The 72089-nt window shown below is 37.4% G+C and overlaps 1 non-coding gene across 1 annotated transcript; it reads left to right on the forward strand.

The window, feature by feature from the left end:
- Window positions 1–20159: 20159 nt before the first annotated feature.
- LOC112439886 (U6 spliceosomal RNA) lies at window positions 20160–20262 on the forward strand. The gene has a single exon (XR_003028116.1). It is a non-coding gene; the product is annotated as a U6 spliceosomal RNA (small nuclear RNA).
- The last annotated feature ends 51827 nt before the right edge of the window (window positions 20263–72089 follow it).

Here is a 72089-nt window from a genome sequence, read left to right on the forward strand (position 1 = left end):
CACAGAGACATTGCTCCAAAAAGGGAACCCACATAGAATCCCTCAAGCATTCAAGCCTGGTATGTAGCCTCAGTTGGGAGCCATTTTGAAAGCCTGGATATAGGGATCTTCAGACACAGCTGTGGCCACTGTGATGCTCCAAAAAGAAATCAGGCACTGCCACACACCTCTGGGAGGGTTCCTGCCACCCTGCTGCAAGCTTCTATTGAGACTGAGATAGATGTAAGAGCCTACACCTCTTACAGCTTCTTGCCCATGTTGTTTGCTTGGAATGTGCCATTTACTATCTGGTCCCAGGCCCAAGGTGCCATTTTAAGAGTTTAACACTAGACTGTGCTTCACCTTTGGTCTGAGTTCAGGCTGATTCGGCTGTAGCTGCTCCAGCCAAGGAGAGATAGGGAAATCAGGCTATTTTATGCATATCTAGTACAATACCCACTGCCCTGTAATGGGATACTGTAAGATTGAGATGTGAGTGAACTGCACTCCCACAGCTTTTTGATAATCCTGCTTGCCTGGCAGGGGCCCCATTGTCCCAGGTAACAAACCCATGGTTGGAACCATTTTGAATTTAATGCTGGACTCTGTGCCACCCTCAGGCCAAGTTTGAGCTGATGCAGTTGGATCCACCATCCAGCTTGGGGAGGAACAGGGAAGACCAAATTCTCTTATGCACTCTTAGGACAATACTCACCACCCTGTGATAGGCAGTATAAGACTGAGAGCTAACCTAACCCATCACAGCCTCCAGCAACACCAACACAAACCACTTGGGTCCCAGTAGTTGCTCCAATACCGCTACTGCCATCACCCACACCACTCCAGCTGTCCAAGGGCCTAAGAACCCACCTACATGCTTTGTTCACTATTCCATCTACTCTAAGCAAGCCATCACGAGACCCAAAAATCAGCCCTCCAGGACCTGTTAACACTGAAGTCAGTGTAAGGTGCTCTGGGGCCTAAAAACAGTCACATTTACCCCATTGCTGCTACCACTGGATTGCAAAGGCTGGTTCAGTTTGCATCCCAAGTTCTCAGTTATGCTTCATCAAAACCACAAATAATAACTGTACCCTAAGTCACTGATGATATCACAGCAATTACTCACTCTGTGTATTACTGAGGAAGTCATATGAAAATCACACTATGCAGGCACTCAAAATCAAAGCCAAATATCTTAATCAACAACGTACATATATCCTTAGGAAAAAAAATCTCCCCTACAGAAGCAATTTCAAACAACTGGAACATGCAACTGCTATGCCAGATGCACAGATATCAATGGAAGGACACAGGAAACATGAAAAATATGATGCCACCAAAGGACCACAACAACTGTCCAGCAACAGATTCCAACCCAAAAGTATTCCTTGAAATACCAGATAAATAATTCAAAATGCTGATTTTTAAAGAGGCTCAATGAGATGCAAGAGAAATCTGAAAATCAACACAAAGAAATGAGAAAATCAATTAAGTATATGGGAATGAGATATTTACCAAAGAGATGAATATCTTTAACAAATGAAGCAAAAGTTCTGGAAATAAAAAGTTTATTGAGGGAAACACAAAATACATTTGAAAGCTTCCATAGTAGACTAGACCAAGCAGAAGAAAAAATCTCAGAACTTAAAGACAGATCTTCTGAAATAATGCATTCATACAAAAATAGGAAAATAATTAAAAAGAATAAACAAAGTATTTGAGCCATCTGGAACTAATAAAGTGACAAAACTTACAAATTATTGGTATTCCTGAGGGGAAAAAGAGATCAAAAATTTTAGAAAACACATGTAAGAAAATAATTGATGAAAACTTCCCAAGTCTATCAAGAAAGTTAGACACCAATAGAAAAAGCCCCAGTGAGCCCCAGGAAAATACACTTCAAAAAGGACTTCACCACAGCATATTATATTTAGAATGTCTAAAGTCAAAGTGAAATAATTTAAAAAATACTAAGAGAGAAACACGTAGTCACCTATAAACATGTAGTCATCCATCAGATTAACAGCAGACTTTTCAGCAGAAGCTTTACAGGCCAGAGGAGAATGGGATGGCATATTCATAGTGTTGAAAGGAAGAAGCAAACAAACAAACAAAAACTGCCAGCCAATAATTATGTATCCTTTCAGAACAAGGTTGATAAATGAAAGAGACATAAAGTATCTCCTAGACAAACAAATGCAGAGAGAATTTGTCACCACTAGGCCAGGCCTATAGGAAATGTTCAAAGGGGTCTTTACCATGGAAACACAGTTCAATATTCACTATCACAAAACACATTGAAATACAAAATGCACAGTTCATATAAAAGAATCACACAAAGAAAGAAGACAAAGAAATCAAATGGCAACATGTTAGAATTTCATCAAAGCACAAAGACAAAAAGACAGAGAAAAAGAAAAAAACAAATAATATATAAAACATGAAAACAATCAACAATGTAACAGGAACAAAGTCTCACATATCAATATTAGCTGTGAATGTACATGGACTAAATGCTCCACTTAAGAGATACAGTTAGGCAGAATGTATTTCAAAAAACCATGATCCAACTATGTGCTGCCTACAAGAAAAATCACCTGACCCACAGAAACATATAGATTGAAAGTAAAGAAGTGGAAAAATGTATTCCATGCAAATGAAAACCAAAAGCAAGCAGGAGCAGATATACTTGTACCAGATAAAATAGACTTTAAACAAGAACAGTAAAGAAAAAGACAAAGAATGTCATTGGATAATGATAAAGGGATCAATTCATTAAGAGTATATATATATGTGTATATATATATATATACACATATATATATATGAAATACTACTAAGACATAAAAAAGAATGAGATCATGCCCTTTGCAGCAACATAGATGGAACTGGTGGCCATTATCCTAAGTGAAACCACTCAGAAACAGAAATCAAATACCACATGTTCTCACTTATAAGTGGGAGCCAAACAATGGGTACACATGGACATACAGAATGTAATAATGGGCACTTGTAGACCATAAAACATGGGAGAGTAAGAAGTGGGTGAATGAAGGACTATCTGTTGGGTACAAGGTTCATTATTTGAGTGATGAGTACACTAAAAGCCCAGACTTCACCACTATGCAATATATGCATGTAAGAAACCTGTACTTGTACTCCCAAGTGTGTAAAAATTTTTTAAATTAACAACTGGTATGGTACCTGCACCAGCAACAGACACTGTACCGTCAGAAGCAACCAGTATAGTACTGCTTGTGTACATATCTACCGAATATGAACTAGAATAAATGAGAAAGCAAATATTAAAATGCCAATTATATGCAAATTATTCCTTATATACAATATATACAGTTATATAAAATATATACAGTGTAGAACTCGCACAGTTCTCTAAAATTGAACTATCTTTAATTTTACTTTCAGAGGAGCATACATGGGGTGATGCTGCCCACTGGTTATTGTTTTATGAAAAATAAATTTGGTCAGGCATGGTGGCTTGTGCCTGTAATCCCAGCATTTTGGGAGGCTGAGGTGGGAGGATCACTTGAGATCAGGAGTTTGAGACCAGCCTGGACAACATGGTGAAACCTCATCTCTACTAAAAATACAATAAATTAGCAGGGCATGGTGGCACGCACCTGTAATCCCAGCTACTCGGGAGGCTGAGGCAGGAGAATCGCTTGAACCCAGGAGGTGGAAGTTGCAGTGAGCCGAAGTCTCACTACTGCACTACAGCCTGGGTGGCAGAGCAAGACTCCATCTCAAAAAATAAATAAAAAAACAAAAAATAAATAAAAGTGACCAGAATACATTTCCTTGATTACATGACTCTTTATAGAGACTTTTACTTCTGAGAAAAGAATCATGACTTGACATCCCCCTGAATGGTCTATATTACAAGAAGTCCCTTGCCTGGGCTCTATAGTTCTGCGGCTAAGAGGATGCTTTGAGACTGTATGCTAGGTATATGCATGACACCTCACAGAAGTAATCTGTTTGAAGAGTCCCTCAACATGAGCTCTGTGATTTTACTATTCTTTATGAATCATGACCCCTTTGATAAATACAATATTTAATGTATTCCTTCATCCACCAAGCCAAAGATTGACTATTACTGAGAAACACGGAGTTTAAGGACTGGCTCTATGTCCCACAGAAAGGGCAAAGTAGAGCTAGAATACAAACCCATCTTTTCTTTTCTTTTTTTTTTAAATGTTATTATTATTATACTTTAAGTTTTAGGGTACATGTGCACAACATGCAGGTTTGTTACATATGTATACATGTGCCATGTTGGTGTGCTGCACCCATTAACTCGTCATTTAGCATTAGGTATATCTCCTAATGCTATCCCTCCCCCCTCCCCCGACCCCACAACAGTCCCTGGTGTGTGATGTTCCCCTTCCTGTGTCCATGTGTTCTCATTGTTCAATTCCCATCTATTAGTGAGAACATGCAGTGTGTGGTTTTTTTGTCCTTTCGACAGTCTGCTAAGAATGATGGTTTCCAGTTTCATCCATGTCCCTATAAAGGACATGAACTTATCATTTTTATGGCTGCATAGTATTCCATGGCATATATGTGCCACCTTTTCTTAATCCAGTCTATTGTTGTTGGACATTTAGGTTGGTTCCAAGTCTTTGCTATTGTGAATAGTGCCACAATAAACATACGTGTGCATGTGTCTTTATAGCAGCATGATTTATAATCCTTTGGGTGTATACCCAGTAATGGGATGACTGGGTCAAATGGTATTTCTAGTTCTAGATCCCTGAGGGATTGCCACACTGACTTCCACAATGGTTGAACTAGTTTACAGTCCCACCAACAGTGTAAAAGTGTTCCTGTTTCTCCACATCCTCTCCAGCACCTGTTGTTTCCTGACTTTTTAATGATTGCCATTCTAACTGGCGTGAGATGGTATCTCATTGTGGTTTTGATTTGCATTTCTCTGATGGCCAGTGATGATGAGCATTTTTTCTGTGTTTTTTGGCTGCATAAATTCTTCTTTTGAGAAGTGTCTGTTCATATCCTTTGCCCACTTGTTGATGGGGTTGTTTGTTTTTTTCTTGTAAATTTGTTTGAGTTCATTGTGGATTCTGGATATTAGCCCTTTGTCAGATGAGTAGGTTGCAAAAATTTTCTCCCATTCTCTAGGTTGCCTGTTTACTCTGATGGTAGTTTCTTTTGCTGTGCAGAAGCTCTTTAGTTTAATTAGATCCCATTTGTCAATTTTGTCTTTTGTTGCCATTGCTTTTGGTGTTTTAGACATGAAGTCCTTGCCCATGCCTATGTCCTGAATGGTATTGCCTACGTTTTCTTCTAGGGTTTTTATGGTTTTAGGTCTAACATTTAAGTCTTTAATCCATCTTGAATTAATTTTTGTATAAAGTGTAAGGAAGGGATCCAGTTTCAGCTTTCTGCATATGGCTAGCCAGTTTTCCCAGCACCATTTATTATAAAGGGAATCCTTTCCCCATTGCTTGTTTTTGTCAGGTTTGTCAAAGATCAGATAGTTGTAGATATGCGGCATTATTTCTGAGGGCTCTGTTCTGTTCCATTGGTCTATATCTCTGTTTTGGTACCAGTACCATGCTGTTTTGGTTACTGTAGCCTTGTAGTATACTTTGAAGTCAGGTAGGGTGATGCCTCCAGCTTTGTTCTTTTGCTTAGGATTGACTTGGCAATGCGGGCTCTTTTTTGGTTCCATATGAACTTTAAAGTAGTTTTTTCCAATTCTGTGAAGAAAGTCATTGGTAGCTTCTTGGGGATGGCATTGAATCTATAAATTACCTTGGGCAGTGTGGCCATTTTCACGATATTGATTCTTCCTACCCATGAGCATGGAATGTTCTTCCATTTCTTTGTATCCTCTTTTATTTCATTGAGCCGCGGTTTGTAGTTCTCCTTGAAGAGGTCTTTCACATCCCTTCTAAGTTGGATTCCTAGGTATTTTATGCTCTTTGAAGCACTTGTGAATGGGAGTTCACTCATGATTTGGCTCTCTGTTTGTCTGTTATTGGTGTATAAGAATGCTTGTGATTTTTGCACATTGATTTTGTATCCTGAGACTTTGCTGAAGTTGCTTATCAGCTTAAGGAGATTTTGGGCTGAGACAATGGGGTTTTCTAGATATACAATCATGTCATCTGCAAAGAGGGACAATTTGACTTCCTCTTTTCCTAATTGAATACCCTTTATTTCCTTCTCCTGCCTGATTGCCCTGGCCAGAACTTCCAACACTATGTTGAATAGGAGTGGTGAGAGAGGGCATCCCTGTCTTGTGCCCATTTTCAAAGGAAATGCTTCCAGTTTTTGCCCATTCAGTATGATATTGGCTGTGGGTTTGTCATAGATAGATCTTATTATTTTGAGATGCATCCCATCGATACGTACTTTATTGAGAGTTTTTAGCATGAAGGGTTGTTGAATATTGTCAAAGGCCTTTTCTGCATCTATTGAGATAATCATGTGGTTTTTGTCTTTGGTTCTGTTTATATGCTGGATTACATTTATTGATTTGCGTATGTTGAACCAGCCTTGCATCCCTGGGATGAAGCCCACTTGATCATGGTGGCTAAGCTTTTTGATGTGCTGCTGGATTCGGTTTGCCAGTATTTTATTGAGGATTTTTGCATCGATGTTCATCAAGGATATTGGTCTAAAATTCTCTTTTTTGGTTGTGTCTCTGCCAGGCTTTGGTATCAGGATGTTGCTGACCTCATAAAATGAGTTAGGGAGGATTCCCTCTTTTTCTATTGATTGGAATAGTTTCAGAAGGAATGGTACCAGCTCCTCTTTGTACCTCTGGTAGAATTCGGCTGTGAATCCATCTGGTCCTGGACTTTTTTTGATTGGTAAGCTATTAATTATTGCCTCAATTTCAGAGCCAGTTAGTGGTCTATTCAGAGATTCAACTTCTTCCTGGTTTAGCCTTGGGAGGATGTATGTGTCGAGGAATTTATCCATTTCTTCTAGCCTTTCTAGTTTATTTGTGTAGAGGTCTTTATAGTATTCTCTGATGGTAGTTTGTATTTCTGTGGGATTGGTGGTGATATCCCCTTTATCATTTTTTATTGCGTCTATTTGATTCTTCTCTCTTTTCTTCTTTATTAGTCTTGCTATTGGTCTGTCAATTTTGTTGATCTTTTAAAAAAACCAGCTCCTGGATTCATTAATTTTTTGAAGGGGTTTTTGTGTCTCTATTTCCTTCAGTTCTGCTCTGATCTTAGTTATTTCTTGCCTTCTGCTAGCTTTTGAATATGTTTGCTCTTGCTTCTCTAGTTCTTTTAATTGTGATGTTAGGGTGTCAGTGTTGGATCTTTCCTGCTTTCTCTTGTGGGCATTTAGTGCTATAAATTTCCCTCTACACACTGCTTCGAATGCATCCCAGAGATTCTGGTATGTTGTGTCTTTGTTCTCATTGGTTTCAAAGAACATCTTTATTTCTGCCTTCATTTCATTATTTACCCAGTAGTCATTCAGGAGCAGGTTGTTCAGTTTCCATGTAGTTGAGCAGTTTTGAGTGCATTTCTTAATCCTGAGTTCTAGTTTGATTACACTGTGGTCTGAGAGACAGTTTGTTATAATTGCTGTTCTTTTACATTTGCTGAGGAGTGCTTTACTTCCAACTACGTGGTCAATTTTGGAGTAGGTGTGGTGTGGTGCTGAAAAGAATGTATATTCTGTTGATTTGGGGTGGAGAGTTCTGTAGATGTCTATTAGGTCCACTTGGTGTAGAGCTGAGTTCAATTCCTGGGTATCCTTGTTAACTTTCTGTCTTGTTGATCTGTCTAATGTTGACAGTGGGGTGTTAAAGTCTCCCATTATTATTGTGTGGGAGTCTAAGTCTCTTTGTAGGTCACTAAGGACTTGCTTTATGAATCTGGGTGCTCCTGTATTGGGTGCATATATATTTAGGATAGTTAGCTCTTCTTGTTGAATTGATCCCTTTACCATTATGCAAACCCATCTTTTCTGACCACTAGTTCTCTAAAACATGTAAGCATATGTCTGCTGTAGGACAGACTATACCAGTAAAACAACAACAAAAAAAACCTGTGTTTTCATCTGTTAATGAATTCAAGAACTCAAGGATACACTCATAAAACTGCATACTATTTTTTGTCATCTCATTATACCCAGGTTATTTTCCTGTATTCACATCTTCCCAAAATATCTGTCTTCTTTTTACCTTAGATCCTCTTGATATGTCCTCAGGAAATAGAAATTGATTTCCTTAAACATTCATGATTTTATTTAACAAATATTTCTTTAGTGCCTGAAAGCACAAGCCACTGGGCCAAGATTGATTAAAGAAAAACACAATGAGGATCACAGTTCTCCTACAACAAGAACATCAATAATAAATTGTAACATTCAACTTTCCTATTTGCCAAAGTCAGCAGACAATCTTACATCAGTCAACTGGTGACTCAAATTGTCTATTCCCAGAATAAACACTGTTTCATCCATGATAGGCCCTTGATGGAGAAGAACAGAATCGTAGTTGACATTCACTGGATTTGGCAACTGCCATCACTGCTTAATCAGTTACTCATAAGCATTCTTCATCTGTCATTATTGTCTCTAAATTACAAACAAGTCAAGGATCAACAATTATCAAGTACTTTGGGATTTAATCAAAATAAACCCAATGGGGTACATCATTAATATCCCAATTCCACAATCTTCCCTTCCATTGTACTCCCGATAATAATTGTTCCAACCTAGCAGATAAGTACCTCTGAGTTATTTTTTCTTTCTTATTTATCAACAACCACAAGACCGCATTTCCTTACAGATGAACCACACATCTTCAGTTTGTGATTGTATTCCCTTAGTGCACAAAGGAACTGAGCAAGAATTAGGAAATATAAGGTAAACATTCTGGCTAAAAGAATAATTACTATATTGATTTTCTGCTTAATGCCACAAAATGCCTTTGTTTCTAAAACTCCCCCCTCTTCCGTCAAATATGAACAGAAAATGACCTTTGCATTATTTCAAACTAAATTGTACATCATAATATGTCAATTGCTTTATTAAAGGTCAAAAAACATTTTCCAATATAGAGATTGCTAGTCCAGAAGGCAACATAAATATATTTTTAATTATACTGTTTAAATATAAATATACACACATACAAGGTAATCTTTCATTCTGAAACATCCCTTGCCATGACTTTGAGAAAACTGGAAAACACTTAAATTCCTCAAAGACATTGCACAAGTCTTTCATTTTTTGCATACTTTCTAGAGCACATATTGTCAGCAAGGACTACCAGAAAGTTGTACCAAAATTGCTGGCTACATACATATGATGAAAGGAAAATTAAATAATCCATTATCTATAGAATATAAGCTACTTAGTAGTTACAGTTCTTAACAAACTTGTACTTTAATATTAATGTACATAGCATAATATAATTATAGTAAATAAATTATATCTAGAATATAATACAATAATACATATGTACTATATTATAAATATGTATAATATACTACATAAGATATAATATAAATTCCAAAGTTTTTACCACTGATAAAATACCAACAAGTTGCCTAAATAAATTTGTTTATGTATACGTACACTTTCTTCATAAACAGTTTAAAAAACTGCTGAAGGTGTAGAACCAACCTAGTTAATTCTCAGACAAATCTACACAATGTCTATTTTTGAAACTACAGATTATAGAAAGAAGAGCAAAGGCATTATTACATCATGACCTTCTATGGAAATGAAAACATATCTTCAAGTTTTCATGTCAAAACCTCTTGTTATCTAAATTATCTTTCTCGGTATATAACTTCTTGGAGATAAAAAATAAAGGAAGTTATTTGGATTAAATATCAGGGTTTCTGAGGGAGATACAGGTGTGTCAAAATATAGCAGAACTAATAAGAGATAATTCCAGTCACCAGGAATCGATATGCTGAAATGTATTTTAAATCACTGAAGTACTCAAATCTACTGTATAGTTAAGATAGGAGCACAGCAAGCCACAGAAACCAGCTCTGGCAGCTCCATGCAAAAGGGTGGTGCTGGACATTTCTCTAAGTGATCTTGAACGGACCCAGTTTTCTCCTTTTTCACATTTGTAGATGTCAAGAGTAACTGTGGAATGTGCTGGGAATGCAATATCCTAAAATAGAGAAGAACTGGCCAGAACACTTTAGGCTCTGTTCCAGTCCCTACTAGAAAAAGGGTCTGCTTTCGCATGTTAGCCCAGGATGGCATGTTGCACTCTGTTATAAAACCTGGGCTGGGATGGTTTCTGGGGTTCCTCAGCTCTGGTGCAAGTGAGACATACACTGAGGAAATGCCATCCACCATGGCAGCCTCCCTTGGCCTTGGAAGACTGGCTGGCTCTGAATCCTAGGCCTCTGTTGTTCCTTGCTGCCAATCTGTTTGTAATAAGTCCAATCAGCTTCATTAACTTGTTATGTGTGGGTGTGTTCTGTCTCACTAGACTTAGACAAGTTAATACCTAGTGCACAGTGACCTTGCTTCAAAAAGATGGTGCAGTGAGCAGTGTCCTCCTTGATAGAATCATGGCTTCCTGGTGAAGCTGAAAAGACAATAACCCCCAGGACCTGACCCAAGAAAAAATGTCAGCCTAGGGATGTAGGGACTGGACATGCAGCTGGATGAGTGATGGGAAAGGAAGCTCAATAAATGGGACATAGGTCACTCCCAATGGATGTGAACGAATTGGCTGCATGGATTGAGGCAAAGAAAAAGGAATATGGAAACGGGGAAGCACAGAATACATTTCTCTGGTTGTCAGACATGTATGTGATCATTCGTTCCTGGGACCAGAGGGCTCAAAAAGTAAATGCTCGTAAGGACCCTGAGGCATTTGAGAGGGAACCAACATGTGCAATTTGAGCCTTCACAGAAACGGAGACTTGTGATCTAAAGGACAAATATGAGGAAAAGCTAGGCAAGTCTTAGGCAGCTTGGTTGGTGTGTTTGTTTGACAAAGGGACATTGCAGGCCCAAATGTCTCAAATTTAATGGTGTAATTAGTGATAGGGCCAAATAGTGCAGTTAGAAATAGGGTCCCCACTGGAGGCCAGTGGCCTTTACTCCTGTCAGGATTAAAGGGAAAAGAGAAAAACATTAAGATGATGACATTAGGAGGTTTTGAGACAAATGAGGTCACCCATATTGCTTATGTGCTTATGGGTCAGGCCTTTTGGGGCATTTCAGGTACCGATGAGCATGGTTCCCCCACTCAGTGCATTATAGACATTGACATTTTGACCATTTGTGGTGCAGAACATCACTGCCACCTGCAGAGGTATGACCCCCTCATAGCTAAAAATTCATGCCATAACAATGGGGCATATCTACTCCTGCCTGCCACCTAAACTACCCAAGTCCAAATGAGTTATTCAGCTAAAGTAGTATTCCATACTAAGTAGAGAGTAGCACATTACCTGGTTAACTGAGGAATTGCTATAAACAACAATATTACAAACCACCATGTCACAAATTAACACTATAGTTGGGCTGCTCAAAAATACCTCCAGAACATTAAGACTATTACAGGATGAATGCCAGGGCCAATTAGATGGGAAGCCAAATGAATATTCAGATACACTTAAGAAAATACTATTGGCCTTGGTGGCACCAGCTAAGTAAAATGGAGGCCAGCAGCCAAGAGGCCTCTGGGTACTGAAGACGGCGTACCCCACCTTAGTGTTCTTTTGGCCATCATAATCAAAGTGGCCAAGAAAGCCATCAACTTTGAAAGGCTTTGAAACAGCAGGACTGAGAAACCATTCAAAAACTGTGGCCCAGGCACTGCCTTTGCAACTTTCAGAGTCTGCTAGCCCATTGGAATTACAGAAGTCTGCAACTTGTGTGCATACTGATTGTCATCTGGGGCAACAGAAAACTGCCATTGGGCTGCCGTAGCACTTTGTAAGTTGCCTGATATAGCCAACAGATATACTCCCCTTTTGAATGGCAGCTCCTTGCTCACTATTGGGCATTGATAAAAAGAGAATATTTTATGGCCAGAATGCCACGTGATTGCTGCAATAGGAACTGCCTATTTTTATGTGTTTGCCTACAAACCTCACCAATAAAACTGGACAGGCTTGGCAGAGCCCACTTATCAAATGGAAAGCAGACATTTAAGGTTGGCTTGAGCTAGAATTCCAGGGAAGCAGTGGGCTCCATGAATAAATGGCTAGCTTTCTAGAATGGACCGAGTGACCCTCAGGAGATGCTTTGGCTCCTCCTCTGCCTACTGATGGTATGGCATGATTCACTGATGCCCCTACAAAACTAAAAGCAGACAGGGTCCACTGGACTGCAGCCCCCGTCTGGTGAGTGAATGGCCATATTTTTACTGAGGCTGAACATGAACATTCTGCCCCAAGGGTCAAACTACATGTACCACTGTTGGCCACACAGGCCACCACTTACCAGCCTATCTTGCTACATTTTCACCAATGTATGGGCCTTTATCTACAACCTAGCCATGTGGTCAAGAGAACAGCAACTGAGTGATTGGACTATCAAAGGATCCCCTATATGGGGACAAGGACTATGACAATAACTTGCTACCTGGAAAGGACAAATGTGTATCACTCATATGGATGCTAGGCCTACCATGTCCTCCCTGGAAGAGAGCTTGTGATCCGACTTGCAAAGCAACTGAAGAAAGAGCATCAAGATGTTCTGCTAGTGGGGTGGTTCCCCATCTGACTAGAGCAGTATGGACACTAAACTCTGCACTATGATGTGAGGGAAACATGGCACTGCAGCACCCATTGAGAAACAATGGCCTCAGTTGGAGTAGAGGTAACCAGCCAGATGCTTGATTAGGCTACATCTGCAAATCCCCATCTCAGTGTTCCCAACCATTATTTCTTTTTTTCCTTTAGAGTACATGTCCTGGGGGGCAGTTTGCAGTTCAGGCCACCATAATACCCCAGACAGGACCCCTAAGTCTAATCTGAAAACAATGCCTCCCCTCGGTCACTGCTCTCTGTGGGATCCCATAGCGTTATTGGATGGAATCAAGGAATACCAGAGTGCCAGGACTCTCTAGGGATGCTGGGGAAATCTAAACCCTTCAGTCAAGTGGGCAGCATTACCAAACATGTCGTGTTTGTACAGGATGTGACTTCCCTTTCTGAACTGGAGGGCTGTTTTAATGGTCTGGCTCAAGCAACAAAGACAATGAGTACCTGCAGATGTGGTAACCTGGGGACTGGGACAGACAAAATTGGATAATATGTCTACCCAGCCCAAACCCTATCCAATAAGTAGAAACACCTAAAACCCCAAGAGGGGTGAAGTGTAGGGCACTCATCTGTAAATCTGTTTTATTTTACAAGGATGTAGCAGCAGAGGCCTGGAGGCACAACACTTTCATTAGGCTCTCCCAGGCAGCAGCCACCTTGGGTAGCCTGACTAAGGGTTAGATTTGCCATCTCAGACCTTACTCTGTTACAGACAACAGCAACTTCTCATCCTGTCAGTGGTAAACTACACACACATTCCTATTGCCACAGTGCATGCTTCAGTGTGGATTTGGCACCCACCACATGGAAGAGAATCAGAGGTGCTCTGTTTTAACTGACTCAATGCCAAAATGTCACAGCTATAACTGAGAAAACTTTGGTAGGCTTGCACTTTGACACTTTATGCTCATTTGATCACCTGAACAAGAAGTGTCCCAGTGGTGAAAATGAAAACAAGGACTGAACTGTTGTTAGCCCTCTGTGTAGGGGCTTCATGGACAATATTTTAAGAAAACCAAGTTCATGTAACTAACTCAAGACTTGGCTGGTGAATTCCAATGCCTTTGTACCCATGAATGTGTCACTGAACAATAAAGTGAGAGAAGGGTTGCTGTGTACACCTGAAAGTTACATCTTTCTCTGCAGGTGGTTCAGTGGTTCATTGGTGACTCAAATATAGGATGAGCAATGTCATGCCTGATGGATGGTGGGATCCTGCATGCTGGAAGTGCTCCTGGATATCACCCCTGGAAATGAGATGCACCACTGGCCTGGCAGGCTTACTAACTGGCTCTGGGTTCATGCCCTTTGTGAGCTCTTTGATACCAGATACAGGAGTCCATGCTCATGAAAAAATTATATAAAACCTATTTCTGACCATAGTAAATATTGCTTCTTCCACAGCCACTGCCTTGCCAGCCCAACAGACATCCCCAACTTCCTTGGGAAGATTGTTTTAGGCAACAGAATGGATCTAGATCTATTTAGCCCAACTTGGAGGAGTATATGCAATTGCCAACACCTTCTGCTGTACCTAGATAAACTTCAGTTGTTGTAGAAGCACAAGTAGAGGAGGTACAGAAGCAGGTACACTGGCTGCAGACAGTGGGACCACTGGAAGGATCTTTTTTTGACAACTTTAGTAACCTGTTACGTGGATCACTGGGATCCTGTGTTAGGTCACTGCTCTGGGCAGGCCTGAGCACCTTGCTTATGGATAGTCCAATGTACTTCTGGGCCTAGTGAAATGTATACTGCCGATGGCTCAATTATGTTGCAAAGAGATTATGTCAGTGCAGGTGTTACATCAATCTGACAAGACCAATCTCCAACTCCAAATCTGGGGAAGTCATTGGGCATAGGAAATGGAAGAGCTTTGCTAAGGGGGGCCATCTGGATCAGTGGTAAACTGCAGAACAGTTCTCTGGGTGACCTTGGACTCACCCAGTTTATCCCCCTTTCCTGTTTGTAGTTCTTAAGTACAACTGTAGAATGTTCTGAGGATGTAACATCTTAATGAGAGGTGAGGCCAGCTGGACTTCCTGGGTCAAGTGGGGACTTGGAGAACTTTTCTGTCTAGCTAGAAGACTGTAAATGCACCAATCAGTGCTCTGTATCTAGCTAAAGGATTGTAAATGCGCCAATCAGCACTCTATAAAAACGCACCAATCAGCGCTCTGTGTCTCGCTATAGGATTGTAAATGCACCAATCAGCACTCTGTAAAAATGCAGCAATCAGTGCTCTATGTCTAGCTAAACGACTGTAAACACACCAATCAGCACTCTGTAAAATGGACCAATCAGCACTCTGTAAAATGGACCAATCAGCAGGACATGGGCAGGGACAAATAAGGAAATAACAGCTGGCCACCCCGGCCAGCAGCAGCAACCCGCTTAAGTCCCCTTTCCTGCTTTGAAAGGTTTGTTCTTTCCCTCTTCACAATAAATCTTGCTGCTGCTCATTCTTTGGGTCTGCACCAACTTTAAGAGCTGTTAACAGTCACCACGAGGGTCTGCAGTTTCATTCCTGAAGTCAGTGAGATCACGAACCCACTGGGAGGAACAAATAACTCTGGATGCACCACCTTTAAGAGCTGTAACACTCACCGTGAGGTCCACAGCTTCATTCTTGAAGTCAGGGAGACCAAGAGTCCACCAGAAGGATTAAATTCTGGACACACTAAGATAGGGAGAAACTTACTAGAACAGCCAGGGCTCTGTTCCAGTTCCTCCTAGAAACAAGTTGCTCTTCAATGTTTTAGTCCAGTGGGTCATGTTTTCCTTCCCCTCGTATAAAACCTAGGGTGGGATGATTTCCAGGGTCCTGTAGCTGCAGTGCAAGTGCAGTACATTCAAACAAGACTCCATCCAACCTGGGCAGCTTTCCTGAGCCTTGGGGGACTGGCATGCCCTGAATCCTAGGCTTTTATTGTCACTTGTTGCCTCTCAGTTAGATAATAAATCTGCCTCACGTAACTTGTTTTGTGTGTGGGTGTTCTGTCTCACCAAATCAGACAAGTTAGTAACCAGTACACAGTGGACCTGCTTCACAGATGGATATCTATTTGAGCAATACTATGAATTCATAGAGCTAGTGGGAGTTTGGAGATGCAGGCTTAGAAAACAAAGATGTAAGTTAGGTCAAACAGCTTTGGAACAGAAAACACAGTCTGTTTCTTCCTAAGAGGAAAAGTTTGGGCATCATTGCTGTAGTTGATGTAGTGAATGACTCCTAAAAGTATCCTACCACATCTTTGCATCCTTTGATCAAGATTAAAAATTGCAAACAGGACTATCTAATTAACTAAACTAATTCACATTTTTGAGCCCTGGCTCTGTCAAATTGAAGTAAGAGAGGATCTGATCCTTTTAGCTTCCAGACTAGAATGTGGAGTACAATCTCTCACTAAAACTATATGAAATGCAGAATTGCTCCTCTATAGGAGGAAGGGAGTGAATACTGTACAAAATTTTAAGCAAATATTTATTCTACCTAGCCATTACAGTAAAAAAAATTTCTCCAATCTACATGTATATCATTTTATACTAATCTGAAGTCATGTTACTTTTTAAATTTAATTTGCTGTAATTTTTAAATGGCTAAAATACAAATCCCACAAGAAGACAAATTTGTCTGTCTTGTTCAATGTTTTATTTCTATCACCTAGACCGGATATTGGTAATATGCACACAGATAATCAAAAAACATTTGTTGAATAGATCGAATGACAAAAGAACACTAATATGTAAAAAATACTCCTCCAATTTATTTGCCCCATCCAATCCCTATGAATTACTTCTGCCACAACCTTGTGTCCTGTTTGCAACCTCAAATAATCATTATCACATAGAAGCCTTGACTAAAGGGAAGATGGAGAGCTTTCAGTCTATGTTTTACATATTTAGCAGTTTTATCCCTACATATCCTTGTAGACAGTGAATCTTTGACCTACTTTAATAGGCAGAGTGCAGTGTTCTGGAGTTAATAATGAACTTGTGGTGATGATAAATCAAGTGTGAAACAGCTATTTCCCACTGGTCCCTTTGAAAGTGTCTCAAGCTTCTAAAAGACATTTTGTAAACACCAGTGGAATATGAATGAAAAATGTAAACTGGACTTATTGAAGAGCTTTTGTACTGAAAAGTTTCTAATGTAATTCAGAAGAAGGAGTTAAAACAATAAAGTTTTGAAAAGATTGATGATAAGTATTATGACAAAATGTCTGAAAAGGTATTCAATGTAGTTTATTCATTTATGCCCATGAGTGGGTGCAGGGGAGATAATTAGATGTCAAGATTTATGGTCAATAATTCTGGATGATACTTTTTGTCTGAAATCTTTTTGTTCTCTAAAACCCAGTCAGTTCCAGGTTCATATATGTAGGAAGGTTTCCCTGAACTTTCAAGATTATACTCTACTTTATTTTACAGTGTAGCACTTTTTTTTACATTTGGCTTCTTTATCTATATTTCCCTACTCAAACATTATTCTTCTAAGTGTAAAACTACATCTTACTGGTCCTTGTACCCCAAGCATTGAGTTCAACAATATGCAGCACATAGAGCTCAATGCAGTTTCCCTGAAACATTAAGTAGTCTAGGGTGAATCCAGTCATTTAATTTTGCTGAAAATGAATAATAAATCCAATTTATGGGTTATATTAAGAAGAATGGCATGTTAAAATAACAAAAAAATTTCAATTTGTAAATTCAGAATCAATCCATGTTTTATTTGGTAAGTAATATATATTCTCAACATTTTTTAAAATAAGCAATATACAATATTTTCTGAATATGAGAAGAATGTTTAGAGGTAATAATGTAGTTATTACCCCTCCTCTCTTAAAGAGTTAATGGAAAAGGAGAGCCAATATATGTAGTCAGGCAACAAGAAAAAATGGAAGGTAGGGAGAGAATCAAAAGTACTGAAAAGATAAAATTTTACCGCTTTGCCAGTCTGACAGATGACTCAGGAAAAAAAAAAAAGGAATAAAGACTGAAAATCCCAGTGACACCTTGTTTATGCTAATGGCAGTTTTAGGCCTATTTTAATAGAGCTTTCAGAATTCCCCAGACAACAAACTCTGTTCCTCTCAAGGTTCCTGCGTTTTTCAGAGGCCTTTGGGCATCCAGTAATTTCTTTAAAGAGTTTGGTCATCAGCAACTCCCAAACATCATAAGGAAAAAGCATTATGGACAGCTTTCTATCTATGTTTTACATATTTAGCAGTTTTATCTCTACATAGCTTCAAAAGTGAATATTTGACCTACTTTCTCTGATAGGCAGGGTGCAGTGTTCTGGGGTTAAAAATGAACCTTTTCTAACAGTAAGAACTGAACGAATTAATAAGTCAAATTGTTATTATTTATACCTATATGCCATATATGTATATATAATATATACATATATAATATAAAAATCCAATTATATTTTTATATATACATACATGGCATATATGTATATATAAAAATATATTTAATTTCATATATACATATATGCCATGTATGTATATATAAAAATAATTGGATTTATTATTCATTTATTCCACTACATATGTTGACTCTCCTTTTCTATTAAGTCTTTAAGAAAGGAGGGCTAATAACTACGTTATTATCTCTAAACTTTCTTCTCATATTCAGAAAATGAAATATATACAGCCTTTACCAACAGAAAGGACTAGAAAAACGTATCTTTCATCTTCATGAATATTAGCATTAGCCACATTAGGACCCTTTTGCAGCTGAGGAAGAAGAGAAGAGTATTTTGCTAGATGCCACAAAAGAAACATTATTTTTAAGTTCTCACTTCTTTTTGAGGGACACTTGCTTGAAAATTAAGGCAATCGATCTTTTTTCTCAAAAACTCAATGGGAAAGTAAAGCTTGTATAGGGAAAAAAAAATTGGCTTGGTCCTTATAAACATTCAGTGTGCCACAAACATTCATCATAATGTTAAACCATTGAACTACTCTTTAAGTAATATATAACATTGATGATGATGATGATGATAATGATGATGATGATGAAACATGATCTCACTCAGTTGTCCAGACTGGAGTGCAGTGTCACTATCTTGTCCCATTGTAACCTCTGCCTACCAAGCTCAAGTGATCCTCCCACTTCAGCCTCCTGAGTAGCTGGGACTACAGGTGTGTGCCACCACACCTGGCTAATTTTTGTATTTTTTATTTTTGCCATATTGTCCAGGCTGGTCTTGAACTCCTGGGCTCCAGGCTCCCAAAGTGCTAGGATTACAGACATGAGCCACCACGCCCAGCCTTATTATTTTTAATAGAGAAAATAAATGTAAAGAAGACAAAAACATAATTTAAAAAGCTTATTTTATATAACTTTTAGATATAATCTTTGCTAAATGCTTAGAAAAATATTTTTCTTTTTTTATTATACTTTAAGTTTTAGGGTACATGTGCACAATGTGCAGGTTTGTTACATATGTATACGTGTGCCATGCTGGTGTGCTGCGCCCATTAACTCATCATTTAAGATTAGGTATATCTCCTAATACTATCCCTCCCCCATCCCCCCACCCCACAACAGGCCCCGGTGTGTGATGTTCCCCTTCCTGTGTCCATGTGTTCTCATTGTTCAATTCCCACCTATGAGTGAGAACATGTGGTGTTTGGTTTTTTGTCCTTGTGATAGTTTGCTGAGAATGATGGTTTCCAGCTTCATCCATGTCCCTACAAAGGACATGAACTCATCGTTTTTTCTGGTGGCATAGTATTCCATGGTGTATATGTGCCACATTTTCTTAATCCAGTCTATCATTGTTGGACATTTGGGTTGGTTCCAAGTCTTTGCTATTGTGAATAGTGCCGCAATAAACATACGTGTGTATGTGTCTTTATAGCAGCATGATTTATAGTCCTTTGGGTATATACCCAGTAATGGGATGGCTGGGTCAAATGGTATTTCTAGTTCTAGATCCCTGAGGAATCGCCACACTGACTTCCACAATGGTTGAACTAGTTCATGGTTCCACCAACAGTGTAAAAGTGTTCCTAGTTCTCCACATCCTCTCCAGCACCTGTTGTTTCCTGACTTTTTTAATGATTGCCATTCTAACTGGTGTGAGATGGTATCTCATTGTGGTTTTGATTTGCATTTCTCTGATGGCCAGTGATGATGAGCATTTTTTCATGTGTCTTTTGGCTGTATAAATGTCTTCTTTTGAGAAGTGTCTGTTCATATCCTGTGCCCACTTTTTGATGGGGTTGTTTGTTTTTTTCTTGTAAATTTGTTTGAGTTCATTGTAGATTCTGGACATTAGCCCTTTGTCAGATGAGTAGATTGCAAAAATTTTCTCCCATTCTGTAGGTTGCCTTTTCACTCTGATGGTAGTTTCTTTTGCTGTGCAGAAGCTCTTTAGTTTAATCAGATCCCATTTGTCAATTTTGGCTTTTGTTGCCATTGCTTTGGAACGATACAGAGAAGATTAGCATGGCCCCTGCGCAAGGATTACATGCAAATTTGTGAAGAGTTCCATATTTTTAACAGGCTGTGAAATCGAGGCAATAATTAATAGCTTACCAACCAAAAAAAGTCAGGACTGGATGGATTCACAGCCAAATTATACCAGAGGTCCAAGGAGCAGCTGGTACCATTCCTTCTGAAACTATTCCAATCAATAGAAAAAGAGGGAATCCTCCCTAACTCATTTTATGAGGCCAGCATCATCCTGATACCAAAGCCTGGCAGGGACACAACAAAAAAAGAGAATTTTAGAACCATATCCCTGATGAACATCGATGCAAAAATCCTCAATAAAATACTGGCAAACTGAATCCAGCAACACATCAAAAAGCTTATCCACCATGATCAAGTGGGCTTCATCCCTGGGATGCAAGGCTGGATCAACATAAGCAAATCAATAAATGTAATCCAGCATATAAACAGAACCAATGACAAAAACCAGATGATTATCTCAATAGATGCAGAAAAAGCCTTTGACAATATTCAACAACCCTTCATGCTAAAAACTCTCAATAAATTAGGTACTGATGGGACGTATCTCAAAATAATAACAGCTATCTATGTCAAACCCACAGCCAGTATCATACTGAATGGGTAAAAACTGGAAGCATTCCCTTTGAAAACTGGCACAAGACAGGGATGCCCTCTCTCACCACTCCTATTCAACATAGTGTTGGAAGTTCTGGCCAGGGCAATCAGGCAGGAGAAGGAAATAAAGGGTATTCAATTAGGAAAAGAGGAAGTCAAATTGTCCCTCTTTGCAGATGACATGATTGTATATCTAGAAAACCCCATCATCTCAGCCCAAAATCTCCTTAAGCTGATAAGCAACTTCAGCAAAGTCTCAGGATACAAAATCAATGTGCAAAAATCACAAGCATTCCTATACACCAGTAACAGACAAACAACCAAATCATGAGTGAACTCCCATTCACAATTGCTTCAAAGAGAATAAAATACCTAGGAATCCAACTTACAAGGGATGTGAAGGACCTCTTCAAGGAGAACTACAAACCACTGCTCAATGAAATAAAAGAGGATACAAACAAGTGGAAGAACAATCCATGCTCATGGGTAGGAAGAATCAATATCATGAAAATGGCCATACTGCCCAAGGTAATTTATAGATTCAATGCCATCCCCATCAAGCTACCAATGACTTTCTTCACAGAATTGGAAAAAACTACTTTAAAGTTCATATGGAACCAAAAAAGAGCCCACATCACCAAGTCAATCCTAAGCAAAAGAACAAAGCTGGAGGCATCACGCTACCTGACTTCAAACTATACTACAAGACTGCAGTAACCAAAACAGCATGGTACTGGTACCAAAACAGAGATATGGACCAATGGAACAGAACAGAGCCCTCAGAAATAATGCCGCATATCTACAACTATCTGATCTTTGACAAACCTGACAAAAACAAGCAATGGGGAAAGGGTTCCCTTTATAATAAATGGTGCTGGGAAAACTGGCTAGCCATATGTAGAAAGCTGAAACTGGATCCCTTCCTTACATCTTATACAAAAATTAATTCAAGATGGATTAAAGACTTAAATGTTAGACCTAAAACCATAAAAACCCTAGAAGAAAACGTAGGCAATACCATTCAGGACATAGGCATGGGCAAGGACTTCATGTCTAAAACACCACTAAAATATTTTTCAATAGCAAAATATTTCCTGAATGTTGTTTTCCTTGATATATGTTAAATTAAAGAGAAATATATAGTTGAAAATAAATGGAATGTTTTCTTTAATCCCCTGCCCCATAGGCCCTAGTCCTTGTACTGAGGACAACAAAGTGTAGCATTCTCTAGCACTCTGTGATGGATATGAGGCATGAGAAAGAACTAGACTGTTGTTTCAATGTACTGAGATTTTGGGGTTGTTGATTTCCAATTATAATCCGGCCTATTTTGATAGATATAGAAGTTAGATTAATTATTCTTTATTTATTTTATTATTTAAAAAAATTTTTTTGAGGCAGGGTCTCACTCTGTCATCCAGGCTAGAGAGCACTGGCCCAATCATAGCTCACTGTAGTCTCCAACTCCTGGGCTCAAATGATCCTCCTACCTCAACCTCTTGAGTATCTGAGACTACCAGTGTGCCCACCACACCCAGCTAATTTAAAATAATTTTTTGTGGATATTGGATCTCACTATGTTGTCCAGGTTGGTCTTAATCTCCTGGCCACAAGCCATCCTCCCTCCTTAGCCTCCCAAAGTGCTGTGATTTCAGGCATGAGCCACCACATCCAGCCTTATTCTTTATTTTACAGTATTCATATTTATATTTTATTATTTTATGTTTCCTTTTTCTCTTCTTTAACTTAAAATATCTATGGATGTTAGTTTATATTAATCTACTTTATTCTTTTTAATGGATGTGTAATATTTTATTGAATTAATGTAACATGATTGATATGTCAAATTGGTGGAAAGAATATTAAATGTAGCAGAGGATAACTTTATATAAATCAAAGCTTCCATAAACAACAAAAGTGTTTGAATATAGTAGAAATAATGAATATGGTGGATTTAGAAACAAGCCTAGGATAAAAATAAGATTAAAGAGGAACAGGTAAAATATGTAAGATGTTTGCTACAAAAAGTAAACTGTTAAGAAAAAGACTCACAGAAGCATGAGAAGAGCTGCTAACCACTGTATAAACATCATGAGGTAAGCTGGTTTTTGATATTTGTGTTTATTGTAGGAAAGAGAATAGCACCTGACACATTCACCTATTTGGGGTTTAATACATACTTGTGAAGTAATGCTAATAAAAATAAAAATCACTCCTAACACTTATTAGAAATTTTTATTTGTTCAACTCCATGTTCTGTGCAAAGTGCTTAAAGTAATCCCTGGAAAGGCCTCTTCAGTAAATTTTCATTTGCTATATTCATTTAGTGAACTATTTCTAGATTCCCCTTTTTTTCACAACCACTTGTAATCCATCAGTAAGTTCTGTGTTCACTACTTTCAAGATATATCTGAAATCTGACCACTTTTCATCACTGTCACAGCTCCCTTCTTGTCCAAACCATCTTCTTTTTTAGACAAGCCTAATATAATAACCTTCTAATTTCCTTGCTCCCACATTTGCCTCCTTGCAGTTATTTTTCATCTAGCAACGAAATAATGTTTTCATCATGTAAATCTAATCATGTCATTCCTCTTACTCAAAGCCCTCCAAGAAGACAGTAATCTAAAGCCCTCAACATGGTTTATAAGGACATCTATTTCCCCAGTGCTGTCTCCTGCTATTCTTCACCCAGCTCACTGGGCTCCAGGCACACTGGCTTCTTTATTTTCAATCAAATGCCCAAGTTCATTCCTCCTTAAAACTCCTTCACCCGCTGTCTATCCTATACCTTGAAAGATCCTCTCCCAGAAGTTCATACAGCAATTTCCTCACTTCATCAAATCCTCAGGCAAAGGCCATTTCCTAAGAGCAACTTTCTCTGACTTCCCTGTCCAAAATACCCTTACCATATAACCACTTACAATGCTGTAATTTTCTTCCTATAATTAATCATTACTATATATTAGTAATACTTTTACTTTTTTGTTTACTGTTCATCTGACCTATTGGAATGTACATTTCATGAATATAGGAACTTCATCTGCTCTGTTCTGTATCTCGAGCACCTAACAGAACTATTTGATACCTGGGGGCTTCAACAAGTATTCATGAAATAAATATCAAAAAATAACGCCTTGTTTAAGGGTGTCAGTTTTTGTTTTTAAGCTTGAGCTATTATGAATTACCTTTTTTGTTAAGTGCTCTGTGTTCTAAATTGTCAGGGTTTAACAGAAACCCAGTTAAAGGCTGGGGAGTTTTGTATATTATATAATCTGGATTTGTTAAGATTTTTGTTGGGATTAATAGTATTGATGCAACTGCTTAAGTCATAAAAGCTCAACTTAGCTTATGTTGGCAATTGAGGGTGGTCATAAGTAAGATGTTTTCTCTCCTGAGTGTATCAACCCTTTACAAACTAAGAAGCAGAGTCCAGGACAAGGGACCCCATTGAATAGCTTGCCTATTCCATCAGCTTTAGAGATACATCAATTCTGTCACTCTCTGCTTTGCACACTTTCCAATTAACCGGTTATTTCTAGAGAAAGGGTAACTTCTATGCAATTTGAAATTTCAGTTCAAAAATACCAGAAAGGGTTTTACCACTTGATCCTATTTAATTATTGCAGTCACTTAACAGGTTAAGTTTTTTTTCGATAATTGAATTTGACTAATTTAATTACAATCCATATGACAATACATGTTTGCATTGTATAAGTTAAGACACTGACTCCTCTCTCTAGCTCCAGAGTTTGTTCTCCCACACAGTCACTGCATTCAAATGCTAGGTCAAATACTTCCTAGCTATGTGACCTTAAATGGGTCGCTTAACCTTTTAAGGTATTATCTTAATTTAACATAAAATAGACATAATAATAGTATTCGTGTGATAGAGTTATGGTATGATTGAACAAATGAATGCTCCTGTAAGCTACCTATCCAATCAACAAGAGTAGCAGGGATTCTTAGTGGGAGGTAAACATCAGAATTGTCTGAAGACAACCGTCATAGCCCCAGCTGAGCATTTTTGCACTAAATTCTAGAATATAATATAGAGCAGTTGTTTCTTTGCAATCATTTGAAAGGAGCTTAAATTACTAAAATAGCAGTAGCCTCTCATTATTATTAGAATCCTCTCATAACTATTCACCATGCTTCCTTTGCAATTTGGATTTAATTGCAAATTGCAATTAATTTAATTCCTTTGCCTTTACTGGATTAAATATTTATTGATTTGGCCAGGCATGGTGGCTCACGCCTGTAATCCCAGCAGTTTGGGAGGCCGAGGCAGGTGGATCATCTGAGGTCAGGAGCTCAAGACAAGCCTGGCCAACATGGTGAAATCCCATCTCAACTAAAAATACAAAATTAGCTGTGCATGACGGTGCATGCCAGTAATCCCAGCTACTCGGGAGGCTGAGGCAGGAGAATCACTTGAACCCAGAAGGCAGAGGCTGTGGTGAGCTGAGATCATGCCATTGCACTCCAGCCTGGGCAACAATTCCGTCTCAGAAACAAAAAAAAATGTATTGATTTAAAGAATATGTTTACGGTATAACTCTGAAGTTATATTTTACAGATGAATGCTCAGTGGTTAGTATCACTAATGCTAGAATCACAGTAAACCAAATTCAAATCTCAACTCACACTCTTCATAGTTGTATGACCTTGAATAAGGTAATAGTAAGGTTTAGCTAATATATTATATTATATTATATTATATTATATTATATTATATTATATTGCATTGCATTATATTGTATTATATTATATTATATTATATTATATTATATTATATTATATTATAGCTAGATTATCAAGCTAGCTGACTTTCCAGTTATATATGACTAGGGGCACAAACCCTCTGGACTGATTAACCTCAGAATAACAGTAACTGTAGAGGTTAATATCTGCTGAGCACATGATATAGGTCTAGCATTCTGCTAAGCACTCTGCCTGGATTACATCATCTAATCAACACAGGTGACCTATAACATTGGTATTACTATTTATATCTCTTTTTACAGATAATAAAAATAAAGTAAAATATTTTGTTTGTGTTCTGTAAGTTAGCAAGTGATCAAGCTCTTAATTAAATCTATATCACTCTGACATCACCGCTGTTGTCAATCCAGTGTTGAGTGCTTTCCAGTGTTTTTAAGTAGCCTATACTTTTCTAAATGAGATCTCTTGAAAAACCCAATAAATAAAGCAGAGAAAAGTAGAACTTCCATAGCTTAAGAAAAAAATGAGGGGGCCATAAATCCAACTCTCTTTGACTCATTGCTTCCTTGAGGTGGACCCTCCGTGAACCAAGAGTATTCTGAGGTACATATTGAAAATTATTTATCTAAGGCAACCCTTAACTCTCTAGAGTAGTCCTCATCTCTAGCACATAGTGTGATTTATATTTAACCGTTTATTTATTATAATTTTTTTTTGAGACAGAGTCTCACTCGGTCTCCCAGGCTGGAGTAACGTGGTACAAACTCAGCTCACAGCAACCTCTGCCTCCCTGGTTCAAGTGATTCTCCTGCCTCAGCCTCCCAAGTAGCTGGGATTACAGGTGCCCGCCATCACACACAGGTACTTTTTGTATTTTCAGTGGAGACAGGGTTTCACAGTGTTGGCCAGGCTGGTCTCAAACTCCTGACCTGAAGTGATCCTCCCACCTCAACCTCCCAAAGCTCTGGGGTTACCGGAGTGAGCCACCGCACCTGGCCATTTGATTAATTTTTAATTGTTATTAAATTATGGATTTTAATTAAATTGGTTAAATTCAATTATCAAAAGAAAATTTTATTAGATTAGAAATTTTAATTTAAAACTAATATAATTTTTATTTAAATTACAAATAATAAAATATGTAGTTCCTCAGTCCCACTGTCTCTATTTTGAATGTCGAATGGAATCTATATCAGATAGCACAGATATAGAACATTTTCATCATAACAAAGTTTTATTGGACAGTGCTTATTTAGACTAGATCCCCACTAACACTTCCATTACAATTAGAATAAAACCCATCCTCCTTACTGTAGCATTCCTGGGCTGATATGTTCTGGCCCTTGCCTACTTCTTTGACTTTACTTCATAGCAATCTCTGTTATTCACTGTTTTAGACACAGTGGCTTTCCTATGTCCCTCTGATACACAAAACTTTGTTGAGACCTTTGCATTTGTTTATATCTGCCCATTACATCTTTTCCCTAGGTAATCCCACGTGGCTGCCTTCCTCTAATCTTGTAGATACTAGCTCAAATATTGTCTTCTCAAAGACCCCATTTTCAATTAGTCCATCTAAATTAACCCTTCCATCTCATCCTTTTCAATTCCATTACCCTACTGTATTTTCTTACAACATTTGCCACATTTGGAGTTCTGTTGTCTGTGTTCTCATATGTTTAGTGCTTTCATTCTTGTATGTAAACCCTAGGTATTCAGGGAACTTGAATGTCTTGTTTACAGGAGACTCTAAGCTCAATGCCTAACTGTACTAGTTACTCAATAGCCATTAGTTGAATGAATACATGAAATAAATTTAGAAATTCAGAAATTAAGGCCCAAAGAGAGGTTAAGTCACTTGCTTAAGGTCGCACAGGTAAACGGTGAACCTATGGACTTTGAATCCAAATAGGTTTTCACTCTGGCCCTGGGACTACCATAAATAATTATTACTCAGAGCGAAGGTCAGGAGGAAGATTATGCTCAGGAAATACTTCAACACCTAGTGAAAAAATGCTAGGATTCAGGCTACCCCAGGAAGAGTGATGGAATCATGGATACAGCTCACGATATTAAGTCAGATGCAACAGCAGCTGTTGACATCTCGGGGGAGCCATGAAGTGGGCACTTGAACTTTGACTGCACTGAAATGATGTCACTTGCCAAAGACAGTCATCTAACCTCAAAGGCTAAAAAGTGCCCGGCACAGGATACCAGAGTGGTTCAATTAATAGCAAGAAATTTTCATAGAACAGAGAAAGAAAGACATCAGAGGCTAATCAGAAGACTAAGATGGAGAGAGGCAACAGGAGATCAGAGAGTTACTGAGAACAAGTATTAAGGCGATCAGCCAGCAGCACTAATGGAGGGTCAGAAGGAATTGATGGTTAGTTACTAGCAGGCCCTGAGCACAGCTGGTAGCCGCAGGAAGAGCTGGCAGGGTGAGAGGTAGGAGCAGCTAATCAAACTGTCTAATGGGCTGATTAGACAAGCAGTGGGATCAACCAGCAGGGGTAGGCGATTCAACTGCCAGAGGATCAGAGGGACAGGAAAGGCAAAGACAGAACAAGGTCAGTCAGGTGCCTGAGTAAAAGGGAAGATGATTGGGTGGCAGTCTGATCAGCCAGCTGTGACAGCTCATCAAACAATAAAGGGAGCCAACTGTAGTAGTAGCAAGGAGGGCCGAGGGGACGGAACAGTTTACAGAGCGGGAGAATCTCACAGTCAGAAAAGCTAATCAAAGCTGACAGGAGCTCCGCAGAGCTAGGGGCGGGACTAGTGACTTTGCAGCCAGTGCCTTTGGTCAAGGGTTTATTTTTTCACATCACAAGCAGAGCATGCAGCTCAGTTGCTTTCTCTGCTGTCCCAAGGCTCAGGGGACTGAGATTTGAAGACTCGTCGACAAAGTAGGGCAGAGATGCCAAGTCCCAGCTCCTATAAATATGGCAGCCTAGACCAGGAGCTGAGACCTGATTGAAAGCCTGGCCAGCCTGATTTACCCAGGCAAATACATATGCAAGCATTCCTCTTTTTGTTCTTTCCTTTTTCTTGTTTCCCCTTCTTTTTTCATCTTTTCTTTTTTTTATTTTAATCATAACACCTGCACTCTTAGAAAAATTGCATCAAGGATTCTGAATGTACAAGTTTAGGTCAAAATATGACATATCTTAAATATATCAGAAATATCTGCCCTTTGTTTTTTAAACTTCAGATACAGACTCAACACACTTAACCCTTTTGTCCTTTTTTTCTCCCCACCAAGCCACTACATATTTTCTTTTTTGTTATAACACACAGACAAAGACACACATTTAAATACTTTAAAATTGCACTCTTGTGAAGTGATTATATAATGGATTTTCTTAAAGCAGAAAATAAATGTCCAACTTGAAAAACAACAATTTTCCCTATCTTCTTTCTGTTGTTGCTAATAGGAGTCCATCACCATCAAACCCATCTTTCATGTTTAGAAGAATAATTGTTGTCCTATAACCTATATTTCCCTTGTCTATGATGACTTGGGAATTTAAAGGCACATAATAACAACAAGAATAACTACCTTCTTTGAGTGCTTACTTGGAAATACTCTATGCTATAAGAACCTATTGATACTTCCACTTTACTGGGAAATGAGGCCCATAGAAGTTAAGATTAACCAAAGCCACACACACTAGGATGCAGTTAAATTGAAACTCAAATGCTGCTTCACTTATCCACCATGTCACATCACCTTTATGTTTCAAACAACATTAAGAAATACAAGATGAAAACTTGCATAAGGTTTTACTACTCTTCCCACTTTTGTTCTTACACGGAATAGACTAAAGAAAGCTTTCTACCAAGGCTTAAAATTTCTGTGCGTTATGAAAAGCAAACGGCATGCTTTTAGAATATAGCAGGTGAAATTATTTCAAGAAGTGACATAGCTATATTTGGTAGGTGTTACAGCAGCTGTGAATTAAGCATGGGCTCCAGCATATCCCTCTCTGACCTTCTGCATCATCTGGAAAAGGATCGGGAACAAAAAAAAATTAAAATGTTATTTTAGTGTGTGAATTAATTCATTCAATATTAACTAAGCTTGAAACCACAATAATTAAAACAAGAATAGACAGGTTCATTCAAATTTAAATTCACGTAAGTACAGGATTTAAATTAGTATAAAGGTGACATTGCAGATCACCAAAGGAAACAAGAACTTCCTACTGTTCCTAGGTTAATTTTCTTACTATAGAAAAAAGCAGTAAGGTCCTTGTTTTAAAACAAATACCAAAATTAATTCCAGATAGATTAAACTTAAATTTGGTAGACTCTGTGTTGGAATATATGTAGCCACTGTATTAAAAAAAAAAAAACCTTCAGTAATGTGTTTGCCTTTCAACACAACACTTTTAGTGAATGCCCATCACATCATTGTTTACTCTAACCATGATGAAAGGCTACCTGTGAGACAAATGTTACACAACAGGGGATCTCATAAATAAAATATGAAGCATGCTTATAAAAAACGGGTCCTATGCTATCACTACCAACAAATTGTGCTAAAAGGCTCATATATTACCCTGTAACTATAAAATAAAACCAATATTTTCATGAAATATGTAAAATAGATGTAATCTATGTCAAGGTAAACTACTGTAAATTACGTCAGAAAGGGCACTTTTGGTGATAGTGCCAATTATATCCCAGGTAGTGCCTGTACTAGTCAGCATGGTGGTTTATATTGAGTAGACACATAATATATATGTGACGAAGTCAATTTTATTTTCCTGAAATGATTCCATAATTCTCTAGTTAATTTTAAAATGTCTTTGTATCTTCATGATCCTGTTTGATTATGCGTAGGTAAATGCTTAAAAGCTAACACTTTACTCAAACAGCTTTTATTTTCCTAACTGGTATTTAAACCTTATTACATTAATACTTTCTTAATGTTTTATTTTGGCCTGCTTCCAGTCCTCTTGTAAACCAGTGAATCAGAATGACGAACTAAGTACCAGTAAGAAACACTGGGAGGTTCCTCATGTCTTCAATCTCTCTCTTCCCCAACAAATGTAGCCCCAAAAGAATTTTTTCTCATGTAAATTTTTGAAGGATTTAATATCTTTCCAAGCTTAGCTGTAAGTGAAGAATCAGACTCCATGTTATTACATTACACATGAGCCTTTCATAGAAGTAGTACATTTTTAGCTGCCTGCCCTCTCTCTAGGAGACAGGAAAAAAGTTATTATTTTTAAGTAGTTATATGACATGAATCATAATGATTATTTTGGTCATGCTTCAAACTCCAAAGCATTACATAAAGAAGGCATACCTTGGAGAAACTGAACAAAAACACAAGAATCCTAAGCATCGGGCTAAAGAACACATTGGTTTATTTTGAAAATGGTTTAATTTGAAACCTGAATATTATCAGTAGATAGAAATGATAATTCACAATCAAGCCAGAAGAAACTTGCTTTTTTTGTCAATTTTCTTTAAAGATTTTAAATGTCACGTTCAAACATACAACTCTAACAACAACTCTCTCTCTCTCTCTCTCTCTATGTATATATACACGAGTTCAAAATTAACACATTGTATTACCACATCTAATATGCCTTCGTTCTTGATAAAATGTAAGAAAAATTTCAGTTTCAAAGGAAAGGACACCACTTTTGGTTAAACCCTAACATTTTTCTCAGATTTACGGTATTCTGTAAGACAAGCATAATTTTCCACCAGCTCGGGACATGAACTGGTATTAAAACTTAGCTCCTAAAAAATGTTACTGGAATTATGACTAAAGAAAAAAATTAAGTTAAACTTGAAATGGGCCTAACTATTGATGAGAGCTTGAATTTCAGGAAACAAGGATGGCTCACAAACCATACTGACAATCATAATAATCATTCATGTCAACCACCACCACAGCATCATTGTGTTTCAACTTTACCGAATCAGCAGTGAACAATCTTATCATCCTTATGTTAACACATAAACAGTTTACCTTTGAAAAAGCAGAGTCTTACCAGGGGTATATAAAACATTATCTCCAATACAGAAGGGTTTGAAAGACTCTATCTTCAAGGAGAATGGGGGATCGTTGAATTATAAACAATGTGTTCATTTTTAAGGCATGTCAATCATTTGAAATAATATTACTTTGTAACTTAATCTCAGATATATTTACTTAAGACAGAGTAAATCTGTAATAATATGATGGCAGTCCTAAAGAGGGAGATCATTTTCAATACAGCACATTCAGTTCAGTTTTGTTTACTTGTTTTTTTTATATTACTATTGTTCACTATTGAGAAGGAAATTATATTGATGAAGTCCCTGCATTTGTAATAATGATAGTTTAGGAACATAAATATAAGAGCATGAATCAGTCAAAAATAAGTGAATGATTCTGGGATTGAATCCAAATTTTATTTAAACCAAATTAGTTAACCCATTGCTTGGCCAATATACAAATTCATAGTTAGGCTAATGGAAGAATATCTAGAGCAGAAGTAGCATGCTCAAATACTTACAGAGGCCAGGATGGTATTATAAATGTTGAATATAGAATGATGAAGAATATTAGGTCCCCCATAAACCTTCAAAATTCAATAAAAATAACTATAGAAGGGTAGTGTTACTTTCAGCCATAAGTTGCCACTTTTGATATGGTGAAATGACTAGAGTATGTAACTGTATCCCCAAATGAAGGAGCCCAATATTAGAATCCCATGTAAGAGACAACCAAGTCTGTGACCAGTTATTATTCTTTGCTCAAGAGGCCGTCCAATTTGCCTCTTGCTAAGGAGATAAGATACAGTCATAGTTCCCAAGAAGCTGATAGTTTAAGTTTATAAGTTAATACCTAGTGAATAACAATTAATTATGACAAATACTATAGTAAATGTAAGTACAGAAAAGAGAACCATCTAGTGAAAATAGAGGTAGTGATATCTGCATTAAGTCATTAAGTATAAATAGGAATTATTCAGCAATGAAAGTGGGGAGACTCCGCAGGCAGGAAAACAGCATATTGTACATGTTAGTGATCAGTCTTCCTTTTCATTCTCTTGCCTTCTTTATTTCTCAACCTACAATAACTACAATAGCTAGCTAGCTAGAGCTCACTCAATAAATAGCTATTATTACTATAGTGGCACAATTGGTTGATGTTTTGAGTTAGCCAGAGCTGGCTGATTCAAATCCTGTTTTGTGAGTTTATTAGCTGTGTGACCTGGATTATGCCACTTAAATTCACTAGTTTTGTTTTCTTACCTGTTTAGTGAAGATAATAATTACCCACATTGTTGTCCTATAGATTAAATAAAATGATGCACATAAAACCCAGCTCCTACTACATAAAGGGCACATAAAATTCAATTTTTATTATCAGGGAAAATAAAACACAATATGCAGAGTTAGACAAAAGAAGATAGAAAATGGAGAGCAAGTGAAGTGATACAAACTCATCCACACCATTAATCCAGACCAAATTTAATAATAGTTATTTTTTCTCCCTAGAAAGTTGTTGGTTGCTCAGATGTGATTCAGAAATGCCAGCATGGGGGCCATGGAAAGGGCTTCAATAGGGGAACTGATGAATTACTAGAAAGAACATGAGTGGGAATGTTCCCAAGCTTAAGTGAGCTTTGAGTTCCCAAACAGAGCTAGCTGTTTCATTGCTGTGGTTTTTATTTACTAAATTTGGGCTGAGAAGCTAGGATTTGAGTTTCTGATGCTGTCTGTCATCAGATCACTGATATATTTCCTTATCTCCTGCATTATATCTCTTTCATGGTTATTCTTTTTTTTTTTTGCATCATTTTAAAATTAAAGCCTTGACTGTCCCTTGACTAAATGATTTTAGAATACAACTGTTTTTATTTTAAATTTCTTATTTACATTTACCTTCCATCATGGATGCTGGAAATAACTTTAGAATATTTTAAAACTCTAAGATGGAGAAAACATTCTGGGCAACAAATTTATGTTTATTTTTCAGGTAGCTCATGTCAATCTGACCCTTCTGAGCCTTACCTTTCCTTGTGGGACTACCCTTTAATTCTAAAAGACAATGCTTTGCACACAGTGTTAAACATATTATGTTCTGTGTTAATCATCATGGAATCCAAGGGTTTTCTTTGCTTCCTACCCTCTGTATCCAATAAACTAAACCATGCCAACGTGGTGATTTAGCAAATGATTTATTCTTTTCTGTCAATTTTGGGCTAGTAACAAATATTGCAAGAAAATCATGCTGCTTAATAAGTTCACATCTAACTGAGAATGCTAGTATTTTTCCACATGTCTAGAATGCATTTGCATCTTTAATTTTTCTCTAAGTAGTATAAAAATGTACTGACATAAACAACCAGTATAATTATGTTTCTATGAGGAGATCAAAAATCCAGAGTAGAAATAAAGAGATTTGTATTTGTATCCCAACTCTGATACTTATAATATGGCCCTGGCTATGTATTGGAACTTTATGGATACTTATGTACCAAATGTTTATTGATCACATATGTTTCAGATCCTAATCTTATCTCCTCAAAAACATGGTCATACAAATTTACAAGGTCAAGTATGGTTCAATGAGAAAAGAAAAGTGCATGTTTTAAATTGAAAAATTATAAAAAGAGTGAGAAATTCTTCAGCATCCTTTCATCTATCCATTTCTGAACAATGTCCCTTATGAAGCAAAAACTGCCTCCTAACTTATGAAAGACAGAAATAGCAGACACTTATTTTCTGAAGCTTCCTTTGTAGCCATAAACTAGGCACAGAAGCTCAAGTTTCTGTATTGGATGAACTGACCCTAGAGTCCTAGGAACCAGGAGGGATTTTGTCTTTCTAGTGGTAAATGTAGGAGGACTGAATTTCTAAATCTTGGTGACAGCAGTGCTACTGACAATGCCAAGAGCCACAAGACCAGTGTGATAAACATCAGCAAACAGGACCTCATGGTCACAATGGCACAGGGTTCCCTGACCAGTTCTGCATTGGCCTAATATACATAGTCCCAAACCTCATTCTCCCATCTTTTCAGTAGTGTCTAAGCTCTCCAATATCCTTTCAGTGCAACTAGTGTCTATTCAAATTAGCTAAAGGTGCTTTCTATTGCTGCAATTCTGACTCCTAACAGATATAAAGAGAGTTAAATTGTAGATGTTTTCAAAACACCCATCTACCTGTGGAAGATGCTACACTATTACTATTATGGGCTGAGGAAGACATAACAAAAGAGCTCCCCTCCCCAACTTCAATTGAAACTGACGTAATAGCCCAGTAGAGCTGATGTTTAGGGTGTCTTTGAATAAACATAGAAGTTAATCCTCTCAGTCTTAAAACATGAGAAAGTTGAATTTGTCTTAACTGAGTTTCTCTCTCAGGAAACCAACCATCAGGCCTCCCCAAATAGTCTCAAGGAGCTGAAACTCACCAGATCACTGCATTTGGACAATGAGATCCCAGATTCCTCACTCATCATAACTGCCTAGCCAACCACCTGCTTCCTGTTGACCAACTCCTCTTCCTTTCCCCTCCTTCTGCCCCATGAATGAATGTCTCTGTAATCAAATAACTTTAGAAGATGTTGCATACCATGCTCTCTTGGAAATCTGCATAACAAATCAACATATGATAGGCTCTGGGAAGTGTAATGGTAAAGAGATATTTGTGACTTTCTACCTTGCACCTAAACTTATTTGGCCGAGAAAAATGTATTTTCCAAAGCACCAATAACATTGTGCCATTAGGGTCCTGCTGAATGTGTTTTTAGGCATACATCTATGTCATATTATTTAGTCATCTTATTTTGGAAGAGATAATCCTAGAAGTATGCTACACATAGTAACAGGAGAAATAGCATGGGAATGGGATTCATATCACGTACCATGTGAAATATTATCTTGGGGATATCAATGCACCTCTCTGATCCTTAATTTCCTATTCTGTAGAATGTGGTAAATAACCCCTTTTATGTACATTACTAAAATACTGTGCCTAAAACTCTTAGCGCAATGTCTAGCACATAGGGAACTAGATGTATTATTGAAGAAAGATATTTACCTGACCCCTTCATGGGATTTGCAATAAGGGTGCCTCATTTACTCAGCCTGTAGCTCTCAACACCTCATGGGAGGGAGCATGAGAAAAAACAAGGTGGGAACTGGAGTGCAGGAGTGCTAGAACCAGCCAGCCACTCCAGTGCCAGCAGAGGTGAACTCCACTCACTCAAACCCACTGTGTTCCACCCGTCACAGAAGGGAGCACACAGGTGAGTGGGTACAGGAGCTGGGGGAGTGCTTCTTGGCCCTGGAAGGAGCAAACTCTGTGCGGGCCCTGTGGCAGTGTCTAGGGAGGATGCCCAAAATCCCTGAAGCCCCAGTGGTGAGTATTACAGTGCTCCTTTAGCTCTGCTGTCCATGAATACCTTAAGTGTTAACAGATCAATGGGCCCTCTGCCTTCCACCAGCAAAGGCAAAGTGTCAGTATGTCAGCCTTTCCTATCCTCAGTCATGGCTCCTGAGCTCTTGTCAAGCATCCAAGAGAAATGAGTTGTGCAAACAAACTGAAGAATGGTAGATGCAGGGTATTTTATTGCTGATGAAAATGGCTCTCATCAGGAAGGGAAGCTGAAAAAGGGATGGGTGAGAAGGTAATCTTCCCCTGAAGTTCAGCCATCTCCAGCCAGATTCTTCTCCAAAGTTATGCCGTCAGGCTGTCCTTCTGACTTCAAGCTGCTTCTCTCTGACATCCAGCTGTAGTCTCTGATATCCAGGTGCTTCTCCTTGCTGCTGGCTGAGTCTGGGGTTTTTATCGGCACAGGATGGGGGACAGGGCAGGGTCATGGGTGCATTTGGAAAAGGCAACATTTAAGCAGGAAAACAGGGATGGAAGTTCTCACTTTGGGCCACAGTCTCAGGCTTTTTGGCTTGAGAGTGGGACTTTGCCAGGGACCCGCATTTTTCTGCCTAGAATTTCTCTGCCTCCTGTCCCTATTATTATTATAAAAAATAAATTGAAAGTATTAAAAATTAAATTATATAATGCATGAAAATAATCTAGTAACAAAATCTCTGCCATCTACTAGCTGCTCAATAAAAAGATAGGTTACCTTTCTCTCTTTGGTAGAAGCAAATTTGATCAAATGCAATAAGGAGAATTGTGTATTCTCTTCACTACACTGTAAACAGAGGGAGGGAGGATAGAAGCTGAGTCTGGTTTTGCTCAGCATATTCCCCCAGAGCACCTAAAACAAAGTATATTTTTGTATATCACTGTATAAATGTCCCACTGTTTGTGTTAACTTCCCAGAGCACAGAATCAAAATGCTCCATTTTTTGCTCTGTAGAAATTTATTCAAAACAATAGATTGCATATAATAAGCTCTTTTTCTCATATTTTACTACATTTCTCAGCCTGGTCTCAATTTTGTTTTTCAATTCAAACTTCCAATGACTAGCAAAAGGCAAAGAAAGAAGAACATCTTATTTTTGATAGAGTTAAGGTGAATATATTGGCATCTCAACAAACGTACAGATTGAAAACTTCATTCTGAAACATTGGAAGACTTTCCTATTAAGCAGTGCTCCACTCTCAGATCCATGGATACAAAATTGCTATTGACTGCAGGGCAGAACAGCCTAACCAATTTCACAGAATTACATTTTGGTATATGGATTACAACTGCACAGAGAACAGCACATATATAAAGATACTGGCTTCTAGGACAAAGGAAAAATAGCAACTAGGGCAATATAGTCATATCAGAAAGCTAGAATATTTGTGTGATGGTTTGCATTTTGGAAAACGCCAGACTTAATTTTTCATACTTGGTCTCTTCAGTATTCTTGGGAGCATGGTAAATGCAGCTATAATGAATAATTTATAGTTATCAAAACTCTCTTAACCTCATCAATCATTCACATATTTAGCATAGGATTCTTCCCCCAAAGAAAAATATCTGAAAATCTCTACTTTTTGAAAGATAGTTCAATGCTTAAAAAATGATCCCAATTATTAATTTGGCCCAAAAGGCCCTGTGTAGTCTGACACCATCTCTAATAGTCGGGTTAGGCTATGCTATGCTACAATCATAAGCAAACCCCAAATTCCAGTGGCCTAACATAGCATTTTATCTATTAATCTATTTGTTACACAATGCCACTTGTCCATTCAACTCTTCTGAATAATTTTTCTCCAAATAGCGACTTACATCTGGATCAGTTAATTTTGGAAACTTTGCCATATCAATACAAGGTATCCTCATTGACCCCAGAAGAGAAAAAGAGGTACTAGATAATTAATTGTGCATGCCCTTTAATTGCCTCAGGCAAAGATGATATTCTCAGAGCTCCTCTGCCTGAAAGGGGTGAGGAGTTTGTATGTGAGTAAATGAATATTTAAGGAGTACCACTATCTCTTCTTCACCTCCTTACCTGTACCACTCTCCTACCTGTTCTCAGCTCTCAGCTGTACTCAGTTTTTTAAATCAGTCATGCTCTCTGCTCCTACAGGGAATTTGCACAACCTTTTATTTCTGTGGGTAATATCTTAATATTCTTCGCTATCATTCCGCCAACTACCTCTATCTACATGATTTTCTTTTTCTCCCATTCTCAGCTAAGCATCACCTTCTCATGGAACTCCTTCCCAAACTACCCCCCGCCTGCAAATACTATTACAGGAATTCTTTCATAAGAGGACTTATTACTTCATAGATATATGTTCCTCATTTGGCTATTTGACTAAGCCTTGCCTATCCCACTAGAACGGAGCTGCAAGAGAACATGAAATGTATTTTTTTATCACCATTGTATTCCCAATACATAGAAAAATAATTGGCCCATAATATAAATGCAATAAATTTTTGTTAAATGAATAAATGAATGATGAAGCATGTGGTATTCAGAGAGATTATAACATATGACCAAAGTTATAACCAACTGGTGACAAAGCCCAGACTTATACCCTGATCTACTGACTCTAAATTCCATTATCTTTTTATTGCTTCCCAGTAGGCTAAATTTGGAAATGGGCAGTTTCTTGGAAGGAAGGAATTGGAGATGCGTCGTAGAAAGACTTTCCTGTCAGAAATTTAAAAAGAAACACAGATTTTAGCCATCTGTTGTTACAGAGCCAACAATTCTTTGGGCCTGGAGATCCTTGGGTGTATAAGTTAATTACAAATCAACCATTGTCTACTTAAAGAAGAAAATGAAACTATTGTTAATATCAGCCAAAAGAGCTTTCAAAGTTTGAAGACAAAAAAAGTGTTTGCTTTGTGGCTTTCTATTGTCCCGTCGTTCTTATTTTCAGACTGTTGGGACAGACAAGTCACATTAATTTATGAGTCACACTTTCTAAAACTAGAACTTTATTTGCATGAACAATAGTTATGTGTCCAGCTTGATAGTCATTAAGGTAGAAAACCGACCTCTATTGAGTGAATAGCTTTTTCTGTTTCTGTAGATCACCTGAAATTAGGTGAAATTTCATTGTGAGATAGTCAGTTAAAAACTGCTAATTTATAAAAGTGATGCATACTCAATGGAAAATAAAAATAAAAACGAAATTCTTAAACAGTGCAAGGAAGAAATCAAATTTTGTTTGAAACCCTACCTCCCAAATGCAATCACAGTTACTATTTGGGTAAACATCCTTCCGAAGACAGTTATCTCTCAATAACCCATATTTTTAAGAAATTGGCTGTTTCCAGATGTACAACCCAAGGTTGAATTGTGCAATGTTTGAGTCAAAAGTCCCAGGTTTAAATGCTAACTCTGCCACCTACCAGCTGTGTGACCTTGGACAATTACTTAATTTATCTAACCTTCACTTTCTCCATTTAAAAATTTTGAGAGTATTTGCTTTCTAGGGTGGTTATAGAAATAAAATGAGAGAAAGTATGCAAAGTACCAGGTACAATGCCAGAAATACTCAGGCATCCAAGGAAAACAAATACAATTTTATTTTCCCAGGAGGATATAGATAAGTGATGATCCGATATGAGGATTAGATGACAAATGAAAAAGTGGGAGATCATTTTGCATGCAGTTAAAATTGCAAGACCAATGCCCTCAGCTACCCTTTTATCAGTGCTGAGGGGCACAGAGGCTAAATTGGCTTTTAAACATGTCTGATGGTTACATTTACTAAAATTATCTGAAAAGTCATTCTCTACAAAAATAAATTGGCTGGGAGTATATGAAGACGGAACTATCATTTATTGAGCAAAGTATTAAGCAGGTGTTGTGCTAGGTTCTTTACATTTATTGTTTTATTAAATCCTCCAAACAACACTATAAGTTAGATGCCATTGCTAGACATATTTTATAGATTAGGGAACTGAAACTTAGCAAGTTGCGGTGATTTGTCCAAGCAAATTGAGGTGATTTGTCTATTATTACATGTCTTTGGACATGTAATATAATACATGTCTTTGGACATGTAATAATAGAGGAACTGAGATATGATTCTAAGTTGGATCAACTACAAATTTTAAGCCCTAAATCATTGGGCAGCACTTCTTTCCCAGGTACCTGGAATATCTGCATTTATTTTTTTAAATCCTATAAAATGTGCTTTCAAGAAAACATAAGTTGAAAAGCAAAATATACTGTCTACTTATAGACAATGAGCTTAAGATCTGAAAGGATGCACCACTTGTTTACTGTCTGATAATATGCACAACCAGTTGAATGACAGAGCTAGGGAGGACCATGAACTCCTAAATTGCTCTAACTAAACTGGTTTTTGGAAGAAACCAAAGGCTACTCCCAGATTATCTCTTAAAAATTTCTGCCCAGAAAAATAGTGACAATCATACTGCATGTCTAAATAGCATGCTCTTTCAAAGATTACATGATTCTTGCAACAACTTTCAATCTGGAGGGTAGACATTATAATGCCTATTTTACACATAGAAGAGATTAGATTACAAATTCAATTAGTTTTAGAAAATCTAGGCTTTCTCACTTTAAATAAGTGTTCTCTTTACAATATCTGGGAGAGAAAAAAATACAATATTTTCTCTCCCAGGAAAAACTTTCACATATTTTGAAACTCATTCACCTATACTGTCATGTCCTGGAGCAAATAACTTACAGGATATTCTTTTTATGTTTTATACTTTAGCTAGGTGAAGTCTCTGTTTTTTTCAGATATCATGATGTGCAACTCAAATAGCTCTGCCTGGCGAGTTATAGGGAAACATCCTAAATGAGATTTATGAGGAGGCTTCTCTAGCTTTGGTGCCCTTCCTGGATAAAGTAGAAATTTTCCCACTAACTCTGCAAGATCTATACTTGAGACACTTGGGAACTCTTTTTCTGAGAAATCAAAATGACTGCCTTCATCACGATGAATAATTTTTGACTTTAGAAAGAATATGTAATTAAGTGACTTGCAGTACAATCACTCTAAATTAATCAAGAGAGGACAGACATTAATTCAGAAGGGGAAAAATCTATCAAGAGCAAACCAAGTTAAATAGTGTAGAATAATTAATATCCATTTCACAAGACCAAATGCCATTAGCTCTAGTCAGCCAACAGCCTGGCACAATCACTTTCTCTTCCCTCTACCACTGGTCCATGGAAAAACACAGCTTACTGAATGTGTTTTCAAACAACTTAATTTGCTTCTCATTAAGGGGCTGTGTGGTTGGCCATAATGGATAGATGTTTAAATGAGAAATAAGAGTTTATTAAAAACGAAAAAGTTTTTATTAAAAGTATTTAATTTTGTGATGGGAAGAACTTATTAATGTTTTGTTTTGTTTTGTTTTATTTTTCTTAAATCTCCGTGCTCCAGTTGATTTACTCAAAATCAAACTGAGAGCCGCCTACAACATCCCAGTAGTGAAAAAGCCCATCCAATTCAACTTCGTGGTACAACCATACTTTAGTTAAAAAGAAAACCTGGAATGGAATGCAAACTATACCATATTTCAACCTTAACTCATGGGGAAGTCATGTTATCTCTCTGAGTCTCAGTTCTTGTATCAGGTGAAAATCATGTGAATATTTATCACACTGAGTCTCAGTTCAGGTGAATATTCACCTCTCTGAATTTCTTTTACCAGGTGAAAATCAGGTGAATATTTACCACATTGGGAAGTTGTGGGGTCAAAATGAAATCATAACTGCTTTGTAAAGTCTAAAGTAATACTAATTAAGCTTTTAAGACCGAGGACCATTGATTCAAATCCTAGTTCCTTTAACTCATTAGCTGTGTGGTCTTGAGTAAATTACACACTTCTCTGGATTTAAGATGTCACCCATAAAAGGATAACAATGATTCCTGATAAGACTGTTATGTGAAATATCAGGAAAGAACCAAATTCAACACCCTGTTGGCACTTGATAAAAGGTGGCATTATTATTGTTATGTTTACTAACTTTCCCCAAGATCAACATTATGAGAATTAGTATCAGTGAGGTGATCATAATGGAAAGTATAATACATAATACAAGAAATCTTTGGCAAGAACACAGGAATAAAGCAATAAAGCATGGTAGGGCTGAGAGAGAGAGGAGCTTTTTCTGCTAAATATATAATTACTTTCAACTCATACATTTATATATATATTTAATTTTATTTTATTATTATACTTGAAGTTTCAGGGTACATGTGCACAATGTGCAGGTTAGTTACATATGTATACATGTGCCATGCTGGTGTGCTGCACCCATTAACTTGTCATTTAGCATTAGGTATATCTCCTAATGCTATCCCTCCCCCCTCCCCCCACCCCACAACAGTCCCCAGAGTGTGATGTTCCCCTTCCTGTGTCCATGTGTTCTTGTTGTTCAGTTCCCACCTATGAGTGAGAATATGCGGTGTTTGGTTTTTTGTTCTTGCGATAGTTTACTGAGAATGATGATTTCCAATTTCATCCATGTCCCTACAAAGGACATGAACTCATCATTTTTTATGGCTGCATAGTATTCCATGGTGTATATGTGCCACATTTTCTTAATCCAGTCTATCATTGTTGGACATCTGGGTTGGTTCCAAGTCTTTGCTATTGTGAATAGTGCCGCAATAAACATACGTGTGCATGTGTCTTTATAGCAGCATGATTTATAGTCCTTTGGGTATATACTCAGTAATGGGATGGCTGGGTCAAATAGTATTTCTAGTTCTAGATCCCTGAGGAATCGCCACACTGACTTCCACAATGGTTGAACTAGTTTACAGTCCCACCAACAGTGTAAAAGTGTTCCTATTTCTCCACATCCTCTCCAGCACCTGTTGTTTCCTGACTTTTTAATGATTGCCATTCTAACTGGTGTGAGATGGTATCTCATTGTGGTTTTGATTTGCATTTCTCTGATGACCAGTGATGATAAGCATTTTTTCATGTGTTTTTTGGTTGCATAAATGCCTTCTTTTGAGAAGTGTCTGTTCCTGTCCTTTGCCCACTTTTTGATGGGGTTGTTTGTTTTTTTCTTGTAAATTTGTTTGAGTTCATTGTAGATTCTGGATATTAGCCCTTTGTCAGATGAGTAGGTTGCGAAAATTTTCTCCCATTTTGTAGGTTGCCTATTCACTCTCATGGTAGTTTCTTTTGCTGTGCAGAAGCTCTTTAGTTTAATTAGATCCCATTTGTCAATTTTGGCTTTTGTTGCCATTGCTTTTGGTGTTTTAGACATGAAGTCCTTGCCCATGCCTATGTCCTGAATGGTAATGCCTAGGTTTTCTTCTAGGGTTTTTATGGTTTTAGGTCTAACATTTAAGTCTTTAATCCATCTTGAATTAATTTTTGTATAAGGTGTAAGGAAGGGATCCAGTTTTAGCTTTCTACATATGGCTAGCCAGTTTTCCCAGCACCATTTATTAAATAGGGAATCCTTTCCCCGTTGCTTGTTTTTCTCAGTTTTGTCAAAGATCAGATAGTTGTAGATATGCGGCGTTATTTCTGAGGGCTCTGTTTTGTTGCATTGATCTATATCTCTGTTTTGGTACCAGTACCATGCTGTTTTGGTTACTGTAGCCTTGTAGTATAGTTTGAAGTCAGGTAGCGTGATACCTCCAGCTTTGTTCTTTTGGCTTAGGATTGACTTGGCGATGCGGACTCTTTTTTGGTGCCATATGAACTTTAAAGTAGTTTTTTCCAATTCTGTGAAGAAAGTCATTGGTAGCTTCATGGGGATGGCATTGAATCTATAAATTACCTTGGGCAGTATGGCCATTTTCACGATATTGATTCTTCCTACCCATGAGCATGGAATGTTCTTCCATTTCTTTGTATCCTCTTTTATTTCATTGAGCCACGGTTTGTACTTCTCCTTGAAGAGGTCCTTCACATCCCTTGTAAGTTGGATTCCTAGGTATTTTATTCTCTTTGAAGCAATTGTGAATGGGAGTTCACTCATGATTTGGCTCTCTGTTTGTCTGTTATTGGTGTATAGGAATGCTTGTGATTTTTGTACATTGATTTTGTATCCTGAGACTTTGCCGAAGTTGCTTATCAGCTTAAGGAGATTTTGGGCTGAGACGATGGGGTTGTGGAGTATTTACAGTGTGGCATTAACAGAATGTTATTCATAATCATTGCTTTCAGGGGCTTAATATATAGTTAGATAAATAGATATAAATATATTTATATATGCAAATACATAAAACATATTTACATGCAAATTATATGCATATATAATTTATGTAAGTATACACACTATATTACATTTTAATTTAAACATTTTGCAGAAAGAGTAGCATATCACAAGACAGTGTATAGTAAAATTGAAATGATTGTGACAGACAATAAGTATTCAAGCATAGGAATAATATCTGTTTTTCACTGTATTAAGTAAACACAATGTGTTATCAACAATATTTATTACAGAAATAAATCTGTCAATACAAGTTTCATTCTGAAAACTTGTTTCTGAGGACTGGAGTTTGGCTTTCTGATTTTGTTGTTCCCCATTTTTCTCTACTCACCTAAATAAAAAGATAAGGGAGAGTTCTCCCTGAAAGCCTATCAGTAAATATCAGCGAATCTGTTATCACTCTTATACTTAACGTCTTCGAAATTTACTCCTTTGGCATCTTAAATGGCATGAGTGGCTTCTTTTCCTGCTACTCTCAGGTACACATACATAGCCTATGTGCAGTGCTGTATTGCATGACTTATCCTATAATCACTTGTACAAGTTGTTCTCTCTGCCTAAGATAACCCTTCCTCCCCTACCTAGTAAGCCCCTACTCATCCATCAACTCTTCACGCAACTGTTTCTTCATCTTTGAAGTTTTTTCATTCCTACTCATTTGAAAAAAGGTGAATTGTTATATTTTGTTCTGCCTCTCCATCATTAATTAATATATTACAATGATCTGATTGCTCATCTATCTTCTCCACTAGACTTATGAGATTTACAAAGACTGGGACTATGTCAGGTCTCTCCATGGCTCCAGGTATAGTGGCTGGCAAGTTGTAAGCACTTTACAAATAAATCTCTAGCCAATTCTTTCAAATAACTATTATATTAAACTTGTTATTATGTTGCATTAGACAAGAAAGAAAACGTGTTTTGAATAAAGACAGCTAATACTACTGAACAATTCTTACATGACAGGTGTTATACTGTTATTTACCCCAGTTTATGAATGAAAAGAAAAAAAAATAAGCTGCCAGAGACAGCGAGATTAGATCAACCATTAGATCAAGTAAGAACTGATATAAGGTGACCTATCCAACTGTCATGAGATGAAAGGGCATCAAGGTGGTGATTCAGAGTAATGGAAGCTTTGGGTTGCAGAGAAGAAAATAAAGGTGACAGAGCCACCCACACTAGTACTCTTAACAACACATGTGGTTATTTTATTAATGAAAATGTAAACATGTTTGATCTATTTGGCAAAGTTGTGGCAACTGGATTCATGAAAATTAAGATGGTGTTCTGCTGGTTTTATAGAAAGAGGCTAAAATTTAAAAAAAAGAAAGGGGCTAAAATAGAAATTTCAACTGCTACACATACAAGGGAGATAATTATTTTGGTTAAATGTAACTAATAATAAATAGAAAAATTCCAATTTTTGCTAAACATGGGAAAATCTATGACTAATAGCCAAGTGACAGAGGCACTTAATCTCCATTTCTTTTTTATTTTTTTTAAGATGTTATTGGCTTTATTTTTGATTCTAGAATCAGGCAACACCTCATTCTATAAAATAGGAGTGTTCTCACCACTCCTTAATTGATGACATTTAAACCACAGATGCTTTTCTTTTACACTTTATTTTTATTTTTACTTTTTTCAGGATCCAGTTGATTGGACTGAATACACTTTATTTTTAAAAGAAACATACATTTAAAAATAAAAGACAAATCAATGATGACTCCCGTATATACATGTCATGGGAAGTGATGTGTGAAAATGAGTGAAAACTCCAAAAATAAATAAATAAAATAAAAATTAAAAGGAGAGCACTGTCATTAAAAATATATATAATAAAATAAAGGAATCCTATAGCCTAGACTAGAGTATTCTTTTTTGAGTATACAGAAAAAACGACAGAAAGCTCTCCAGGAACATGAAAGACATTACAGGGATCCATCCCTAACCTGCTTTCTTTCCTTGCATCTCCTTATCTTTTCATGTGAGGATAGTGTTACCTCACTGGGAGAAGTTCTGTTTGAGGATCTTAGGCATGAGAAAGCATAAGGAAGGTCCTTGATGACTGAAATGCAGCAGCTTAAGGCATTTGCCTGCGGCTGTTGAACAACTTTGAAAAGCATCTTTGTCCGTTTTAGAATTGAGCTTTCTTTTCTTGGAATGACAACATTGCAGAGGAAGCCAGTGGCAAGATCAGCAAATTCTGAAGATGTCAATGTCCTCCGTATATACCCAATGTGTGAATGTCCATATTCATGTACATACACCCACACTCAGAACACACAATTTGCTTGTTTCAGAAATCATACTTAGGCCATTATCATTACATGGAATTAATTGAACTGATTTCTTGAGAATAATCATCCTCGATATTGAAAACACAGGCTAGATGCTCACTGAACTTTTGTCTTCATGGAAACACTTTTGAAAGACTAAATTCCTTTAGCAATTGGATGATATGGCTGGGTTCAGGCCAAGAGATGGGCACAGAAGTGATATACGCTGCTTCCAGCTCTAACAATAGAATGACTTGTCTAATTTTTTACCTCCTCTCCTTCCCTAAGCCTGTCTGCCCAATCTGCCAGGTAGATAACCCTAGGCCAACCTTGAAGCCTCAACGTGATAGAGACATAAGATATAAGAAGCCTGGGTTCTAACATCACTCTTGGAAGACAGCCACCTGACCTGTCTCAGACTTCCATGTGAGTGAGAAATAAACTCCTCTGCTAGGGCCATTGAGCCTTTAGAATTTATCTATGACTTAGATTGTCTACTCTGACTAACAGGAAAATTGGCGCAAAAAATGTGGTATTGCTTTAAGAAAAGCGTGAAATAACTTTTGCTCATCAGTTGGGCAGCAGACACTAAGAAAATCAATATCAGATGCTGGAAACATGTCAATGGCATTCAGAGGCAAATCTTTGGTAAAAGTTTTGCCCCAAATCAGCACTTACTATGCCAGCTACAGCTCTAAGGAAAGAGGATTGAGACTAGGGCCCAGGCACGGTGGCTCACGCCTGTAATCCCACCACTTTGGAAGGCTGAGGCAGGCAGATTACCTGGGGCTGGGAGTTTGAGACCAGCCCGGCCAACATGGTGAAACCCCATCTCTACTAAAAATACAAAAATTAGCCGGGTGTGATGATGGGCACCTGTAATCCCAGCTACTCAGGAGGCTGAGGCAGGATCATCACTTGAACCCGGGAGGTGGAGGTTGCAGTGAGCCGAGATCACGCCACTGCACTCCAGCCTGGGCAACAGAGCGAGACTTTGTTAAAAAAAAAAAAAAAAAGAAGAAGATTGGGTCTAGAAAGTTCTACTTTAGCCCCTTTCCATGAAGCTAGCAGAACAGCATCTTAATTTCCATGCATGAACTAGATTGTTTTGGTTTAGTTGTGATTGTTTATGTTTGGGAAGCCTTTTCAGAAGTGGGAAAGGTCAGGAAAGAATGAGTCACTTTGCAAACATAGATGAAAACGAACAGAGAATCCGTAAATGCGGGGTCTCTCAGGATTGGAAATTGTAGACTGCAAATATAAGGAATGGGATTTGAAAAGACTTTACCTGATGGAGACTCAGTAAAAACTTCTCAGAGAACAGACCAGATGAAGGATTGCATTTTCTATTGAACTCCAATGACTTTGAGATATTTGAGAGAGAAAGAATCATGAGGATGAGAAAGCACAGACATCAATTGGACATAAAAAATTATTTCTAGGATCACCACATAAAGCAAAAGAGATTTAAATACATCAGAAGCCTACCATGTGGTTGTGGGAACTGTATTTCCAGAAAACTATGATGCCTGCAACTTAAAAAACAGTGCCCGTTTGAGACTTAAGCAGCCTTTGGCATCTATTCCTCTGCCTCCCATTCTTTTAGAGCTGGAGAAAGGCCGTGCAAAATTCCCCTGGGCCAATCGCACACTGTTTCTTCCATTCTTTCTGTTTAAGACTAGAGGTCTGTTTTGGTTATTTTAGCCCTGCCTCTCCTTTACATATTAAAATGTATGGGAGTGGAGAGCAGTTAACTTTTATTTTTATTCCATGGGTTGCCAGACCCAAGTCTTCTATATCCAGGCCTTCTAGAAAACAATGAGCAACACTTTCCACGGCCTGAATAGGACTTTTGGGGCTGCCATCCTTCTAAAGAGGTGAGTGTTTCCTCCAAGCAAAAGGAGATATGTGGTGGCCAGAATGTGTAGGGGTCTACGGCAAAGACAGGGTAGATACTCACCTCACCATTTCCTCTTCTTGGACATAAGGAAGACTATATTTCCTAACCCCATTTGCAATTAAGTTGACATATATGATTGGTTTCTGGCAAACAGAATGCGGGCATAAATGATTCATGACATTCCAAAGATGGTCCAGACAATACTGGTTGATCCCCGCGTTCTCGCTATGCTCTCCTTCCCTGTCATGTCTGCTACTGCTGGCTGGATAAAGTCAGGGTGAACTGAAAGCCACAGGATACACATAGCTTGGGTTTCTGAATTACAATCTGGTGGAGAACTGTTTGACCTACATCAGATTGATATTAGCAAAAAGTACATTTTTATTGTATTATATCACTAAAATTTTAGAATTTATTACTTCTATATAGCTTAACCTATCCAATGTATACATTTTATATATAAAAAAGCATACATAGGCATGATTATTATTATTATATGTGTTACTTCATTATTATCCTACTAGATTGAATTTTGTTTGCTAAATCAATTAATAGGATTGTTATAATTGTTTCACAAACATTTGACTAGGAGATGAAAGTAATCCTAACTGAGTGTTACTCTAGTCACTGTGGTAGATACTTTAAAATCACTTTGAATTATGTTATTCCAATTTTAAGGATGAGACAGCTTAAGACATAGAGAAGCTATGTAACTTGCTACTTGAGTGCATATTACTGTTTTACAACCAATCCTTTTCTTAAAGTGCTAGCTTTCCTGAGCTTTTCCTTTAGAGATATGTCCATCCCCCATTCTCAGTACAGTTGTCTGCATAGAGTTTTACATCTAGACCTACACCTAGACTTTTCCCCAGGATACCAGGTATAGTTCAAAGGTAGCATGTGGTTTAAGCCAGTCTGATCACAGTGAATCTTAGAATTTTTATTTAGATTGGGGAAAATAAATTCCCTCTTTATTCTGAATGTTAACCAGAAATGGGAAATTCCCTGGAATTACTAGTGACCAACCATCTTTCAATGACATGAGGAGAAACCATCTGCTTATGAGAAGAAGACAAACAAGAGATGGAATGGATGACATATATCATCATTTGAATTTTTATGCCTTTTGGAACATTAAACTATATTTAAACCATTATGCTCTTCTCTTAGTAAAGACAATGGATCCCCTCTCCATTCATTTAAAGTGCATTTGAGTTGGTTTAGCCTCACCTTCAATCTCATGCATCCTAAAATATACCTAAGTCCAGCTAGGTAACAGCTGAACCAATTTTCAAAATCCAGAGCACAATTTTTTTTCTCATTTAATGATGCTGTATTACCTTTCATTTGATAAAATATAGTTTTGTATTACATTAAGCTATTTGTCTACATTGAGACATTTATAAGGCAACAACTGTACATTGGGAATTATGCTAGGAGGGAAATATAAAAGATATAGAATCAGAAGATTACAGTGTTACTGAGATGTAAATAATATCCATTAAGCTGTGAGACAACTGCACAAAGCAGGATAACCAAGTGCTAAATATTAATCTATTATTGATCAAATTCAGATAACATTAAAAACCCTAGTAATAATTGGCTCAAAATATTTTTATGGAGAATTATTTTAAAGAAACCATTTTAATTGTCCTAGAGAGAATATAAGATGATGGAAAACATTTACATGTATTTTATGAACTTAGCCTAATATAAAAAATATAACTTGACAGATAAGACGTGACGTCCAAGGTAGGTTAGAAAACACAATGCACCTTCTAACTGGTCTTTCTCCGGATCCTTTGGAACTGTGAACCATCATGTAGGAAATCCAGGTACTTTGAGTAAGCACAAAAAGAAAACAGTGGAGAGAGCCTGAAACTCCATGAGGAGTGGGAGATGACCGGCTTGCCTCTATCTGCTACAACCCCTCACTCTTCCAGTTCTAGCCACTGTGTAATGAGGAACACATGAGGGGAACCTAGTTAGAACCAACCAGACAGCTGTTTCAGAACTACTCACCCACAGAAACCATGAGATATAATAAATGATTGTTGATATTTTAAGACACTGAGATTTGGGTCAATTGGTTTTGCAACAAAAATAAATGCATAAATAATAATAAGCAAAAAATATAATTGAAAGTTTTAAAATTAATAAAGTGTTCCTAAGCACACATGTACACACATAAATACACACAGCCATATACACTTGCAAACACATATAAGACAACAGACCATTCTTAGTTTGAATACGGATACTAAATTCACAGAGAACTTACTTTTAAAACTCAGTAGAATATCAAAAAGAAACATTGAATTATTCATTTTTAATTCATTTCAAGGGTATATGTGAATCATTACAAACATGTAAGGATAATGCAACATTATGAGATTATTAATGTCATACCCATGTGAGGAAACATGTCACTATCTTGATAGATGCTAATAAGGCATTTGATAAAATAACACACATTATAGATTAAAGCAATTCTAGATAAACAAGAATAAAAGAGTTATTTTACCAAGTGATAAAGAGCTATGTGAATCCTAAAGTCTTTTTATCAAGCAGCTCTGCTCCATGCAATAATTTCAGAATCCATACACTTTCAAGTTTGTATTTTCAGTATTCTATAGGTGCCAGGCATGGTGGCTTATGCCTGTAATCCCAGCTACTTGGGAGGCTGATGTGGGAGTAGGGCTTGAGCCTAGGAGTTTGAGGCTGTGATGTGCTATGATAGCACCACTGCATTTCAGCCTGGATGAAAGAGCAATCCTATTTCTAATATATATATTCACTAAAACAGAGCCTTTTCATAACATTGTACCTACAATCTATTCCACCACTACTACCACCGATAACAACAGCATCAATAACAACAAATGAGCAAGTTTTCCTACAAAGCTATTCTTGTGTTCATTTGCTACAGTAGCTCTAAAACTTGAGTGTACACTAAAATCACCTAGAGGACGTGTCACAAAAAAAACAAGATTGATGGGCTTCACCCCAGAGTTTTTTTATTTAGTAGGTCTCCAATAGGTCACAAGGAATTTCATTTCTAACAAGTTCCAAGGGAATGCTGTTGTGTTGCTCTGGGAACACACACTTTGAGAGAAACATTGAAACTGTTTTAATATTTCACCTCAGTGAAATTTAAAATACAAGCCCTATTCTGTTTCAAATAGTTGTTCTGAATAGTCTTAATTTTGAGTATTCAAAATGGTATGGTATGATTGTTACATATGATAAGAGAGAGGAATAACTACATTATAATGGATACTATATAACCAGAATAGACATGGGTACAGTATAATTAATTTCTGACACTAAAATTGGTGCTTGGTTTGACATTTTGCTAGGACAGACAGCTCAGTTAAACTCAATAACATTCAGGGCAGCTGCTCTTTATCCCACCTGCTATTTGTACTTCTCACTGTATCTGTTCTTCTCCCTCTTCCAGATAGTTGTGTACTGCTTCCTTCTGCTTCCTTTGTCTGCAATATACTTCTTCAATCCACCACATGGCTAACTCCTACTTTTATTTTTATTCCATGGGTTGCCAGACACAAGGTTCCTATATCCATCTTTTTTTTTTTTTTTTTTTTTTTTTATTGAGACAGAGTCTTGGCTCACATGATCTTGGCTCACTGCAACCTCTACCTTCTGGGTTCAAGTGATTCTCCTGCCTCAGCCTCCCGAGTAGCTGGGACTACAGACGCATGCCACCATGCTCAGCTAATTTTTGTATTTTTAGTAGAGATGGGGTTTCACCATGTTGGCCAGGATGGTCTAGATCTTTTGACCTTGTGATCCTCCCACCTCGGCCTCCCAAAGTGCTGGGATTACAGGCGTGAGCCCGGCCTATGATTCATTTTTAAAGTCACCTTTTCCGGGAGGTCTGTCTTGAAACACTTTTTTACTGCTTAAAATATGTTGAGAGCTTTCCTTTTTTCCAATCAGAACATGTTGTACTCATCTCTATCGTACTTACAAGAGCATATTGTTTATGTATCTTCCTGTTTATGTATCTTGGCTGAAACTGTGAGCTCCTGAAGAGTGGGAATCTGACCTTGCTGGTGTTTCTATTTCCAGCCACCAGAATAAGCCCTTGAAGATATTTTCAATTAACAAATTGAAAATTAACAATATTTTCAATTAACATATATATGTATATAATTTGTTGTTAGCATTGTCAAAAGAAGCCTGGAGATTGTGTTTTATTTCATTTATAACTTAAGTAGCTTTGGAATAGAAATCTATTTATTTGCTCATTCATATTTAACGGACTCCTGTCTATATGCCAAACACAACGGATATATTAGTGAAGAAGCCCATGAGATTTCTATGCTCACAGGTTCCAACATTTGGTGAAGATGCAGATTAATAAAAAGATGATTACAGATGAGCATGATAAAGGCTTTGACGGGGTAATAAAGACTGACAGAGGCCAGGCGCGGTGGCTCACTCCTGTAATCCCAGCACTTTGGGAGGCCGAGGCGGGCGGATCACGAGGTCAGGAGATCAAGACCATCCTGGCTAATACAGTGAAACACCATCTGTACTAAAAATACAAAATATTAGCCGGGCGCGGTGGCAGGCGCCTGTAGTCCCAGCTACTTGGGAGGCTGAGGCAGGAGAATGGCGTGAACCCGGGAGGCGGAGCTTGCAGTGAGCCGAGATAGCGCCACTGCACTCCAGCCTGGGCGAAAGAGCGAGACTCCTCCGTCTCAAAAAGAAAAAAAAAAAAAAAAACAGACTGACAGATTTATATATGAGGATCAATTAACACAGACTTGGAGGGTTAGGAAAGGATTCATGAACAAAGTAATTTCTAAAGTAGACGTTATTTTAAAAATCTGTTTTCCTTGGGTGTTTTCTGTATTAGTCTTGTATGTTCACATCTGGCATAGCAATTATCTATGGATTCATTGTTTGGGCTTCCAGAAAGTTGTATTTGAATATAAAATGAGAATCAGAAAGAAAAAATTTATAAGCTAATTATGAGATATCACAGTTTTTACTGTTTTTATATAAATAATTTTTGTTCCCTGTATTTGGAATTTTGAAATATTTTCTCCCTCTTTTCCTACTGTACATTTGTATTCACTCATTTTGCATGCAAATATGCAGATTCTAATCATTGATTGCTTTCATTATAGTGTAGTTATTCCTCTCTCCTATCATGTTTAACTGTCATACTGTGCTGTTTTGAATTTTGAAGGATAAGACTACTCAGAGGAACTATATTTGCATCATAATATAATTATAATGGGTCTGCATTCCTAATACGTGGATTCATCACCTTTTTGGTATCACCTTTACCTTTGGATTGTCACTTTAAAGCTTAGGCATCTCAGTGAGGTTTCCTGTGCCCAGGTGCTGGCATTTAAGAAATTTATCAGATGCCTCAAATGAGACAGTGGTCAGAGGCATAGAAAAGGGTGATGATCACCGACTCAAGCAATAAAATGGAAAGGTTCAATTCACATTGTGTGCACAATTCTGGAGTACCAAAATTGGTATTTAAAGTTTCTCCCATCACCACCAATTTTCTTCTCAACGGACTATTTTTCCTCAGTTAATATTATATCCTATATATCTAACAGGAAACTATTGACAACATATTAAAGAGGAGATGAAGTTAAAGAGAAGATTTTATTTCCTCATGCAAGAAAAACTACACATATATTACTAATGAGCAATTTATAAAGCGTATAAAAGTTATGTCTTTCTCCTGATGTCACCAGATCATTTTTATTTTATTTGTCTGAGTCCAATTTAAGTGGCAATAAGTAATGCTTTATATTGTCTTCCATCCGTGGCTACAAATCAGAGTTACATGGCATGGTAGGCAGAAGAATGGAACTCAAAGATGTCTACATTCTACTCTCCAAAATCCGTGAAAATGTTATTTTCTGTTAAAGAGAAATTAAGTTTCCAGATGAAATTAAGGTTAATCATCAGGTGATTAAACAGGGAGATTACTCTGGACTATCTGCGTGGGCACAATATAATCATAAGAGCCCTTAAAAGTGGAAGAGTAATTATGAAAAGAGAACCAGAGGGACCGCAGCTTGTGGTAAACGACCTAATTTTGCTGGCTTTGAAGTTTGGGTAAGTGGGCCTTGAACCAAGGAAGGCAAGCATCCTCTAAAAACTAGAAATGACGGGAGGATGAACTTACTTCTAGATGCACCCTTCTGACACCTTTATCTTAGCTCATTGAGATCCCCATTAGACTTATGATCTACAGAACTGTACAGTAATAAATTTGTGTTCTTATAAACCACTAAACTTGTGGTAAATTTCTCACAACAGCAGTAGAAATTCAGTAAACTTGGGGTTCTTTTAATAGCTCTAATGCCCAGGTCACACTCCAGAACAGTTATAGAAATTCTGGGGTCAGGAGAAGATACAGGTATCAATAATTTTTTCAGGTTCCCTGGGAAATTCCAATGGGCAGCCATGTTTAAGAACTGTTAACTCTAAGCATATTTACAGGTCTTTGGAAGGAATTAAACTGCCTCAAAACCCTTCATTGGTCGTAAGGCTGGGGCCATACGTCCTGCCACTCCACATGTGGTTTCAGAGTATCAATATCGTCTCAGATAATGCATTTTCTAAGGTGTATTAACTTTAAAAATGCATTATCTGGGCCCCAACTTGACCCACCAAATAAGAATCTGAACGATTTGTATGCACATTAAATTTTAAGACACAAATAGTGAGCACTGATGGTTGCCCTCCTAATCCAAGATGTCTCTAAGACTTGTAATGAATTTTAAATTATTATAAAGATAAAATGTTTTAAGCATGTCCTCTAGGCTGTGGGTTCCCGAATGAAAGAAACTCCTTCCCACCTACCTTCCTTCCTTCCTTCCCTCTTTCTATTTCTTTCTTTCCTTTCTTTCCTTTTTTCTCTCTTTTTCTTTCTTTCTTTCTTTCTCTTTCTTTCTTTCTTTCTTTCTCTTTCTTTCTTTCTTTCTATTCTTCCCCTCCCTCGCTTCCTTCCTTCCCTCCCTCTCTCTCTTCCTTTTTTCCCTTCCTTTCTTTTGTTCTTTCTTTTTCTTCCTTTCTGTCTTCCTTTCTTTCTCTTTCTTTCTATTCTTTCCCCTTCCTTCCTTCCTTCTTTCCTTCCTCCCTTCCTCTTTCTCTCTTCCTCTCACACTTTCTTTCTTTTTTCTCTTTTGATTTATGTGTTATTCTGTGCTTTCACTTTTTATTTCCTTTTTCTTCCCTTCTTTTCCTCCTCCTCCTCTTTTTTCCTCCTCCTCCTCCTTCTTTTCCTGTCTCTCTCTTTTTCTTCCCTCCACTCCCTATCTCGCTCTCTCTCTTTCTTCCTTTACTTATCTCCAGGGCAAGAGACACATTCCTGACTTGCTGGCTCACCACCTAAGTTGATAATATATGTAACTTCAACAAAGACAAAAATAACTCAACCAAATACATGCTACTACCAAATAGAAATATAACTTGAAATGTCAGAAAAATGTACATTTTAATTTATACTCAGTGCTCTATTTTTTAAATTTTTGTGAGTACATAGTAGGTATATATATTTTTATAGGGTTCCTGAGATATTTTGATACAGGCATGCAATGTGTAGTGATCATATAAGGGTAAATGGGATATTCATCACCTCAAGCATTTATTCTTTTTTTGTGTTGCAAAGAAAAGTACAATTCAATGGTTCTCCTTTAGTTAGTTCTAAATGTACAGTAAATTATTGTTGTCTGTAGTCACCCTATTGTGCTAACAGGTACTAGATCTTATTCATTCTATTGAATTATATTTTGTATCCATTAACCATCCACACTCCCCACTGCCCCACTACCCTTCCCAGCCTCTGATAACTATCATTCTACTCTCTACTTACATGAGATCAGTTGTAATTTTAGCTCCCACAAATAAGTGACAACATATAAAGTTTATCCTTCTGTGCCTGTCTTATTTCACTTAACACAATGTTCTCCAGTTTCATTCATGATCCTGCAAATGATGAAATCTTATTCTTTTTTATGGCTGAATAGTGTTATATTACGCATATGTGCCACATTTTTCTCTATCCATTCATTTGTTGATGAACACTTAGGTTGCTTTAAAATATTGGCTATTGTGAATAATGCTGCCATAAACATGAAAATGAAGCTATCTCTTCAATATACTGATTTTCTGTCATTTAAGTATATACCTAGCAATAGGATTGCTAGATCATATGCTAGTTCTAATTTTAGCTTTTTAAGGAATCTCCAGAATGTCCTTCATAGTGGTTTTACTAATTTACATTCCCACCAACAGTGTACACGGGTTCCTTTTCTCCACCTCCTGGCCAGCATTTTTATTGCTTGTCTTTTGGATATAAGCCATTTTAACTGGAGTAAGATGATATCTCATTGTAGTTTTCATTTGCATTTCTCTGATGATCAAGGATGTTGAGCATCTTTTCATATACCCATTTGCCATTTATATGTCTTCTTCTGAGAAATGTCTATTCAGATCTTTGGCCCATTTAAAAAATTATATTATTAGATTTCTTTTGCTATTTACTTGTTTTACCTCTTTATACAATCTGGTTATTAATCCCTTGGCAGATGAGTAGTTTGTGAACATTTTTCCCATCCAATGGATTGTCTCTTCACTTTGTTGACTGTATCTTTTGCTGTGCAGAAGCTTTTTAATCTGATGTGATGTTAGTTGTCCATTTTTTCTCTGGTTGCCCATGCTTGTTAGGTACTACTCAAGAAACCTTTGCCCAGACCAATGGCCTAGAGAGTTTTCTGAATGTCTTCTTTTGTTAGTTTCATAGCTTGAGATCTTAGATTTAAGTCTCTAATTGATTTTGGTTTTATTTTTACATATGGTGAGAGATAGGAGTCAAGTTTCATTCTTCTGTGTATGGATATCCAGTTTTCTCAGCACCATTTATTAAAGAATATATCCTTTCCCCCAATGCATCCCCTTGGCACCTTCATTGAAAATGAATTCATGGTAGTATTTTGTTCCATTGGTCTGTGTATCTGTTTTTATAATAATGTCATACCATTTTGCTTATTATAGCTCTGTAGTATAATCTGAAATCAAATAATGTAATTTTTTTAATTTTGTTCTTTTTGATCTGAATAGATTTTGCTATGCTGGATCTTTTGTTATTCCATATAAATTTTATGGGTTTTTTTCGATTTCTATGAAGAATATTACTGGTTTTTGACAGGGATTGCATTGAATCTGTAGACTGCTTTGAGTAGTATGAACATCTTAAAAATATTGATTCTTCCAATCAATGAACACAGAATATCTTTCCATTTTTGCCTGTCCTCTTCAATTTCATCCATCAGTGTATTATAGTTTATATTATTGAGATTTTTACTTCTTTGCTTAGGTTTATTCCTAGGTAGTTTGTTTTATTTGTAGCTATTGTAAATGGAATTACTTTCTTGATTTCTTGTTCACCACTGGTATATAGAAATGCTACTGACTTTTGTATGTAGATTTTCTATCCTGACACTCACTGAGTTTGTTTATCATTAACAATAGTTTTTTTGTGGATTATTTAGGTTTTTCTAAATATAAGATCATATTATCTGCAAACAAGGATAACTTGACTTCTTCCTTTCCAGTTTGTATACCCTTTATTTCACCCTATTGTCTAATTGTCTAGCTAGAACTTCCAGTCCTATGTTGAATAAGAGTGGTGAAAGTAGACATTTTGTCTTGTTCCATATCTTAGAGGAAAGGGGTTCAGTTTCTCCCCATTCAGTATGATACCAGACGTGTGTCTCTCATATATGGCTTTTACTGTATTGAGGTATGTTCCTTCTATTCCTAGTTTTTGAAGGTTTTTGTCATGAAGGGATACTGAATTTCATCAAATGCTTTCTAAGCATCAATTGAAATGATCATATGGCTTTTGTCCTTTATGTTCTTGATATGGTGTATTACATTCATTGATTTGTGTATGTTGAACCATCATTGCATCACTGGGATAAACCCTATATGGTCATAATGAATGATCTTTTTAATGTGTTGTTAAATTCAGTTTGCTAGTATTTCATTGAGGATTTTTGCATCAATGTTAAACAGGCATATTGGGCTGTAATTTCATTCCTTTTTTTTTTCTTTTTGCTGCATCTTCGACTTTGGTACCAGGGTAATACTGGCCTTATAGAATGTGTTCAAAGTATTATTTCCTCCTTTATTTTGTGGAGTAGTTTGACTAGAATTGGTGTTAGTTCTTTAAATGTTTGCTAAAATTCAGGAGTAAAGGTATTAGGTCCTAGGCTTTCCTTTGCTAAGAGGCTTTTTATTACAACTTCAATCTCATTACTTGTTATTGGTCCATTCACGTTTTGAATTTCTTCATGGTTCAATCTTGGTAGGTTGTATGTGTCTAGTAATTTATCCATTTCTTTTAGGTATTCCAGTTTATTGGCATATAGTTGTTCATAGTAGCCTCTAATGATCCTTGAATTTCTGCAGTATCTGCAGTTTTAATATCTGCATCTTATCTCTGATATTATTTGGGTCTTCTCTTTTTTTTCTTGGTTTGATGTGTTAGTTCATTTTCACACTGCTATAAAGAACTACCTAAGACTAGTTAATTTATGAAGAAAAGAGGTTTAATTGATTCACAGTTCTTCAGGCTGTACAGGAAGCATGGCTGGGAGGCCTCAGGAAACATACAATTATTGCAGAAGGGTAAAGGGGAAGCAAGCATATTTTCACATGGAGGCAAGAGAGAGAGCAAAGGAGGACATGCCACACACTGTTAAAATATCACATCTCATGAGAACTCACTCACCGTCACAAGAACAGCAAGGGGAAAGTCTGCCCTCATGTTCCAATCACCTCCCATCAGGTTCCTTCTCCAACATTGGGAATTACAATTCAACATGAGATTTGGGTGGGGACACAGAGCCAAATCATATCATCTGGGTAAAGTTTCATTAATTTTGCTTATCTGTCAAAGAAACAATTTTTCATTGATCTTTTGTATTTTTATTCCTTTCCATTTCATTTATTTCTGCTCCTGTCGTTATTATTTTGTTTCTTCTACTTATTTTGAATTTGATTTGCTCTTGCTTTTTTAGATCTTTAAGACACATTATTAGATTATTTATTTGAAGTGTTTCTACTTTTTTGATGTGGGTGCTTATTGACACAAACTTCCCTCTTAGTACTGCTTTCGTTGTATCTCATAGGTTTAAGTACATTGTGATTCCATTATCAGTTGTTTCAATAAATTCATAACTTTTTTTCTTAATTTCTGCATTGACCCACTGGTCATTCAAGAGCATATTGTTTAATTTCCATGTTTTGTATAGTTTCCTAAGTCAATATCTTGTTATGATTTCTACTTTTATTTCATTATTTTCTAAGAAGATATTTGATATTATTTCATTTTTTTTTTAATTTTCTAAGACTTGTTTTGTGGCCTAACATATGGTCTATCCTTGAGAATGATCTTTGTGATGAAGAGAAGAATGTGTATTCCAAAGCTGTTGGATGAAATGTTCTGTTAATATCTAATAGTTCCATCAGATGTTTCTATGTTGATTTTCTGTCTGGATGATCTATTCAATGCTGAGAGTTGAGTGTTGACGTTTGCAGCTATTATTGTATTGAGATCTATTTCTCTCCTTAGCTCTAATGATATTTGCTTTATATATCTGGGTGATCCAGTGTTGGGTGCATATATATTTACAATTGTTATGTCCTGTTACTTAATTCACTCATTTATCATTATGTAATGACCTTCTTTGTCTCTATTTAGAGTTTTGTCTTGAAATATATGTTGTCTGATGTATCTACTCCTTCTCTTTTTTGGTTTCCATTTCAGTAGAATATCTTTTTCCATCCCTTTATTTTCAGTCTACATGTGTCTTTATAGATAAAGTGTATCTTGTAGGCAACAGATCATTGGATTTTCTTTCTTTCATTAAGCCACTCTATGTCTTGATTGGAGAGTTTAATCCATTTACATGTTATTATTGATAAGTAAGGACTTACTTCTGTCATTTTGTTATTCATTTTCTAGTTGTTTTGTGGTGTTCTCTCTCTTCTTTTCTTTCTTCCTGTCTTCCTTTTAGGAAAGAGAATTATCTCAGGTGGTATATTTTAATTTCTTTAATTTCTTTCTTTTTATTTTTTATGTATTTGTTGTATGTGCTTTGATTTGGAATTGCCGTGAGGCTTGCAAATAATAGCTTAAAGCCCATTATTTTAAACTGACAAGTTTACAGTGATTGCATAAACAATCAAACAATATAACAAACAAGCCAAAAGAAATGCAATGAAAGCTTTACACTTTAACTTCATCTTTCACTTTTTAACTTTTTGTTGTTTCTAACTATTTTTATTATACTACTTCTTGAAAAGTTTTGTTTTTATTATTTTTGCTAGTTTCATGTTTTAGCCTTTCTACTCAAGATGTGCATAGTTTACACACTACAAATACAGTACGGTAATATCCTGTTTGTGTATTTAGTATTACCAGTTGAGCTTTATACCTTCAGATTATTTCTTATTACTGATTATTTTCATTTTCTTAAAGATTGAAGAGCTTTCTTTAGCATTTCTTTTTGGACAAGTCTGGTGTTGATGAATGCCTTCAATTTTTATTTGTCTGGGAAAGTCTTTATTTTTCCTTTATGTTTGAGGATAGTTTCACTGAATGTAATTTCCTAGTATAAAGGTTTTTTTTTTTTTTTAATTTCAGCAGTTTAAATACGTCATGCTACTCTATCCTGACCTGTAAAGTTTCCACTGAAAAGTCTGCTGCTAGACATATTGGAACTCCTTTGTATGTTATTTGTTTTCTTTCTCTTGCTGCTTTTAGAATCTTTTCTTTATCCTTGACCTATTGGAGTTCTATTATTAAATATCTAGAGGTGCTCTTATTTGGATTAAATCTGCTTGGTGTTCTATAACCTTCTTTTAATTGTATATTGATATTTCTTTCTCTAGATTTAGAAAGTTATGTTATTATCCTTTTGAATAAACTTTCTACCCTGATCTCTCTCTATCTCTCCTTTGACCAATAACTCTCAGATTTGCTCTCTTTGATTTTATTTTCTAGACCTTGTAGTCATCCTTCTGTCTTTTTTATATTTTTCTTCTGTTTTCGTCTACTGTGCATTTTCAAATAGCTTGTCTTCAAGCTCACTAATTCTTTTTTCTGCTTAATCAGTTCTGCTATTAAGAGACTCTGATGCATTCTTGGGTATGTCAATTTAATTTTTCAGCTCCAGAAGTTTTGTTTCATTTCTCAAAATTATTTCAATCTCTTCATTAAATTTTTCTGATAGAATTCTGGATTCCTTGTATGTATAATCTTGAATTTCATTGAGCTTCTTCAAAACAGCTATTTTAAAGTCTCTGTCTGAAAGGTCCTATCTCTGTCACTGGTGCTTGGTGTAGTTTGTTTGGTGAGGTCATGTTTTACTGAATGGTATTGATGCTTGTGGATGTTCATCAATGTTGTGGCATTGAAGAGTTAGGTATTTATTGTAGTCTTTGCAGTCTGGGCTAATTTGTATTTGTACTTCTTGGGAATGCTTTCCAAGTATTTGCAAGGACTTAGGTGTTGTGATCTAAGTCTTTGGTAACTGCATCTATATGTGCATTAGAAGGGACCCCAAGCCCAGTAATGTAGCTCTGGCAGACTCATAGACATAATGCCTTGGTGTTCTAAGGAAGATCCAGGAAAATTCCATGTTACAAGGCAGAGACTCTTGTTCTTTTTCCCTACTTTCTCCCAAACAAATGGAGTCTTTCTCTATATGTACTGAGCTACCCGGAGCTGGGTGAGAGGTGAAACAAGCATCTCTGTGGCCACCGTCACTGGTGCTGTGATGGGTCAGACCTGAAACTAGCACAGCACCTGTCTTGCCCAAAGTCCACAGTGTACACTCCCTGGCTATCACCTATGTTCACTCAAGACCCAAGGCTCTATTATCAGCAGGAGATAAATACAGCCAGATTTGTGTCCTTCCATTCAAGATGATGAATTCTCTTTGGCCCTGTGCAGGTTCAGAGGTGTTGTCCAGGAGTCAGGACCTGGAGTCAGGAGCCTTAGGAATGTACCTGGTGCTCTATTCTACTGCAGCTGAGCTGAAACTGAAGCACAAGGCAATGTCTTTCCCACTCCTCCCTTCCCTTTCCTAAAGTAGAGTTGTCTCTCTCCATGGCAACCACCACCCTAGTCCATAGTGAATACTGCCTGGCTACCTGCATTGTTCACTCAAGGCCCAGGAACTCTACCATCAGCTTGTGGTGAATGTTGTCAGGCCTGATTCTCTTCATTCAAGACAGTGGGACCCCTCTGGCTAAGGGCAGGTCCAGAAATGTCATCCAAAAGCCAAGCTCTGCAATTGGGGACCATAGGAGCCCCACTGGTACTTTACTACACTGTGGCCAAGCTAGTGCCTAAGCTACGAAGCAAAGTCTCTTTACTCCTCTCTCTCTGATTCTCAAGCAGGAGACTCTCCCCATAGCCACTATAGCTGGTAGTGTGATGGGTCACACCTGAAGCCAGCACAGCTCTGAGTTTCACCCAAAGCTCATGGTCATTACTACCTGGCTACTGCTGATGATTATTTAGGGGCCAAAGGCTCTTTAGTCAGAAGGTGATAAATCCTACCAGAATACCATCCTTCCCTTCAAGGCAGCAGGCTTCCTTCTGGCCCAGATGTGTCTAGAAATGCCATCCATGAGCTATGGCCTGTAATGGAGGCTACAGGACTCTGCCAGTACTCTATTCTACTGTGGCTGAGCTGGTATCAAAGTTTCAAGACAAATCCCTCTTTATTTTCCCTTCTTTTCTCCACAGTGGAAGGAAGGAGTGCCTTCCACAGCTGCAAGCTGTGCTGCCTGAGGCTGGTGTAGGATTGATGCAAGCCCTCCTTTGGCTGCATCACCTGGTGTCTCACTAGGTTTCATGTACCAGCTTTGAGCTCAGCACAGCACCTGGGCTTGCCCAGGAATTGCAGTCCTTGTGGTGTAGACTGCTTTTCAAGTTTATTTAAAAACTCATAGCATTTAGCACACAGTCATGGGGCTTATTGGAAATCAGACTCCACCTACTGGGATGGACAATTTGCCTCTGGCTAGGCTGGTCTAAATGCTCCTTCCATGGGTGTCACTTGAGTTCTGCCTTGTTTGCTTTCTGCTGTGACACAGCAGAACTGAGTTCCAATGCAAAGTGCCACAATCACTGCATTCTCCCTCTCCCAAGCACAAGCACACAGATTCTCTCTATACACCATGTGACTGCTGCCAAGGGATGGATGAGGGGTGATTTAAGCAATTCAAGACTGTGTTTCTCACCCTGCTTAGTGCCTCTTTCCTAAACATGATGTTAAAACCAAGTACTGTGATGTTAAAACCAAGTACTGTGATCACTCCCTTCTAATCATTCACTTTTTTGTGTGTGTGGATTGTTGTTCGATTTGGTGTTCTTCTTGAGGGGGGATAATTACTGGAGGCTTCTATTCAGCTGTCTTGATCTGCCTCTTCTTCCATAGCTCTATTTTTTTATTGACAAATGTTTTTTACCTATTGATTGGAATATGTGATATTTTATTACATGCATAGACTGTATAAGGATCAAGTCAGAGTACTTGGGGTATCCATCACCTCCAGTATTTATCACTTCTATGTGTTGGGAACATTTCAAGTTCTCTCTTCTATTTTGAAATATGCAATACATTGTTGTTAAGTATAGTTAGTCTATTCTGCTATCAAGCATTAGAACTTATTTCTTCTATCTAACTGTATGCTTGTACCCATTAACCAAACGTTCCTTATCCCTAACCATCCATCCACACAACTTTGCCAGCCCATTCTGTGGCGTGAGTTGTCATGTCTCCTTATTCACTTCAGACTGAGTTTGAGCTCTCTGTTTTCTTTTGGTTTATCTAGCCAGCTATTTATCATTGATTTTGTTTATATTTTCAATAAACCAAGTTTTCATTTTGTTGAACCTTTGTTTTTTTTTGTTTTTATTTTGTTTAGTTCTGCTTCAGTACTTATTATTTATTTTCTTCTACTAAGTTGGAGCTCAGTTTATTCTAGTTCCTTGAGGTGCATCATTAATTTTTTTTTATTTTGAATTCTTTCTACTACTTTGATGTAGGCATTTATTGCTATAAAGTTTCTTCATAGCACTGCTTTTTCTATATTCCAGAGGTTTTGTTATGTTGTATATCTGTTTCCATTTGTTTCAAGACTTTTTAATTGTAATTTCTTCCTTAATTACTTCCTTGACCCAATGGTCATCCAGGTGTTAATTTAGCATGACATTTAATTTCCATGTAATTGTACTCTTTCCCATGTACCTCTTGGTATTAATTCCTTTTTAATTTTACAGTTGTCTGAGAAGATACTTCATATAGTTTTGATTTTTAAAAATTTCTTTAAATTTGTTTTATGTCCTAATATATGTTCTATCATGGAGAATGTTTCATGAGCTGATAAAGATGTGCATTCTGCAGCAGTGGGATGAAATGTTCTGTAAATGTCTGTTAGGTCCATTTAGTTTAATTGCAGTTTAAATCCAATGTGTCTCTGTTAATTGTCTGTCCAGATGATCTGTCTGATGCTGAGAGTAGGGTGTTCAAGTCCCCAAATCTTATTGTATTGGAGTCTATCTCTCCTTTTAGCTCTAATAATATTTGATTTACATATTTGTGTGCTCTGTGTTGGCTGCATATATGTTTAGAACTGTTATATTCTCTTGCTGAATTTATCCCCTTAGCATTACATATGACCCTCTTTGTCTGTTTTTACTTCTTCTGACTTAAATTCTGTTTTACCTGATATAAGTATAGCCACTCCTACTCAATTATGGTTTCCATTTGCACAAATGTAATTTTCCAACTTTCACTTTCAGTCTAAAATTGTTTTTACAAGTGAGATTAGTTTCTTTTAGAGAGCATAGACAGCATATAGCTGGGCCTGGTTTTTGTTTGTTTGTTTGTTTTTAATCCATTCAGTCAGTCTACATCTTTTAAGTGGAAAGTTTAATCCATTTACATTTAATGTTATTATTGATATGTGAGGGTTGTTCCTGATTGATTTATCATTGTTTTGTATATCCTTTGTTCTTTTATTTCCCTTTTATTGTTTGCCATTTTGGTTTTTTTTTTTTCTGCAGTGGTAACATTTGAATTATTTCTCTTCTTTAATTTTGTGTTTGTTCTATCAGTGGGTTTTGAAATTTCATGTTTTTTCATGATGATAAATAGCATCCTTTTGCTTCCAGGTATAGTACTCTCTTAAGCAATTTATGTATGTATGTATGTATGTATTTATTTATTTATTTATTGAGACAGAGTCTCGCTGTGTCACCCTGGCTAGAGTGCAGTGGTGCGATCTCGGCTCACTGAAAGCTCTGCCTCCTGGGTTCATGTCATTCTCCTGCCTCAGTCTCCCAAGTAGCTGGGACTACAGGTGCCCACCACCACGCCCAGCTAATTTTTTGTATTTTTAGTAGAGACAGGGTTTCACTGTGTTAGCCAGGATGGTCTTCATCTCCTGACCTCATGATCCACTGGCCTTGGCCTCCCAAATTGCTGGGATTACAGGCATGAGCCACTGTGCCCAGCCCTTAAGCAAATTTTAAGGGCCAATCTAGTGTTGATGAATTCCGTGAGCTTTTGCTTGTCTGAGAAAGACTTTATCTGTCTTTTATTATCTTATCTTATAAAGGATAACTTTGCCAACTCTAGTATCCTTGATTAGCTGTTTTTATCTTTCAGCACAATGAGTATGTCATCCCATTCTCTCCTGGCCTGTAAGGTTTTCACTGAGAAATCTACTATTATTCTAGATTTACGTCTAAGGGAATAGATGTTTTTCTCTTGCTGTTTTTATCTTCTTTCTTTGTCTTGACTTTTGACACTTTGATTTTAATATGCCATGAAGAAGACGTGTTTGATTGTATCAGTTTGAGGATTTCTGAATGTCTTGTATCTCAATGTCTAAATCTCTTGGTAGACTTGGAAAGTTTTCTGCTATTATTTTGTTAAATATGTTTTCTAATTATTTTGTTTATTTCTTTACCTTCAGGGACAATGAAAATTTAAATATGCGGTTGCTTTATCATGTTTCACATGTCACATAGATTTTGCTCACTCTTTTTGGTTCTTTTTTTTCTGAGTTTTGTCTCACTGGGTAATTTCAAAAGACCTGCCTTCAAGTTTTGAAATTATTTCTTTGATTTTCGCTAATCTACTTTTGAAGTTTTTAAATGCATTTTGTACTTTATTCAAGGAATTCTTTAGTTGCGGAATTTCTGTTTAGTTCTTTCTTATATCTATCTCTTTGGAAAACTCTTCACTCAGATCCTGAATTGTTTTTCTAATTTGTTTGTAATTTTAAAAATTTCATTGTATCTCATTTAGATTATTTAATATCATGATATTGAATACTTTATCGGGAATTTCATAATATTCTCTCTTTTTTAATATTAAATTTTTTGAAGTTTTTTATTGAGGTTTTATACATATAAGTGTGTTTATGTGTGTTTACATATATATGTATATATACATATATATTACCTTCATCATTTTTAAGTGTATAGTGATAATGAACACATTTATATTCCTTTTATCTTCATCTTGGGATTTCATAAATTTCTTTTTGATTGGAATCTGTTGCTGAAGAATTATTGCGTTCCTTTGGAAGTGTCATATTTTCCATGCTTTTTTATGTTTCTGTGTCCTTATGTTGATATCTGCACATCTGGTGTAATAGTGACTGCTTTCAAATTTTTCAATTTGCTTTCATAGGGGAGGAATTCTTTTTGAGTATGTATTTATGGTCTTAGTTCAGTAGAGTACATTGGCTTTGATTCTGGATGGGTGCAGTAGTGTGGACTCTGTGTGATGTCTTTGGCTGTAAAAAGCATCAGTGGTGTCTGTTATTTCCTCAGTGATTTAGGGTAAAGTTGTTAGTGGAGGCTGTGGTGAAGTTTTGCTGGGCTCAGGATGCCAGTTGGACCAGTGCTCAGGGCCCAGTGGTGGCAGCAGCAGGCAGAGCATGCCTGTCCTTGGTCCCTAGGGCTGAATACACTGGCACCAGTTTTAGATGGTTCAGAGGGATGAATTTTTGAGCCTCTAGGCATTGATAGGCTTTGTTGGTGGTGGGTTATCAGGCCTCTAGCAGCCTGCATGTTGTGGACAATGGCAATAGCAGTGGGGTGTCTAACCTTTGGGAACCAAGTGGTATTTGCCAGTGTTAGCAGTGGCTGCAATGAGCAAGGTGGGCCAGTTTCCAGGCCCACAGAAGCATGTGCAGTTTAGTGCCAACTGTGATGGTAGCAACAGGTTGGGTGGGCCTGATCTCAGTCCCTTAAGAGGAACACTCGGGTGTCAACAGTAGTGGACTGGGCAGGGAAGTCCCCAGGCCCTTGAACAGCATGAGAATGTAAAGCACGGCTTGGTGGGCCCATCCTCCAGCACCCAAGTGGTGTGGATAGGCACTGGCTGTGGTAGGCAGCAGCAGATTGAGCCCAGGGCCCACAGCAGAATGCTCTGGGTGAGGGTGGCAGCAGCAGTGGCTGCACTGTAGACCTACTATTGGGGAGAACAGGTGTGCTTTCAGGGACAACAGTCATAGGCAGACAGCTGAGGAGTATGTGCTTCACTTGTGTTTCAACCCTGGATGTGACAGCTTGTAGTGATGGCTACTGCTAGTTGCAGAGTTTGCCCTCAGAGTGCATGAAAATGTGAAGTGACATCACTCCTGGGGCAACAGGGTATTTGCCAAAAGCTCATACTTCAGCCCTGGATGCAGTATCCAGCCATGGTGGTGGCTGAAGGTGGGGAATCTCTGAAGGCTCTAGAGATGTGGGGATGCAAGCACTGTTGGACCTCCAGGCAGGATGCAGTCTGGTGGAGGCTGGGCTCTAAATATGCTGTCTTTCAGTAGCTTCTTAGCTTAGAATGTGTTGGACTCAGTGTGAGCTCCCTGTCTGGAACAATGTTTTCATACTGCCTCCATGCAACTCCTTATGCTAGTCTTAGGGACTGCAAGGGTCTAGGGGCTTTCCCATGCCCAGGATGCAAGAGTCCATAGTGGAAATGTGAAGCCCTATGGGTGACTCACTTATCCTTGACTGCAATGGAGAATCTCTCCAGGCTACTGGATGATCCCAGAGAAGTAGACTGCCATGCTTCCCTCTCCGTGCTTATTTTAGGTGTTTCCTGTAGCTTCTCTGTTGAATTCCAGTGTTCTTTCTTACATTATGTATTTGCATTGCAGTTATCTTCTCACTATTTTGGTTCCCCTTTGTGGAGGATAAGACTACTTGGTGCTTTTAATCCACTTTCTTTTCCTTCTTTTTTTATTTATTATTTTTTAATTTTAGTAGAGATGGGGTTTCACCATGCTAGCCAGGATGGTCTCGATCTCCTGACCTCGTGGTCCCTCTGCCTCAGCCTCCCAAAGTGCTGGGATTACAGGCGTGAGCCACCATGCCTGACCCGTTAATCCACCTTCTTGAAGGTGCTTTCTGAGATTTACCTTTATTTATTTTTATTCTGGACTGATTTCCCTTAGACTTTGCACATGTGTATTAATATTTGTTGGTTTACTCCTTTTTTTTTTTTTTTTTTTTTTTTTTTTGAGATGGAGTCTCACTCTGTCACCCAGGCTGGAGTGAATTGGTGCAATCTCGGCTCACTGCAACCTCTGCCTCCTGGGCTCAAGTGATTCTCGTGCCTTAGCTTCCCGAGTAGCTGGGACTACAGGTGCACACCACCACACCCAGAAAATTTTTTCTTTTTTTGTATTTCTAGTAGAGACAGGGTTTCACCATGTTGCCCAGGGTGGTCTTGAACTCCTGAGCTCAGGCAATCTACAAGCCTCAGCTTCCCAAAGTGCTAGGATTACAGGTGTGAGCCAACACGACCGGCCAGTTAGTTTACTCTTAAAATTCCTAAATAATTCCAAATCTCTCTTGGGATTATTTTTCCCATACTTCTGGTAATCTCTTGCCTACATTAAACTTAAATTCCTTTTATCATAAGTTTACAATAAAAAAAAAATCTAACCTCTGTAAATAGAATCATCCTCCATCCGTAGAACTATGTTCTTCTTTTTTCTCAAGCCAGAGCTCAAAGAAACCAATGACAATGACCTTGTAAGATTTGAAAGTGAGAAATATGAGATTGCAAATTGCACTGCCATTCCCTATCCTATGCTGTCAGAAACGTCACCAATCCATCAGAATTCTTTCCTGTGCTGAGCTCAAGAGTTATTTATAAATGCATCTCAGTACAGCACTTTATACAGCATCTCAATTAATGGCTTACTATTTTTTCCTTAATCATTTTACTGAATTCCTACAACAAACCAAGGAGCTAGGTGTTACTAATCCCATTTTACAAATGAGGACACGAAAATCTAGATAGGATTGTAACTCATCCAAGGTTATGCTGTTAGCAGTAGGTGATTACAAGATTCCAGTCTAGGTTTGTCTGGTTCCAAGGCCCATGCTGTTAAAACTGTGTTGCCTGTGGTGGTATGGCCTGATTTGTTGGCCTGATTTGTTGGCCATGGGAATGACAGGAAGCCACATATTAAAGGACTCTCCCTTGAGGTGTCTTAGGAAGAGCCCCAATGATCAGGTGAAGTCCTTGGCTCTTTCTGAAGCAGCCAAATGTGTATAAAACGGTGCTATGTAAGTTCGATGAAGAAGTTCATTTATAGAACATATCCTTGCTCTAGAAATATGTCATTATAGAGCATAGTGATACAGTGCCTATGTATTATCCCACACTAAGAAACAAACCATATTTATTCAAACCAATGACCTATTAGGCTGAATTCAAATTATTTGCTGAAAGCAAATAAGTAATTTTCACTTACACAGGGAATTTTTTAACATGTTGATGCATGTGTCACCACCTGCAAAACACTGTGTTTTTTCAGAGTATCTAGTTTAATTAAGGAACTTCACTAAAATAAGGCATTATCCAAATAGCTGTATCCATCTGTTATTGTGGAGAGAGGAAGGGAAGGGGAAAATTCAGAGATAACATGCTGACCTTAACATGCAACTTAGGATAAATATTTTCTGCTTTCAGAGCATTATCCAGTATTCTTTTTAAAAGATAGGTCTGCCTATTAGCTAGTTGGCAATGCCCTTTGTCTCCCACCAAGAAGACATCTGAAAGGCTGTTTCTGCAGGAAATGCCAGGAAGGCTTTCTGGTCTTCCCTACAACCAATAGGTGTTATAAGTCTCACCCATGTTCTTGTCTATGCTTATGTGACAATATCTAATGAGACAAAAAGATCCAGTCAGTCCAATATACCACTGATTTTTAAGATGACCCCAAACAGGGAAAACAGAAGTTAAAGATCACTGCCAGTTACAGGATAATTAATTTTAAATAGTTTTATTACAATGACAAATTAAAATTCAGGAAAGTCAAGCTTTGGATCACGCCTGGGTTTGAGTCTTGGCTCCACCAGCTATTGGTTTTGTAACATTCGGTAAGTCATTTAACAGCTCTGGGTCTCAAATTCTCATTCTATGAAGTGTGAATAATGCCTAAGTCTCAGGATTATTATAAAAAATAAACAGATAAGTCAAAGTATGAAAGGTGATTAACATACTGCCTGGAGCAAAGCAAATACTCAGAAAAAATTCAACTTTCATAGCTTTCTTTTTTCTGGGAGCCAGAATTTCATATTTTTTTCACACCCTCAATTGCATATGTTTTGTGCCCTGTACAAGTATTCAAGGCAATATATTTCCACTAATTTCCTAACAGAGTACATATTTCTGTTTACACTTAATGTTGAATGCATGTAGCCACAGGCTTAAGCAAGTGATTTCTGCTGCCAGATATTATGGTGGAATACAATTATTCGAGAATGACTAATTTTCATTGAGTTCCTACTAAGTGGCAGTTGCTTTATAAAGCACGAGGGAAAGAATAAAAAGAATAAGACATACTTTCCGCCTGTGAGGCATTCACAATCTAGCAGGAAAGGATTAAGTTAACTAAACCATGTATCCCATAAAGTTATATGAAAGGGAAGGTGGGACACAAAGGCATGATCAAGAAATAAACCTTGAGAAAGGTAATGTTTCATAAGGGCCTTGGATAGTAAGTCAAATTTTAACAGGAAGAAAGGAGAGTAAGGACATGTTGGACAAAAGTCTTGGAAACAGACTAGAAAGGACCTAGGATGGCAACATTTAAGTATTTACTATTTGGAATAGCAAGAATTTAATGAGGTATATAAAGCAGGAGAGTGACAGCACTGTATCAATAGAAATAACTGATAAAATAAAAACTAGTCTGCACTTAGCCAACCATACCCAAGGTTCTATTTTGCTAACATTAGTGTGCTTAGTGTGCCAGATTTTTTTCTATTCAATTGTAAATGTATGTGGTTGCACACACACTATAAATACATTTCTCTGCATGAGTTGCATATGCAAATACGTATATAGGAGGCAGAACTTCCAGAGTGACAGAGTCAAGAGCTAGGAGTAACCTAGCCTAGAAAAGGAGTAACCTTTTCTTGGCAAAACAAAAATTTTATTGTTGAAGACCATAAAAAATATTTATAGTCTAGGGAAATTGTCTAAGAGCATACAGGAATTGAAGAATCATTCACTGGAAAAATCTACTAAGTCTCAGTAAGAACAGTGAGATTCTATAGTATTTGGGTCATGACCCACTTCCTTTCTACCCCCTTCAGCCCAGCATGCAAAAAACTATATTG

This window comes from Pan paniscus, chromosome 4 (genome assembly GCF_029289425.2).
Source record: "Pan paniscus chromosome 4, NHGRI_mPanPan1-v2.0_pri, whole genome shotgun sequence".
Lineage (NCBI taxonomy): Eukaryota > Metazoa > Chordata > Mammalia > Primates > Hominidae > Pan > Pan paniscus.